General features: G+C 40.6%; 2 protein-coding genes across 8 annotated transcripts in view; both read left to right on the top strand.

Annotated features, from left to right (window-relative positions):
• The window catches only part of LOC119017860 (zinc finger protein 609-like), a 91,758-nt gene extending 67,651 nt beyond the window's left edge, over window positions 1-24,107 (top strand). For 2 of the 3 annotated variants that reach the window (XM_037094974.1, XM_037094975.1), the window contains 6 exons: window positions 10,952-11,039; window positions 13,240-15,541; window positions 15,648-16,017; window positions 17,316-17,693; window positions 17,919-17,997; window positions 20,306-24,107. In XM_037094974.1, coding sequence (XP_036950869.1) covers window positions 10,952-11,039; window positions 13,240-15,541; window positions 15,648-16,017; window positions 17,316-17,693; window positions 17,919-17,992 — 3,212 coding nt within the window. In that variant the 3' untranslated portion in view covers window positions 17,993-17,997; window positions 20,306-24,107. The remainder of the gene's footprint in view (window positions 1-10,951; window positions 11,040-13,239; window positions 15,542-15,647; window positions 16,018-17,315; window positions 17,694-17,918; window positions 17,998-20,305) is intronic. The other variant, XM_037094976.1, reaches the window with a different exon arrangement.
• A 2,548-nt stretch (window positions 24,108-26,655) lies between these two features.
• gramd2aa (GRAM domain containing 2Aa) lies at window positions 26,656-60,747 on the top strand. 5 transcript variants are annotated; one of them, XM_037096443.1, is made up of 13 exons: window positions 29,507-29,952; window positions 30,093-30,193; window positions 38,034-38,138; window positions 46,066-46,123; window positions 47,961-48,033; window positions 49,476-49,579; window positions 50,134-50,232; window positions 52,813-52,884; window positions 53,001-53,057; window positions 54,496-54,673; window positions 56,698-56,791; window positions 58,641-58,745; window positions 59,728-60,747. In XM_037096443.1, exons 3-13 carry the CDS (start codon window positions 38,044-38,046, stop codon window positions 59,729-59,731), a joined length of 939 nt encoding a protein of 312 aa, XP_036952338.1. In that variant the 5' UTR covers window positions 29,507-29,952; window positions 30,093-30,193; window positions 38,034-38,043; the 3' UTR covers window positions 59,732-60,747. The 5 variants fall into 5 exon arrangements, with proteins under 5 accessions (XP_036952336.1, XP_036952335.1, XP_036952339.1 ...); XM_037096440.1 differs by lacking the exons at window positions 29,507-29,952; window positions 30,093-30,193 and adding an exon at window positions 26,666-26,987; XM_037096444.1 differs by lacking the exon at window positions 30,093-30,193 and having other exon boundaries at window positions 29,505-29,952.
• The last annotated feature ends 6,027 nt before the right edge of the window (window positions 60,748-66,774 follow it).

The following is a 66,774-nucleotide window of genomic DNA, read 5'->3' on the forward strand; positions in this document are numbered from 1 at the left end:
TGGCTCTGGAGCTCACTTGCCAGCTACGCTTCCTTGCTCTTTTGAAGACCACCTGTCAGTGGCCTCATTGAAATGTTTTCACAAAGGCGAGCCGTGGCTGCTGTAGGTGAGCTTGCTATAGAAACTGTCCTTGAAATAAGAGTGAGTATTCTCAGGAGGCTTGTAGCCTTCTGCTAGGCCGATGAGCAAAAAGATGGAGTGAGAAATCAATCATGAAGGCCGTCTTCTTTAACAGGATACACATCAGGGCTGGGCAATATGTCAATAGACTATGCATTGACATAGATTTGGATCGGGTTATATTGTGTTGTCTTTTCCTGGTTTTAAAGGCTGCATTACAGTGAAGTGGGTTAATTTTCTGAATTTACCACACTGTTCTACTTGTTCTAATACTTGTCTATACCCACTTGCGCCTCACCCACATCACTGTGTTCTTCACACTACGACACCACAACTTTCTGTCTTGTAATCCGGAGTAATGCAGTTGTTATTCTTCGCACACTACATGACTGATCAGCGACAGGAAGGTCACACACTACAAGATCACACATACGACATGACACGGTCCAAGCGTCCAGGTTGTTTGTGTGCAAAAAACGGGGGAGAAAAAAGATGTGTGAGAGGATGGATTAGGATGAAGGTGAAGGGCAGCAGGGATTGTTTTTTTTCACTAAAAATGTGAAACTGACTGCTCGTATTGTTACAAATACTGAACAGCTTGTGTGTATGTGTTCTGATAAAAAACACTATTATTGTGCGAGCTCTAGACACATAGTTGCATTATAAGTCAGGAGTCAGAGAGCTGCACAGGAGAGACAACTTTAAAACAGATGCTGGAAATCCTTGAAAACGCATGAATCTTAGTGTGGTTGTTCCCTCACCGTCTTCAACTCAACCAGATATGTAGCCTACTAGATATCCAGTCAGCATATGCAAACTGTCAGCGAGCTGTTCTGAGCTCACATACCAGTCGTCTAGTGAGGTTACGATTGCGATTTTTAAAATTGGAAATAGTTTAGACTTTAATTCCGATAATCAAATGCAGTACGCTTGACGATGCCACACTGAAGTCATTCATACAACTCTCCTGAGCGTCTCTCCCATGTTTTGGTGTCGTTTACCCAGTAGATTTATCTCTGGTTCTCTCCTCTGCTGTCTGTCTGAGCCGGAGTTTGACACAGGTCTTCACTGTGCATTCAGACGCGCATCCTAAATTCTGAAATCTGATTTGCTTTGTATGGCAAAGGATATGTGTGCTGACAAAGACATCACGGTGCGTTCAAGTGCACCCGTAAAAATGTCAATTACAGTTGTCGGAGCATAAAGTCTAAGTCTTACAACAGCATAACTATCAGTCCTGAAAACGATTTTGAGTCTTTGCCTCAAAATTTAAAGCCTGCGATCATCATTCATGGGAGTATTCACCAATTTGCCTCTGATCTGATCTGGGGAGTTTTGTTGCCAGTGGCACTGATGAGCAGAAGATCAGGGCTTCAATCCTTTAGTGTGAACTTGACTTTCACATTGTGTTAATTTATTATCTAATAAAATATTTGTGGGTAGTCAGTCCCTATGATATTGCTGCAATACAAGAACAGGTATGTACAAATATTGTGGTATTGGTTTTTGTCGTTCAGTCATAGCATTTATAAAGTGCTTTTGAGGACATTTCAAAATGTTGGATTAGGATGTTATTTGAAGGCCATATCACCCAGTCCCAGTACACATCCTTCGTTCTCCACCCTGCTCTCTGTAGCTCTCCATTTTCCAGTTCCTTCGCTATGTTTACTTTCCAATCTACCCAGCCAATCTTTACCCTCATTCCTGCTCACTGCGCAAGAGTGGAAGTGACCAATTTCCAAAAAATGAATCCTCCCATGCAAAGAATTCACCCCTCTTCCTAAATATGTGGAGGAAAGGAGACCCTGAAAGGAAATTAAGATAAAGATGACTCACCGTGCTTTGAGGGAGGAGGCTTGTCTTGTTAGTCACTAATTTAGTCCCCGGGTGGTGTTACCAAGATGGCGCCTTAGTGAACCCAAATCTCTTAAGAGGGACTTGGTTCCTATTCATATTGGCCGACGAACTGCATTTTTTCAAGCACTTAAATGGTCTTGCAACGTAAATCATACGCCTAGAGGAATTGGAGGCTTTGCCAGTGGTTGTCATAAGATATCACGTTTGCTATATACCCGTCAGCGAGAGCTTGAGTAATGCGCCTTTGGCAGACCTGTCTCTTAATCTGAGCACCATCTCCTTTAAGGAAAAACACCAGAGGGCTTGTTTTAACAGAGGGATTTCAAATTTACTCACGTGACATTTAAGGAAACAGCTCCTCGCCTTGCTACAAATTGTTTGCAATGATAATTACATGCAAAGTTGGTAGAGATGGCAAATATTTATTTTTGGCTGTTACATTTGTTTCGCATGTTTTGTGATCTACTCTCGCTGTAGGAGTAAACATATAATGATTTTTTTTGGGGGGGAGAAGCTGCTGCATGCAGCTGATAATGCTGCGGCGGTGTGGATGGCATACTAATGCTCCCTTCCTTTGCCTCTCAGTGGTTTGAGAGAATTGACCTTCTCACAGGCTGTTATTCTTGTCAGTGAGAGTGACTTTGCACTTTTACCTCTTATGAACCGGAACGTAGCCTGAACTTTTCAGACGCAGCTCATTTGAAAGCTGTAAAAGTTCAAAATAAAATCATCAACTACACCTTTGTATCATTTGCTGCTCATAGGAAAACCTTTACTTTATGATTTAGATGTGGGCTTTGTAATGGTATGTTTGTCAGTTTTATTTCCCGGCCTTTTTTTTTTTTTTTTTTTGGTAAACATTCAGTACAGCGTAGTAGGGCTGCCGCTAGTGTTTTTTTTTTTACTACCAAAAAAGGCCATTTTGTTTTAGGTTTATTGATCAATAATTTGTATTAAAATGTGAAAAACATCCACTGCAGTTTCCCGTTTCTGCCTTCATTATTGGTTTAGGTGCAGCAAACTGAACACTAATGTGGAAGACAAGGATCTGGTGTTTTACATCTTTAGTGGAAGCAAATGGAAGCAGAAAAAGATACACAAAATACAAAAAGAGTACCGAGCTAGGTTCTTCTTAAAGCCCGCTGCTCTACATGAAACACAGTAATTATTCTAGTAAGTTTACATAAAGAGTTCCCAGCAGTTAGATAAAAATACATAATGGTGATTGACAGCCACCCACTCAGTGCGTTTTCATGACACTCAAGAAAACCGAATTACTGTGTTAGTCCGACTATGATTGGATTTTTGAGATGCATGTATACACCTTAGTCTGACTAAAATCGGACCGGATCGGATTTCTCATAGTCAGATTAATACCCCTAGATTATTAGATAGTCACATTATTCCTGCATATATATGCTGCATCAGATTGGATCAGATTTTTACATTCTGTGCAGGCTCAAGAGTTTTTATCCGGGGCCATGAACCGGAAGTAGGCGGTGGCAGCGGCTTTCCTCCAAAATAACCGCAAGCAAGAGCGCCATTGTGCATCTAGTTTGTGTAATTATCATGTACACTATATGCTAAATGTACAAAAATGTAGCACCTCCTCGCTCTTTGTATGGCATCTTTCTTGAATGCCGAGGCAGCTGGTGAGGTGAAGAGCTCAGCCGGAGGTGTTTCTGGTACCACTAGTTGAAGTGGGTACAGCGCCACCTAGCGTACCAGGGTTTGACATGCTTCGGCCATTAATTCAATTTTCTCACCGCAGTGTATACTCGAACAATTGCAGTTGTCTGATTGAGTAGCATAGTCGATCTATGGCCGTAATCCGACTAAGCTGTGCATGGAAATGTACTGACTGCTGCCTCCCTCAAGCGATCATTTAGTTGCGTATTCCCATCTGTTTGTTGAGTTGCATAGTTGAACTATGGCTGTAATCCAACCAAGCTGTGCATGGAAACGCACTGCTTGCTAGTATACTAGCTAGCTTGGTTGGCAGTAAACTGATCCTCGAAATACTAAACAAAAAAAATGCATATTAGCTATAGTAATAGAGGGCACGTACAGATAACGCTCCAACAAGAGCAGCGGAGGGGGAAACAAAGCAATCCTGTCAGTATTAGCTGCTTACTGGTCTGACAAAATGGTGGACATCAGTTAAACTGAAGCTGAACAGAATGTGCTGATGGCCGGTTGTTTGTTTTTTTAGAGATTCAGAGACAAAACCACAAATTCTCTCGTATAATTTGAGAGTTTGCTTATAAAACGCAGATGTTTGGACTTTTTTTTTATTAAGAATGATTCAAACTGTTGTTAAATCACAATAGATGCTGTCAATCTGGTGTCAGTCAACTAATCTGTGAGTGGACCTGTCATGTCACCTCTGCTATGTCACTTTCACCATTTCTTTCAGATTAATAAAACAATTTAACAGCTACATTTGACTACATTACCAGCTTCTCCAGTGCTGTAACTGACTTACACCATTTGTCCTAAATCCCTGTCTGCCCAGGATTTAAGAAAAGGTCAGTCTTAGGACTTTGTATTCTGACACTGACATAATCGGACAAGCTCGGCTTCATTTTATGCACCGCAAGTGCAGAAACACTCTTAAAATGGACTGTTGGAAACATGCTCAGACACTTGAATGCTCAAACGCCTCATTTATCAACGTTACAGTTATTGCTCATGGCAGCACCCGGCTATCTTTTATCTTCTCCCCGTAATGAATACTGACACTATTTTTCTCATTGTTCTCACTTTCTTGTCTACATGCAGTCTTGATCAGTGGTGCTTTTTAGTGCGGAGAGAACAGAGATGAGAAAAGAGTTGTTCTCTGGCAAAGACGGCTGTAAAATCTGTCAATAATTACTTTAGTACCTGACTGTGTACAGAAGGTGATGATTGCAAGAGCTGATAATCATTCACATAAGTATTTTTTTTCTTTAATCACGACTCTTTTTAATTAGAAAGCTTTTTAAAGACAAATCCAAAACCTTTAATTTGAATCTTGTAAGAACAGTCTCATAATGTCACTACACAGAAGTGATCTTCCAGATAACAAAGGCTTCTTGACAAGGTCAGTCTGTGAAAATGCCATTAACCCCGCTGAATTCCTGTTGAGTTGAAGCAGGGCATAGGTCAGCGGGTGAACCCACGGCCCTCACCAGCAGCACAAGACCTGACTTTTTTTTTTTTTTTGGGCCCCACTGCAACTTAATGAAATGTGTTAAGGAGGGAGGAGAGGGTTTTTAGGGCCAGAGGGGGCAGTCACCCATGCACCAGACAACCTACTCCCCACTTAATTTGTCCCCTCACATTACCCTCGTTTTTATGTAATCCTCTATAAGTGAGTGGTGGAGTTTGGTGCGGCCATTTGTTGTTCAACAGCATTGAGAGGAAATTGCCGGCCAATTCCTCTCAGTAATGTGGGCTTCACTCAGCTGTCATGAGTGACCCTAATAAGGCTGACACGAGGGGAGGAGGTGGGAACTGGGTTTGCTCCAGATCAGTCTGTTTCTTCCCCAGAAACAAATCTAGTCCATAAAGACAGAGATCACGGCTCGCACTAACCCTGACATGTAACTCCCTGTGTGTAAACAAATCATCATGCATGGGAAGTTCTCTCCGTTTCTTGTGTAATTTGTTTTTTGCCACAGGGAAATTTGTTCGGGTTGTTTTGTCAAGGGCTTTCCATGTTTAGACAGGCTTGGCGTTGATGTCCTTGTCCCAACAGCTTGGAAATTATTCCAAGGATGAACAGATAAATTCAAATAGCTTTCAGCTCTCAGCATGGAAGCCTCATCTTAATCTTTTTGCATACTTTAGAGCATATTTTTATGATAATGCCAAGAGATTTTCTGAATTTGTATCTCCCTGTCAAGAGATATTTTCAGACAAAACAATGTGTTGTCGATTGTCAAAAGAGTAGATTCTACATGGAACATCTGAAAATCAGTCTCACTAATAAATATGTTGCCACGTCTTGTTTTTTAAAGCTCCATTCCCATTTGAGTTGAGCTGCATCCAGATTTCTTTGAATGTCCTTGAGATGTCCCACATAACGTTCAGGGAACTACTTTATTAGCATTCACAGAAAGTATTGCAGAGGCAGAGAGATCTGAGGTGACCCACAAGCCGAGGACCAATCAGGATTACAGAGTTCCTTGGCCTCAACAGGGGAGGGAGGCCAGAAGGATGGCTCTCTTTGGAAAAAACACAAAACAGCGAGTAGAGAGTCTGTGAACAGGCGTGCCAAGATTCTGAGCTTGAAGCAAAGAAACTGATACAGTGAAAATGGAGATATTGGCCTGTAGTGTAACATTTTTTTACAGGGTTTTCTGCAACATATTTATTTGTGATGGTGGATGATGTGTGTCCATGAGTAGGAGCATTTGCAGTATCTATAGGATGTTTAAAGATTCAGATGTGCTCACCTACTGCCTCTGGTATCACATCAAGTATTTTTGGCCAATTGATGTATTCAGAGTGTAAACGCTCAATAAGATTCAGGAATTTATGAAGCAAAGTGTGTATATCAATGCTGCTCTGTGGGCAGCTTTTCACCAGCAGACACCTGAGGGTTGTAGCTGAGGGAAATCTAGATCTGTGTGGTGACAGGAGAGTGATCCGTATCACAGAGCCAAATACACCATGAAATGTCTTCAGGACAAGATTGTGGAAGTCCTTGATAACTGAGCCAAAGGTCAAACCTCAGTCGTATTACAAGGAAACCTTTGCAGCAGCCTGAAGATGGTTTTTGAGATACTCCTCGTTCAGCCTGATCGAGGCTGAGTAAAGTCGTGGGTAGAATTACAGGAAATCCCCAAATCTTGATATGCTAAGTCAACAGCTTTATTTTGGAGACGAGCCAAAGCGACACCAGTATGATGTCTGTATTTCCGGCATATTGCAGTGTCACTTTGCCGTTGGTCTTATTGTATAAAACTCTTTGAATACAATGTGATGTACATTAAAATTAATTCAGTATTCTTAAAGGTGCTATATGTAACTTGACTGGCCAAGAGCTGTCCGAAGCAGTGAAAGAGCCAACATTAGGCTGACTGTTGTTTTGCGTCTAAAGCGGTATATAGCGGTACAGACAGGGGATAGCTGGCTAGCATGCTATTTTCAGTAGATATTTCACACAATATGTAAGCGTATAGACATGAGGTCAAAACTGTTGTATCTTCAAACTGTTGGTTATTTTAGTAAAAAGGGCTCTATGTAGTTGTGGAGAATAAATTGTAACTCATAATTTTGTTATGAGTTTATTAACAATATTAATGAAGTAATAATACAAACTGAGATTTATTTATTTATTTATTTTTTAAGCTGGAGAGGTGGCAGGGTCCGCCACATGAACAATGTAAACAGTATAAACTGTGTTGTCCTTTAAGGCCTGTTTGTTTCTTCAGTTATGAAACCAAAGAGAGTTTGTTTAGACATTAAAGATAAAATAAAAATCAGTAAATGACGATCTTTCTCGTATTATTTTGCTAATCTGCACTTTAAGAAATGCATCAACTGCATGTTATTAATGAGTAAGAAAATGAGGATCCTTAAAGGAAGTGTTCCGCATTTTGGAGGATATTTTGATTGATTTCTTGAATGAAAAGATCAAAACCTCTCTTGTGTCTCTGCTGATTATGAAGCCAATCCCAGCATCTGCTTATCTTAGCTTACCATAAAGACCGGAAACAAAACTTTAAAAAAATGTGAGCGTGGTCTAAAATTCTCCTATAGCTCTTGGCAAATAAGAAAATTGTTGATTATCTCTGGCAACAGTAGCAGTAAAACTCCATCCATGCCCATCCGTTGTCACAGCTACTGAAGTGAGGAGACAGCCAAGCATAAAGACCGAGCGCTAATTAAAAATGATTAAAGACTTCTAACAACTCATAGTATAATTTCTAAACCCCTCGCTGGAGAAAGCAGGGACGACTATATCCTGCACATCATGAAAGGCTACTCATTCATTTGCTGTGCCTTGATTTACATCCTGCCACAACCAGCTGCCAGAGCCATTTTGTGTTGGAGTGTTTGGAGAGCTTAGGGGGGCGGGCTGTTGAAGGCGTTTTAGAAAAGGTCTGTGTTCTTTTAATGTGACAGATATCTGAACTCAAGAACCTCTCCACTACCCCCAGCACACACAAACGACATTTGCAGTCGGATCCAGTCTTGACCAAGCACTCGTGTTTTCAGGCCAAAGGGTGAAGGAAGAGACTTGTGGGCAAGTGTCAGCAAGCTCCTGTAAACATATATAAATGCCTTATACACCCGCCGCTTAAGCCAGAGGCAGCCAGAGAAAAATGAGGTCTGAACTGTGACTTGTGTGTGTGTGCGCGTGTGTGTGGTGTGTGTGTGTGTGCGCGTGGGAGGGAGAAAGATTGTCAGGGATGGTTATACCATTGAAAAGAGGAAATGAGGGTGAGGGTGAAGGAGAGAGGGAAAATGGGGTGAGCAAGAGAGGTTTCCTAAGCTAATAAAATGCTCGGAGAGACGGAAGCTGCCAGCCAGCATTCCTGTGCCATTAGATAAGTTAGCTCACTGCAGCCTCCAGTTTCTCTGCAGTGCTGAAGTGGCATGCTGAGGTCACCACCTGAGAACGAGGGGGGATGGTGGGGGAAATAAATTCAGAATGTTTTTTGTGCTCGGTGGTTGCTCTTAATCCTCTGAAGCTGTTTGGTTGATGATTTACTTTTGAATTTAAGGGCAAAAGCTGCAAATTATAGCTCATCTACCTCATTCAAAATGGCCCTCTGCAGCAGCCACTCAGACCTGTTTCTTACATTAACATAAATTGTGTTTACTGCAGTTAAATGTGAAAGCGGTGCAGGGTTAGGGTAAGATGTTTTGTACAAATCTGCAATCTTAATCATAACTGTTTTACCATTATTACATCAGACAAATGCTGGGACAGAAATGGACATATTCAGTTTACTGTCATCTAAAAGTAAAGAAATAGAAAAATATGAACATTTCAGGCTGGAATCGGCTGAGCTAACTAGCTACCGGCAGCTACAGTTAGCAGTTACTCTCGCAATATGCTGCCCCGTTTTGAATTTGGCAAGTGGTCAGTTGCTACATATTGTACCTTCAACTGCTCATCAAAATAGTTAGCAATTAATGTAATAGTTGATTTAATTAAAGTAATAGATTCATCTATTTTAAACACAGGCAAACCTGATAAAAAAGAATAGGCAATGAACATTGACAAATGCAGTGGGCAAGTTTGCCTTTCTGTTTTTCTTTTTTCTTTGTTTTTCCTGCTTTGTTACATTCAGTGTCACAAACACGCAGGACAACAGGGATCAGGAGAAAGCAGTATGGAGGCCAGTGACGATGTTCTAGTGTTTTCTCTTTTATATCTTCTACTTCAGTCTCTCTTTCACACTCTGGTTGAGCAGTATCTAACATAAAACTTCTTTATGCACCAATAATTTCAGCGTCAACGCACATCACAGTATTGTGATGGAAAAAGGTTGAATATTAGCATTTCCACCCAGATGTCATGGAGGAGGAGCAGAAAAGTACCTTTGACTAGAACAGAGACAGACCCGGGAATAAAAGCTGATTGTAGTCTCTCCCACTGAAGACCAAACCCTGATGGTAGTGGGGGTGAGTGTTCTATATGATGACATGCAAGCTGCTGCCAGATGAACAGTATTTGGTTTCCTAAGGTGAACATACACACAGAGTGTTGGATCTCCTGGAACTAATTTTAGATTTCAAATGTGAGGTCAGGTATCGCAGCCAGCACAGGTCAGATTGTGTGGCTTACACCGAGTGCTACCAAATTCACACTAGCCAAATGGCAACACAGAAGCTTCTAAGTGTGACAGATTGCAGCAATACCAGTGAAGTCAAGGAGCTTCTCTTGCATACTCAGTTACAGTCTGTCAAACTGAACTGTTCACATTGAATTGGTTAAATCCACCTTGCTTGTTGCTTGTTTTTTTTTAAAGCTATAGCTGCAGATCCACACTCTCCCCAAGGTAGTGCAATTCTGGGCTGCAAAGTGAGATAGAGGATGCCAAAAAAAAGTGTTTGCCTACAAACAATTCTCCTTCAGGGAAATCGCCTGTACTGTAAGATGGCTTATTTAAACTGAGGGGGCATTCAGTGAGTATTCCCCAGTAACCTCAGTGTGATCATTCTCAGGGAGACCTTCTGCTAGTATCTTTTACAGGTTCTATGATACTGAGAGCAGCTGAGTCTGTTCCAAGTCATTTAGAAGATATCAGTCAGCATTGGCCCTTGGGCTTTACTGAGTGAAGAGGATTAAAAAAAGGATCATTGACATATATAATAGTCTCACATGTGATACCCTTTAGCAAAGATCAATGCATTGATGCAGCAGCAAAGATGCACGTTTTGTTAACTTTGTGCTGGCAGCTATATCTGAAAATCACTGTCAAGCATTCTCTGTTGTGTTTGTCTTAGGGCTGGTCAATATGTATCATATATATATCGCTGTTGTGATATGAGGCCATATACATGTTAGATTTTGGATATCGTCAATACTAGTTTTAAATGCTGTATTAGTGAAATTACGTAATTTTCTTAAAATTACCAGACTGTTCCACTTGTTCTAATACCTGTCTGTACCTACGCAGTCATATCCACATTACTAATTATTATTTATCAAAAATCTCATTGTGTTTATATTTTGTGAAAGTACCCACATTCACCTCTACATTACCTGATTTTTGGGGTGTGTATTTACGCAAAAAATATGATATGTTATAGTTTAATAGTAGAATGTGTTGTCATCATTGCACGGAAACTGACTATTTATTAATTCAATTGATAATTAGAAACCAACTATTTTTTTCTAACGTATGATCTTAAAAAAAAAAAGATTGTATCTGCGCTTCAGGAAACTTAAAACTAATCTAATTTGTTGTAATTTTCATTATATTCATAGTTAAAACAAAATAAATGACCTTTTTGATTTCTTTTCTTCCAGGCATGCTGGTGGTCAATGTTACTTGGAGAAACAAGACATATGTGGGCACCCTGTTGGACTGTACACGGCATGACTGGGCACCCCCCAGGTAAGGTCCACTGTCCTGTTCTCATTTCACCTGGAGAAACCATCATAATGGTATTTAAAACAACATTATGTTGAAATTGGCATGTTGTGTGATTCAACACACAGTGTTGAGTGGCTGTGACAGAAACCCTATTCAGCCCATTATGAGACACTGAACCTTAAACATGATTTTAGAAGCTGTTATTTTTCAGGTAAAAAAAAGTTACATAATGTTTCCTTTATAATGCATAATTTAAGCTACAAGTGCTCTGTTACCAGTATGTCTCCTGTTGGGTGGTGTTGAAAGTATCAGCACTTTACTGTCACACATGGTATTTTAGTTCAAGGTAAAGAAGAAAAAGTAGAAAATCAAGATTGCCATGAATCATTGATGCATTCTCTGTGTCCAAGCTCTACTTTGTTTCTTAACCTTTTCATACTCTGTGTGATATGAATCTGCTGTGATAGAATCAGCTCAAGGATACGTAGACCTGTGCACCAATTTGAGTTTAGCTGGACCTTCCAAGTCCCTGTTAGTGTCTATCTCCAGTCAGGGGAAACAGGATTCATTGGCAAACGGCTGATGTCCCAGGAGGTAGTTGTGGAAATAGAAAGCTCCTCTAACAAGCCAGATTGCAGAATCCAATTATTGTACTAATAGCTTTTCCTCAACACTGTATAACATCACAAAGGCTGCAGTTTCTTAGATCAGTGTTAGGTGGGCGGTAGCTTAAGGTGTTTGTAGTTTCTATATACTTGCTTTTATTATGCAAAATACACAGGTTGTGTAAAATACATCTCCAAGCACTTGCTTTGATTTAGAACACCTACACTGTATCTAAATGTAAATATAAATCTATATTTGAAATGCATGGTTAAGTGCAATAGAGAAAAAAAAATCAAGATTAAAGCAGAGCTAATGGAAAACAAGGAGAGGCTGTATCACACTAATGTATCACAGTCCTGTATAACAATAATGTTCAGTAAGTGAGGTTTGCACACTAAGTGAGGTTTGCTGGGCTGTATTCACAACAAGATAGTCTTACAGTTTGCAGCACGACTACATTAGAGACACACCATGAATAATTCAAAAAGCTTTCAACGGACTGAATATAAACTTGCGCCTGTAATGAGTCTAAATTCCTCCACCGCTGTCAGACTACGGATGTATTCACATCCCCTGCTGGGGCTGAAATTGTTTGGAGAGGCTTGCAGAGGAAGCTGTGAGTCATACCAGCCCAGTGTCTCTCTTTGTCACAGATTGCTAACCTTCACTGCTGTGCTGAAAGATAATTACATTACTGTTATGGAGAGATAAGGCCAAACTGCTATTTTAAGTATTTGAATGACTGTATGTTTTGATTACAAAGCAGCCAGAATGTTCACTGCTGTCTTTTCAAATGATGTTTACATGTGCTTCATTTGGAATGTCATGTGGCTTTGTTTAAAGTGCTTACTGACTTGAAGTGCACAATATCAGGTTGTTATATTACGAGAGGACAGGGACAGAACGATGGTGGACATAATAAGATATCACTGTCTTTGTTTATAAAGGTGTCAGGGCTCAAAATAATTTAAACCATCTAGAGTTGCCATCATTGGTGTTACTGTTTTCTTTGAGATTGGTGTAATTGTGGTATGCTATTTGGAATACAAATAAAGTGAGTAACTTTGTAGTGTATATGAGATTCCCACAGTAAGTATAAAAACATAAACCTTAGAAAATGTATGACCAAACACAGGAGTGGCCCAGAATTTTGTGACTATATCTGGAATATAGGTAAATGATAATGTACATACAGGCATTTAGACTATTTTCTGCCTTGCACTTTAACAATTAAATGTTTTGGTTCTCTGTGGTTACCTATCAGATAATAAGGGTAACTGGAGTTTGAACAGTAGCCTTGAAACAAATCTGAACCTGCCAGGTAAAACTAAATTAAACATAATATTATATATATCTGCAATAGTAATAAGGTTAAATACCTATACATTAAAAGAGGTTTGTTGTATTTTTTTGAGAAAACAGTTGATTATTGTGAAAAAAGCCAATAATAATCATAGTGATTGGATGTTCTGAAATATTAAAAACCAATAAAGTCCTGAAATTGGGAAAATATGTGTTCCATTCTAACATCTAAATTAGAACACTGACTGGTATTGACATCAAACATTCATACCATGACATCACTAATTATTACATTATTTTGCAACTACTGCAGGTTTTGTGAATCCCCTACAAGTGATCTAGAGATGAGGAATGGCCGTGGTCGAGGTAAGCGAATGAGACCGAATAGTAACACCCCGATCAATGAGAACAGCAACTCATCGGACAGCAAGGGCACCGCCAACAACAAGACGCGTGCTGCCTCTAACAGCAAAGGCCGGAGGGGCAGCCAGACTCCATCAGAGCGCCGCACCCCACCCAACAGCAACACAGAAGACATCAAGGCCAGTCCCTCCTCAGCTGGAAAACGCAAGACCAAACCAGCCTCAGACATGGAACCCAATTCCAGCTCAGAGGACACCAAAGGCAACAAACGTATGAGGACAAACTCCAACAGTGGAGGGGTGGGAACGGGTCTCCCCATCCCTTCCATTAAGACAGAGCCACTTCCACCTCCCCTCGATCGTACCTGCCCCTCTCCAGTTCTCATTGACTGCCCACATCCTAACTGCAACAAGAAGTACAAGCACATCAATGGTCTCAAGTACCACCAAGCCCGCGCCCACAATGATGATGATATTAAGTTGGAATTAGATGCAGACAGTGAGTATGGAGAGGACTCAACTCTCCACCCTGAACCGGGGAACTGTAATGGAGCCTCTATCTCTCAGAAAGGATGCTCATCTCCAGCACGTTCAGTTACTCCAAAAGGCAGGAACTTTGATGCTCAGAGTCCTTCTCCATCGCCTGGCAAGTTTGGTACAAAGCAGAGTAAAAAGAAAGCTGCTGAGGCAGAACCAGAAATGGGAGGTACACCAACAGATGGGTGTGAAGATGGGCTTTGCCTCACTGATGAGGCCAGTAATGATGGTATTGATGATAAGAGAGGATCAGACAAGACCAAAAAGGGTAATTCAAAGGCTGATAAAATGGCCCAGAAAAACATGAAGTCACCCCGGCCACTTGGTCCTTCTTCTACAGCAACCCAGCAGATATACTCTTTTCCTCCTGGAAACCCGAATTCTTCCCCAGGGCTTACCCCAATGATACAAGGAATCCCCAAGAGTCCCCAAATGAAAGGTACACAGCCTAAGCCACCTGCAATTGGAGATCCTGCCTCAAGTAGCTCCAAGGACAAGAAGAAGAAAGACAAGAAGAAAAAAGATGGCGGGAAGGACGCTGACAGCCCCAAGCCTCCAGGAAAGGGAGGTAAATTGGAGGAAGGGAAGCTTCCATACCCTGAACCCCCTGATCAGGGAAATAAGGGGGAAGGACTTCTGAATGGTTCCTCTGATCCTCATCAGAGTCGCTTGGCCAGTATGAAGGCTGAGGCTGACAAAATTTACAGCTTTTCTGACAATGCCCCTAGCCCATCCATTGGTGTAGCCAGTCGGATAGATGGCACCGGAATGCCACAACCTCTCACACCACTTCACGCGGTGAACCAGAATGGTGCTGACAACTCTTCAGTTAAAACCAATAGCCCAGCATATTCAGACATTTCAGATGCTGGTGAGGATGGTGAAGCAAAACTAGAAGGTGGCAAAGTCAGGACAGAGGACCAAGCCATCAGGGAAAGTGTCAAAAAAGCACTCTTTCCAAACCAGACACCTAGTAAAGATTCCCCATACTATCATGGCTATGAGAGTTATTACTCACCCAATTACGTCAACCCCAGTCCTAGTGGGCCCACTCCCGGCACGCCAGGGGCTGAAGGTCAGGTAAAGGTCAAAAAGGAGGATGACCAGGACCAAGGTGAGGATAAAATCAAGGTTGAGGTTCATGAAGACCGCAAACCTGACAGTGGTGTTCCTGGCCAGCAGCAACAACAGCAACCCTCTGTCATTCAACAGCGATCCAACATGTACATGCAACCTCTTTATTACAACCAGTATGCTTATGTCCCACCATATGCATACCATCCTGATCAAGCCTACCATAACCACTTGATGAACACCAACCAAGCATACCGGCAACAGTACGAGGAGCGGCAGCGTCAGATGGCTGAACAGCATCGCGCTGCTGAGAAGAAGTCGGACGTAGCCATAAAAGAAAGAGAGGCCTCCATGAAGGAGGAGTGGAAACAAAAGAGCCCAATGCCACCAAGCCTCTCCAAAGCCCCAAGTCAGTCAGACCTTGGAAAGACGCCGCAGCCCCCAGGCAAATCCAGGGACTCGCCCTCTGAGCCCTCCTCAAAATCTTTGGGAAGCATAAAGGTGGAGGACCCAAAGTCCCAGCAAGCTGAGGGGCTGAAGATGAAGCTGACTGAGGGGGGCCACCATGGAAAGGAAGAATCCAAGCAAGCACTGGAGTCCCGAGGTCAGGCAGGGATGGAGCAGGCCATGTGGTACAGACAGGTAACCGTCAATATAGAGTAACAGTGTCAGAATATATGCTTGTGAGTATGTTTTAGAATAATTTCAATACATAGATGCTGACTTGGACCTTATTTCTCACCTACAGCAGTACCCTGAGACTCAGAAGTCCCAAGCAGAAGATGAACACCAGCAACAACAACCTCGATGGAAAGATGAAAGGGACAGGGAGAGGGAACGTGATCGTAAATTAAAGGAAGAGAGGCCCAGGCCCAAGGACAGTCACAGTGGGCCCAAGGAGGATAGCAAGGAGGGTAGTGATCCCAGAATCACTTCTGAGGACCACCGGGCCATGAGCAAAGACTCTCGATCTAATCCTCACATGCAGTTCTCATCACCACTAGCACAGCACCAAGGTTACATGCCCTACATGCATGGTTACCCCTATGGACAAGGCTATGACCCCAACCACCCTGGATACAGGGGCATGCCTTCAGTCATGATGCAGAATTACCCAGGTAAGCATGCATTGCTTTTTGAAAACACAATGGCTCTAAGAATTTTGTTGTGGCACTTAAGAATGTCAAGAAAATACAGCTTGAGTTTACTCTAAATAATCAGCTGGTCTGAAATGCTGTTGTGTCTATCAGAGACTCCAGCAAGGCAGCACAGTATCTGAAATGAGCACAGCAAAACAAGTCAGACAGGTCTGAACATCATGTTTTCCTGTATATCTTTTACATTACATTACAGATACAGCTCGACGTGACAACAGAAGTGAGCAAGTTTGCAAAAATGTATCTCCAAATAAACTGTCAGTTTTCTAAACAGATGCACAGTGGTTCAGTTGATGGAAGTCTCAGCAGGATCTCACTGTTGTTTTTTATTCAGAAATTTTCTGCATAAGAAATTATTATGAAGCAATTTTGCGTTATTTTGCTTGGAGGTCTGAAATTGGTAAAGCAGCATGAAATGATGACATGGTTGAGCTTATTGGGGGCAAAACACAGCATGGGAGTAAGTTAGGAACATATGTCAAACAAAATCAATCCATGATTGACTTGACCTATCTAAGTCGTTCTAAAGAGGTTATTATTAAGAGAACAGCGCAAAAGAGATGAAATTGCAGGCATCCTTCCTTTTTAGATTTTTGCTGAAATATTATATTGTAGAGGATTGTGATGTAAAAATAGTTTTTATCCCACTGACATGGCTGATGATTCACCATCAGATAAGGCAACTGTACGTGCTGTTGATGGCAAACATACAACATTTATGGTGCCACAGTAGAGAAAAATGCTTGTCTTTAACAGCTTTCAATTTTAAATGTAATTAAAATGCCATATTTAGCAGTTGGGCCCGATGTGGTCAGCTCCTTTCCAACATTTACAGTGTTTTCAACTTCCATTTCTAAAGATCAAAATGATCCCAAGTAGACAACAACATATACTGTTACTAGATAGTTAAAGGTGATATTGTATTGAAGATATTGTAAAATGTTGAATGGTGGTTGAACCAACCATACACAACACAAATTGTGATTGTTAGAGTTTCATTCCGAGGCAGTCAACTATCTTTCTCCAGAATTGCTTTTTGAACCTCCAAGGTCTCCATGTCTGAATACAGCCCAATTAAATAGACAATGTGACATTTTGTCCAGAAGTCCAAACAGAGGATTTGGTGACCCAGAATCAATTGTATTGACTATTCAGCTTGATTTATGTGAGCGTGAATGAAAATAATCAATCACCAGTTGTCACATTTATATTCAATGAAAGCCTAAATTTAAACAATCAATTTTCTTTATTACTTCTAGGTTCGTATCTGCCTGCAGGCTACCCTTTTTCTCCATATGGCGGTAAAGTAGCCGGAGGTGAAGAAGGCAGTGACAAATCTCGCGCTAGCCCAACTGTCACCAAAACCGCAACGGACTCCAAAGCCCTGGACATCCTGCATCAGCACGCCAGTCAATACAAGAGCAAATCCCCGACAGTCGGCGACAAACCCCATGACAGGGAGCGCGAGCAGGACAGAGGAGCCGGTGGAGACCGAGATCGGGAAAGGGAGCGCGAGAGGGAAAGAGAACGAGACGTGGACCGACCACGATCCTCGCCCTCCCAACGCATCATGCCCTCTCACCACCACCTGGGATACCCCCTGCTCTCAGGACAGTATGACCTGTCCTACGCCACAGGTTAGTCGCTCCTCCAGTCTCACTTAATGTTATTCATTCTTACATATTTAATAAGGTGCTATATATGCAAAGTAGGTTAATGCCAGTTACTTAAAAACAGCCCACAACCCAGAATATTTTTTGTAAGTAGATGCAGAATGTTAAATTATGGCAGATCAGCGATCTTAGTTCTGAACCTAAATAGGAAAAATCACTGATAGCTGGATATTTTCCAACTCGCCATAGGTCTCTCCTCATCTGCTATTGTTGCCAGCCAACAAGCAGCAACCCCCTCCCTCTACCCACCACCTCGGAGGTGAGAACGGTAAGACGCCCTTAGCTGGAGAGACACGCAAACCACTGACAGTGAAACAAAATCCAAGCCTAATGAGACACCTTGATAGACTGAGAGCAGTGTTTACAAACCTGATGACTGCAGGTGGAAGACTTTGTGTTTCATACCAACAATACACATGACTCCAGTTAAAAATAGACAGCTCGTGAGTACAGGCACAGATGTAGATTGTCTTGTAAAAATAAAACCGAGTGTTTCTTCGTCTCTGGTTTATTTGATTTTAAGTGACAAGAACACCCTGCTCCACTCTTTCCTTACAACACTTATGTTGCAGACTCCGAGGCAGGAACCTGTAAAGAAAACAAATCTTAGCCAAACAAAGCCCTCCCCGCTCTGCTGCAGTCTCGTACAATATGCAGTGCAGCTTTTAGCCCCTCAGCTCATCCATCCTAAGTAGGTCCTCTGAGGACAAGTGGATCACAGTGTTGATAATAGAGATGTGGAATGAGCCCACTAAGACAGGCAGGCAGAGCAGCCTGCACTGACATCTAGTGGCAGCTCTTTAAATTACAGCTGAGTAATTTGTTACAAGCTGTTGCCATTTTATTAAACTCACCATGAAAAACAAATAATTTCCACCCTCATGAGGCTTTTATCAATTTTAGTATAAACTTATCTTAGCGAGGTGTTGGACTTTGGAGGATGTGGTTTGTGGTGCTGTTGAATATCACTACACTGAGAGTTTCATCATTTTCTTCATCCCATGAACATCAGTGAAGGCAGTTTCAGTAATAGAAATACCTCTGTGTTTAATACATTCCAGTTCAACAGTACCACAAACTACATCCTTCAAAATGATGGTTGAGTTGAGGGTCAAGCCATTTCAACACAAACGGAACATCACAACCTTCACGAAGGAGGATTTATTACACCATCAGAAGGGCCTTAACTTCTTTCCTTTGGAGGGCCAAAACCAAAATTTGATGGCAGACCACAGGCCAAAAGTAAACACCTGTTGTATCTTGGTGTAATGTATTTTTATGAGATTATTTTGGAAATAAATCATAATTAGGGTTTCTTAATTTTTAAAGAGCATTTTTACTTTACAAATATTTAAGGGCATAAACCAATTAGTATCATACATTTACTTTTTTTTTCTCACGAGAAACATCTGGCGGGCTAACTTAAAAGTTATGGCTCCACTTTGATGGTCCTTTGTTACACTGTATTAGTTTAGCTAGGTTGAATTGAGTGTAAGCTGCAGGTCCAGCAGACATACAGCACACCTCCTGTGGTGGAAGGAGTATTCAAATTCTTTAATTATAAACCATAAAATACTGCATTGCGAGTGTTTAAGTAAAAGTACAGAAGTATAATAAGCAAAATGTACTCAAATCATCTAAGTAAAAGTACTCATGATGTTGAACAATCCCCTTCCGGAGCTTATTGTTATAAAAAAAGAATAGAATTATTAAGTAACCTAAAATGGTAACTGATTACATTTACATTGGTTTTGTATGTACAAATTTGGGCTCTTGTACTTGAATATTTCCATTTTATTCTACTTTAAATTTTGACTACATCTCACAGGCAAACATTGTACTTGTTACTCTAATACAGTTGTCTGATAGCTTTAGTTACTAGTTACTCCTGTCGGATTAAACTTTTTACAACCCTCCTTATTTTTATTCCTTACGCCTCCAAACTTTAAAATTCTTGACTTTTTTCTCTTTTTTTCTTGTGCATTTTTTAGTATGAAAGTTGCAGTAAAAATCTAGTTGTTATTATTTTTATTATTATTACTATTATTATTCCTGTTCACTTATAACCATGAATCTCCAAATTTGGTGAATTTGTTGTTGTTGTTTATTTGTTCAGATAAACTGAAGGATGAATTAATTATTCCTTCATGTTCAGGTCGTTCTCACAGGACATCCACTCTACAAACGTGATGATTTTATAGAATATGATGCATTGCTGTGGATTAAAGCAGTATAAAAAGTACTTGATCCTAAACATCCACAGCAGTAAAATACAACACTCATGTAGCAGGAAAATTAATCAGATGTAGTTGTAAAACACTGACGGGGAACATTTTACTGCACAATTAGTACTTTTACTTTTTGGTGATTTGGTGATGAAACTTTAGTTTGAGTATTTTTACTTTACTAACTGAAGTAAAGGCTCTGAATACATCATCCACCACTGCATACAAATACCTCAGAGTTGTATTTCTACTCTACACAAGGAAGAGATATGAAAGTGTGTAAAGCATTTGTTACCTATGAACCTTGTTCTGATCCTGTAATAACAGAGCGTTTGTTTGTATCTCTCACAGGGAAACCTGACCGTCACACCTCAACCCTGCAAAGATTCATGTGACTGGCTCACATGAGAAGAGAATCTCCCGGGTGTTACCTTTTAGACATCAGTTGAATGGTGTTTCTATCTCTATTTTTAGTTCTTCTGCCCCGAGACGAGGCAGATTGTCTTTTTGTTTTTGTTTTTCCTTCCTCCTCCCCTCGTAAATGACCCCAAAATTTCCAGACCTTGGACTGTAACAGGACTGATAATAACCCAGGTTCAAAGCCATCACTCTGCCTCGTCACGCAGAGGAAACACCAACCCGCTGATTATCTAGTCTTTGCACTGTCAACAAATACAATGCAAAAAGAGACTATTGGACTGCCAGAACAGCTTTTCTCTCGTTGTCTTTCTTTTTGACTGCATTGTTTTTTTGTCACATGCAGAAAGAAATTGGCAGGGGGATGATGGGTGGCTGATGGGAAAGGGGGAGTCAAACTAAATTAAAGACTGAAAAAAAAGATCATATTGAGATGATTTACGTCTTTGGCTTATGGAATGCCGTGAAACAACAGTATATCCTTAACTTGAGAATGGTTTGGCTATATTTCGTGGGGAGAGGGAATATGGCAACAGCTGCTTTCTTCAGAGACTTAAGAGCCTGAGACTGAAGTTTTTTGTTTTTCATTTTCCATCATCATTGTTGTTTCCCATCCCCCTCCTCGCTCAGTTCTTGTTTCAGGGATGATGTTGTCATGTTTTGCGAAGGGACCGCTCACACCTCAATGGAGAATAAACACTATTCATGTTTTCTTTTCTCAGTAGATTTCAATATCATTGTGTTCATCCTTGAATGTGTCTGACGCTGGTATTAGTCCTGTTTTTCTCACAATGAAACACTCATTTTAAAACGGTGAAGCCACATCAGCAAGCGATGAGTTCACGGGGCATTGTCATCACCACGTGTGAGGGTTTTTGGTGTTTTACTGTAAGATTGTGCTTCATTCAGCTCGTCAAGTTTGATTCTGCAAACAATGTGAAATCTCACTCAACTCGTGTATTTTTCTGCTGTAAAATACTTCTCAGCCAACTCGTATGTGCATAAATGTTTATATTTATCCCAGCACGCAACTGTCCGAAAACTGTTAAATAGCTCTCAGCCTTCACAGCGTTGGAACATCATGTGCTCAGATCTCACTGTGCTTCTTCCCTGCACAGCTTTGGTTTTCTTGCTGCAGGTTGTTTTTATTTCATTCTCTTGACCATGACGTGATGACACATCACAAACATGGTGCACGGTTCCATTCATCCTAACATGCAGGGGAGGCACTACAGGTGAACAGGGTCAGACATTATGGAACTTCCAGAGTTAGACGATTAGTTTTTATATTACAAGTTTCCTAAAATGTTATGTTTAAATATGCAAAGTGTGCATTACCTAATTAAACTTTTGTTTACATTTCCAGAACAGAAATCTAACCTGAAATAAACTGTTAATGGATTTTGGACGTTTGTTTCTGCTTCTCTGAAAGAAGATGTGTGATGGAAGCAAGATGGGCCAAAATCCCAGTTGACCAGTGCATGTTTTCACCTTTTCTGTCTCCTCTGAAAGGATAAAAGTGAAAAGTCATTATCTACTGATCTAATGTTGGGTGGAGTTTTCGTCGTCCCAAAAAATGTCTGGAGCTTCACAGCAGCTGGTCCAGTGTAAACCAGGTCTCTGAAAGAACCGACATCCCAAATTGATTTGAACGATGTTTTTCCATTGTTTATAAAGCTGCAGTGTCCTCTGTAGCTGCTAAGCTAAAGCTTTAGAATGAACCCCGTCTGAAATGAGAGTAGGAGCTCCAACGTGCATCAGGAGTGTAAACAACATCTTCTGAAATCACTTCGGGATCTCCAGGCTTTTGGAGACTTGGATTATGTTGGATGAGCTGTTTGGAGCCATTTCATGTTAACTGAGCGGTTTATGTAACATTTAAAAAGAAGTCTCCATCTACTGCAGTTGTGTAGGGGAGCATTGCAAAGCTGTTTTACTGTGAAGCTCTAAAACTGTATTTTGTGGACTATGAAACTTGCATACTTACTTTTCCATCGGCATGAGGGTGAGTAGATAATGACTGAATCTTCTTTTTGGATGAACTTTCAGACTGGTTCCAGACCTCTGGATCTCTGTCCACATCTCAGATCTTTCAGTGGCAACTCAAAACGGGAAACTCAACCGTGAATTAGTGTGATTTTTAGGTGAAACATCTCTTGGTGCTGCGCTTGCTCCTGTGGCTTCACCATAAAACATTTTCACCTGCACAGTTGTTGGCACGGTCGTCTGACCAGCTGCAAGCTTTGGATCAAACTGGACTAGTAAGACCTCAGACACCAGTTTGCTTTGTTCAGTTGCTGCCGGTGCTGTGAGCTCAACTACTGAAACAACCCGAAACATCTTTCAGCTGTTACAGTTATCGATGAGCCAATCAGATGCAGACAATGAGCTAACATGGAGTGAAACTGGACCCTGGTCATGCACACATGAGTCACGTTGGCTTAAAAAGAAGCACTTTGCTGGAGGCTTTCCTCCAGACGTCAAACTGCAAATTCAGACAAGTCTGGTTAACTTAAAATTGACACAGCGTTGTAGCAGAGGGACCCTCTTGGCTTTAAATTACAGCCCTCCCATACCTCAGGGGTTGTAAGTGAAATTCTATCCAGATGCTGTTTGCATTGATTTCAGAGGGCTTCTGTTTCTGGGTGTGAAAAAGCACACTGCTGCTCAGAGCTGCAGTGGTTCATTCAGAATGGCAGATTGGCTCAGGAGAGGGAGTTATTAAAGGTTTTATGCCACACCGTCTTTATGTTCATAGAATATTGACCATGATGTCATTAACTGTATTGATTTTGGTTTTACAATCACTTTTAATGTTCCCATTGTTGTAGTTTTTTTCTCACTGAATTCTGTATATGTCCAAGTCCATGAGCCATCAGTTAATTTCATGTCTGGTGCCCTCTGACGTCGGACGTCTTGTCGAGACTCACGTTTGCGAAACTGCAGCTCTTCATTTTGAGGTTCTCGGACATTCCCAGTAAATAAGTTGCCAGTTTCTCGTCCCACTGAAGTTCACAGAACGGTTTATCTTTTGACTTTTTGCGCATTTTAAAGAAGAATGGCTGAAATGAATAAGCTGAATGTGGTGGTGTTTGACTTGTACTTAATCTGTAAGGGTAATCTAGGCAGCTGTGATGTTGTCATTAAAGTCAGTGGGTTTTAGTACCAGCAGACTGCATACAGTACATATAGTTTTATCAGACAATGGTTGTGACAAGTGCATTTGTTCTTCTCTCTCTTGAGAGTAGTAATGTTATCTCAGTAGTAAGCAAAGCCCAGTGAAAATCATATATACTAAAGTGTATAAAAAGCCAGAAAAGTAATGTTTGCTATCAACATATTGGAAAGTGCTTGGCTCATGTATTTTGCAGGACTGTATTTGTTTCATGGTGAAGAGTATATTTATTGGCCAGCAGTTGTCTCAATTGGTGCCTAGTTGAAAACATGGAGACACTTGCTCGTTTGTCTTTTCCTGACCCACCTACTGTCACACAAACCTCCCTTCCCCTCACCTCCCCTAAAAGGAGTACCGGTTCTGGTGCTTGCAAGGATGTTTACAATGTCTTCATTTTCTTTCTGTGTGAGAAAATTCAGAACTCTTCGCCCTCTCCTTTCTCCCGCCCTTCAGGAGTTTGTGTAAAGTGTACATTACCATGGTTCTTTTTTATACAATACTCTGTAACTTGCCTTTGTAAATTTGGGCTGGAAAAAATAAATCTTTTTATGAGACAATCTGTCCTGAGAACTGCTCAATGGCTTCTGCTCTGTCCAGACAATGAAAGTCTTAGGATCCTTTGTTCAGGTACCACTGAACGTCCTTTGTTTGGAGTGTCTACAAGAAAATGTTTATTCACTTAATAATATCATTTAAACACATTTTTCTCATACCATCTCTTGCTGCAACAGGAACACTCCATTTTTGCACCTGTCTCTTTAAGGACTCCTGAAGAGCCCGGTTTGCTCTGATTGGTCAGATGTCACAGGCCTGAACAAGCAATACCCAGAGTGTTTCCACATCAGCTCTGTGTTGGGCTGCGACTGATGTTCTGACTTCTCTTTTAAAGGCACACTTTTTAAATACAGGCTGTGGATTTTATAACATTTGCACTATATTAATTTATAGCACATAGAGATGATTTTGTTATAAAACAAAAATGCAAATCAAACTTTACAAACGGGAACTTTAAATATTCCAGTATGTTTGTGCAGTTGTCATCTACAAAGTGAAATATGTCAAACCCGACAGTCAAGAAAATTAAGTCTTAAGTTTTTCTCACACCAGGGATTTGATGAATAAATGTAAGAAATATGCAGAATACTCAGCAGAGCACCGACCGGGTCTCTGATGGGCAGAAAGAAGTTGTATTCACAGGTTTCATCTCAGCTGCCTGCTGCAGGGCTTCAGTCTGGTCCGCTCCGAAGTACTGAAACATTAAAACACCACAGATGCAAACATGAACTGATCATGGCAGCTGTTGATTAGAAACTGCCATGTTTTGCAAAGTAAAATTCTAGTCTGGTGGATCTGAAGACGGCACAGATTACATAACAGCTCCAGTTCTCCATCATAAATCCCACAAATACAGCAGTCTGTGTGTGCACGGAGCATTTTAAGTTACTCATCTCAAATCACCGTTGTCACAGTCTTTATAATTCTGTGTCATATAAAACCGGATGATAAACAATCAAACGATCCGCCATTCTCATGAGTTCTGACGTTGATGACTCGCTTGATGACTTTATGAGATCCAATTCCAAAACACAATATGTTGCATAATATTCACTTTCTGTGAAACAATAGCTGTCATTGTATAACATCATCATGGAACATTTCTGAGTTTGAACAGTTGAGGTCTGAGTGGGTCGTGAACATTTAACTGATTTATTGTTTCTGGTCTGTGTGCTTTTTTTAAGTAGTATTCCTTTCCTTGAGAAGCTGAACAGATGATGCTCTGAATACATATTAGAATACAGACACTGTACATGCTCAACTGAAGCTTTGCTCATGTTACAATCGACCCTGTGGAGTTTTCTTCTCTTCAGAATAAAGGTTGTAATTACATTCTAATATCTTTGAAGTCAAACAAACATGTTGGGTGCAGTTCTTCCCTCATCATCTTAAATCCAGCACTCTTTACATCCCTGCTTACCTGCTTGCAGTCTTCTATCCCACTTTTGCTGCTGCATTGCAGCATGTTGCCACCATCTGTCAATCAGCTGGAATATAAAACCATTATCTTTCACAAACTGCACTACTCAAGGTCAAAACGCCACAGGGTGCCTTTACATCTGAGACTGACGTGCGTACCAGTCCTGATGTTAAAGTACATCTAATTTTGAGGTAGCTTATGATTTATGATTGCCTGCATGTATGCAGAAACTCTACCAGTCTTATTATTATTCAACACAGAGTATTTTAGTCATGTCTGAGTTTGTTTGTTTTTTTGTTTTTTTTTTAGGTCAATATTTTTGCTGAAGTGTCAAACATTTGCAGGCAGGAGCTTCTTAAATGTGAAGCTTTGCTGCTTTTTTCAGCTCTGTTTAACTGAACACTAACTATCTTTGAGTTTTTTGGACTGTTGATCAAACATATTAAGCAATTTCAAAATCACCCCAGGCTCAGAAAGTTGTGGTTTACCTTCTTTTAATACTGATCGACTAAAGAGTTACTGTAATGATGATTGAGTGAAATTTCTTAAATTGATAGTCTGCAGTCTTAACAATTAATTATCAGTTCATCTTATATATGAAATTTGTTGAAGGTTTTTCCACTGACATGATCAAAAGTGAAAACAAAGTTAACACCAAATTACACAAACATAAATGAATAACTTCATAACTTCAGAACACTGTTTAATGTTAAAAGGTGTCCTGCTAACATTAATAAAACAAAACAGTATAAACTGTGTTTGCAACATCAGTTTTTGCGTCATGAAAATCAGTGACTGAATCATTTTCTCTTCTCCCTAAAACTACATAATGCACCTTTAACATCCCAGTTGCAGCCTGAGCAGCTGTCAGCAGCTCTCACACACACTTTATCTGCCTCTGCTGTGACATTCACTTCTATCAGTCAGTGGGGATATTTTTAACTGCCCCTAATGCTCCTGAACTGAGTCTACGCTCTGTGCATTAGCATAATGCAACATCAGTGACAGCGACTGATTACGCCAGGGATGATTTTGTTGAGTGTAAATGTGAAATCTGATTATCCTCTGTGCTCTGCAGAGGGAGGAGGGCCAGAGAGAGAGGGAGAGGGAGAGGGAGAGGGAGAGGAAGAGGGAGAGCGAGGTTGGCTGGAGGAGAGATTCAGATGGGAAGGAGGGGTTAAGATAGCAATGTGCTGAGCCAATGGCTTTTCCACAGAGCAGCTGGCTGGCATCAGGACAGGACAGGCCGCTCAGAGGACGCATACCTTGAGGACGGCTCTCCTCCGCTCGCTGTAGGACACTAAGGGTGACTTCCAGGAGGTGTTCATGGGATGCACTATCTACGCAGCCAGCCCTAAGGCCCTGCCTGCCGACGAGGCCCCCGGCCAGGACAGATACTACCAGCTCCCCCACTACCGCCACCCTCATGGTAACTGCAGCCAGAGGATAGCAGCCAGCAGAGCCAGGTCAGTCAGCTGCAGCACACAGGAAGTGCACTGCAGGTAGAGAGTATGTGGCACGCTGCTCACAAAGTGCGTCCAGGTAAAAGCAATTCATTACTGCAACTGAGCCAATCACAGGAGGAGATTTAGAGAGATGAGAGATGTGTCAGAGAGGGAAGTTTGAGCTGGGGACGACAGGAGGCAACTCTGAGATCAGGACGACGTCCCTCCATGTTTTAAGAATCAGTGTATGCGGATAAATATTAAAGATTTAAATAAAAGATAATTATTTACTAAGTTTGTTGATCATCGATTAATTTTTTTAAGCAAAAAAGTCAAATATTTCCTGGTTTCAGTTTCTTAAAAGTGAGCATTTATTTGCGCCATAAAACGCAGGTATTAATTCATTTATTAAATGTAAAATAATAAGATTTTTATTTCTTTAATTCATTTATTTATGTAGTTATGTCTTTATTATAGTTGGTTTTTGCAGGTCTGGTAGGTCTGAAGAGATTTTGGCTTTTGGACTGTTCGTTGGACAACAGAAGCATTTAAAGACGTCACTTTTGGCTGTGGGAAATTTTAAATGTTTAAACAGTGAATCAAGTAATGGTAACTTACTCTAAAGTGATATACACTGATTTTTTTAAACATTAGCTGCTATTTAAATGTTTCCAGATATCAAATGCACAGGAAGGAGACATGAAGCACTAAAATGGATGAGAAAGTGAAGGGATTACACCGTCTCTTTGTTACATCTTTATTGTCATCACTTTGACGTTTTATTGTGGTATTTTCAGATTTCTTCTCTCATATAACACTGAACATTTATGCACCTTGTAACACCTGCGGTTTGGAAACAGGTGAGTCAGCCGTGGTTAGGATTTTAAAAACCACAGAGTTTATGATTCAAGTGTTGCTAAAGCCATGATTCACTGATGTAGCAGCGATTGTGTTGAGATGAAGTCACACTAAAGTTTCTTGTCATATTTTCCCAGCACCATGTACAAACTAAACCTCGTCCTCCTTCAGGTGCTTCTGTCTTTTCTCCTGAGAACTTCTACTCTTGTGTTTGAGAAATTCCCAACACCTTTTATTTATCTTTACTTTTTAGACTAATTCTTTTAAATAATTTTATCATCATCATTGTGTTTACCTGGAAGTTAAATCAACTAGAGGAGGTAGAGAGGATCTAACGCCACTGACAGAGAAATACATGAAACTCAACATTATCATCAGTAAAATGATAGATTTCTCTGAATTTGAACATTGTCGATTTAAGACATTTTAAAGGGAGGAGTGTCACATGCTATGCTTTTAAAGTAACCAAAGTAAAAGTAATCAACATGCAGAATGATCCATTTAAAAATCATAATATAAACCACATCTCTGGATTATAATAATTGAGGCATATGACAGCATTAATGTTGTATCTGAGAATGGTTGGGTTAGTTTGAACTAGCCATTATATATATGTACTGCTGGACAGTCTTATCCATTATAATACATCATAATGTATTAATTTACTTCTATATTGTAAAAAAAAATCTGAATCTGCAAAGTACCGTTACTTTCAAACTGTAGCAGAGAAGAAGTAGAAATGCTCAAGTGAAGAACCACCGCTTAAATACTGTGTGAGTACAATTAAAGTTAGATTACGCAGATCTTCTGCACTGTGGGCCCCACAGTGAGCCTCAGTCACGCCGCTCCCTGTTTGACCCATGGGACCTTTTTTCAGAAAAACTTTGTATGGTAGTGAATGGAAAGAGAAACAAATACTTTTTTTAAATTTGACAGGAATCAGACATATGTCAGTTAGTTAATTTTCCAAGAACAAATGAAATACACGACTGTGAAAATATGTAACTATAAAACACATAACCAAGGGATGCATCAGTGATGTCATCTCGATGAACACTCACCAAAACATGTAATTTAAACATTGCAGCTCACAGAACTAACAAATTACCTTTTATCATATTTGCAGCAGGCTTGTTGTTTGTTTGTTTGGGGGTTTTTTTTGCCTTTTTTTTCGTTACTGAATATATCACAAACATTAAAAGGCTCGTAGAGGAAAGAATAGGTCAATATAATACAATACCGGAATCTTTCAGAGGAGAAAATAAAAACTGAAAGCAGAAGGCTTGTTGCTCTCATGTTGGTGTTGTGTGTTGAGGGTGAGGATGTAGTTCACTGAGTGGTTTATCACAAAACTAGAACGTATTTTAGTTTATTTGTGACAAACTGAGAGTGAGACTTTTTTTTGGAGAATGATCTTTGGAATTGACAAACATCATATGTGTAGTTCATGGCACAATTCAGAGGGGATCAAAACATTTTTTTTTAAATAAGGTCCCATGGGGTCCACCAGAAGGGGCATGCGCACTACAGACTTCCGCCGACCAGCTGGACCAATTTAGGATGTTCGCGCCCGGCTAACTTTAACAGAGATGGAATTATTTAGACTTTAGACTAATGGTTTAGGTAATAACAGTAACGCGTCATTTCACAAAGGCTGTGTGTCCACCGCTTGACAGCCGCTTCGTTCACCATGTTAGCTTGTGGGAAAAAGTATTTTTGGGCCTCAGCGCGTCACGTGACGACGTAATTACACGATCGTTAGGAGAGATGTCTCTCTCCTGACACCCATCCTCGGGGGTTGATCAATAACATGATACTGATACATTGTCCTGATAATTTTAGATGCAGTATTCGGTATTTTCAGACACTTGGGACATAAGTATTTTATATAAACCTTCGTCGTTATACGCAGTTTATATGACCTGATGGGCTTGTGTAAACAAAACCAGTGTAAAGCCAGTGCTTGGTGGTTTACTACTGTACGTGAATATGACTCCACTGTTAAATCAAACTACGGAAGCCCTTCAGGCCTGCAGGTGTAATAAAAGAACGACCGTCTCGTCTGTAAGGAGAAAATAGCCGCGGTTTAATCCCCTGTCGGACAGTAAACAGCCACACTGGGCTGTAGGTAAGCTCAACCCACCTCACACGCACATACACATTTCTGAGGAGGTCACAGCTCCGTCAACACCACCCTCGGCTTCAGCCTCCACCTCTACGAGCGCTACATTAAGCTTTCTGTCAACTTTTCTCGGACAAAAAACACAGAATGAATTCACCGAGAAATGCCGAACACACCTGAGGAGTTTCGCGGAGCTACGACGCGACAAAACGGAGGAGAAAAAGTAGCGGCTGCCAGTGAGCTACAGGTAGGAGCTGTTAGCATCAAGCTGGCGATAGGAAGGGCCGCATTTCCGGTGAAGATTTCAGAAATAAAAGCACCGGCAACCCATTCTGGCCGTTACTGCGCAAAAATAACAGCATGTAATATTGTGTTGTATGGGGTTGTGATATGTTTTTAAATGTTCAGAGTGAATATTACTGTGATTTGGGCTCATACTGTAAATCTTAAACACAGAGTGTTCTAAAATATGCATGGCCAAGAATTTAAATAGACCATGACTGTGCTGATATTAGTCATTTGCAATTTTTATGTCGATATTTGGATTATGATTCAACATCACTCGATTTGATATCGCCCATGTGCTCTGTTGCACTGTCCATCCTATATATAGTGATATAGTCAACATTAATCATTTTCTGCTTTTATTTTGAGGGATCGCTCCTCTTCCGCATCTGAACCTGGCGTACTTTGACAAATGATTTCTACTTTTGAAAAGGGGGCCTTTATTCAAAAAGACAAGTGCTATAAAGTCACATTAATCCCAAGATAATAAATAGATTTAGTCATATTTGTAGTAGTAATTCAAAATGAACATACAGCACTATATTTTACATCAGCCTGCAACTTTACTTCAACTAAAAGTGCTATCTGGCCACTTTCCAAAACACGTTTTTATGTATCATTTACAAATAGGAGAAATACTTGATCCTTTGGGTCTTAATGAGACAACACAGATATTTTACAAAACTAATTATTTTCCTTTTCCACTGAATTCCAAGAATCCCCTTTGGATTTCACACCAAACATGGATTATTGTGCTCTCCAGAAGAACACGCAGCCTTGTGCTGTCTTAAAGACGCTCTTCTGTCATCAAAGGCTGTTTTGAGGTGCTTTCTTGCACAATGGGGAGGTTGGGCAGAGTCCAAAGGCTGCTTGTGCTTCTGTAGGAGTTTCATAGACAGTCTGTAAAAAACCAGAGGAGCAAATAAAGATAATGTTCAACAATCCAAGGACGGTTGCACCATGGGAATGAATTAAATCCAGCTAATGCCAAGGGATGGGGCTCATGGCATATAAGGTGCAAAAGTGTTTTAGGTGTCATCATCCTTTTCTTGATTCTTTTCTTGTAAGCTTTTGTTTTTGTGAGTTTTAGCCGACACACACACACACAAGCAACTGTGGACTGATTCTGACATCACATAAAACTCTCTGATAAAAATAAACGTCTTCAGCTTTCAGACAAATTAAATCCTTTGCTAAGGTGTACACAATCCTGTATACAAAAAGCTCTACATAAATGATCATTTCTGCCACAGCTAATAAATCTTTGGAAAGCAGTTGGCTGTTAGTGACCTTGTCTGAATCAATGAAGACTCAGTCGTTTCAGCGTGAGTGACAACAGAGCACCTGTGACCAGAGAGACAGAGCTATTTTAAGTTATAACATCAGGAGCCTGTTCTGTATGTGTACAGGAAGTGGGAGGTGTTATCACACATATAGAACAGCACAGCCTCAAAATGGATTTGGAGTTGAGATTGTGAAAGGGATATTATTATGAAATAATTTCAATTATATAATTCAAACAACAATTTAGTGGCCTAGAGCTACAGGGAGATGAGGTACTGAGGCAGAGGGAGTGCATTGACTCCTCAGTAGCATCCTGGTGACTCTCAGCTTTAATGAGATTATATGTAATTGGATTGGAGGATATCTTGTGACAGCACAAAATGTTTGTCTGCTGAGACGAAGAAGGACGTAAAGGAGGAGGAGGAGGGGCATGTACAAAGTTAGAGCAGAGCAGGAGGGAGGTTTCATCTGTAGTCTAACATATACAGACCCTTATGTTCTCATGTAAAGTCATTGTTCACTTGTTAGTTTTGGAAAACAATCGCAGCACCACCATGCTGGGTCATACATGTGTGCATTGTGTTGGGGAGAAATGCAGTTTCCACATAAAGGCTTATAGAAACCCCTGATCCAGTGTTTGGATGGTTCAGATGAGCTGCTGCTGAGAATCAACCTGATCAAATATGTATTAACTGATAATCAGAAATGGGCACGAATACATCGAAAGGTATCTTGTTACAAATTACAAATACTTGTTTATCAAAACAATCAAATTAAATACAAAATACTGTCATGACAAACTGTATTTAATTAAGACACAAAAAATCTCTAGAAACTGATATTATTACATTTTAGCCTCAGTATGAGTCGGATCAATATTTTGTTTGATTTAGGTGATTATTTAATCAACTTCAATAGTTGTATTAACTCTTTAATTTAGTTAACTCTAATTTTGCATCAAACAGATCAAGTCAGTGGTTAAAAAAGTTGTCTGGAGGAAAAACATCCAACACGTTTCATACATTAGAAATGATTAGAGGGGCAGTTTGTAAGATATCTATACATATTGTATCTTCTCGTTCCCTGGAGATATAGTACTGGTTGGAGGCACTGTAAATCACCTCTGTTTTCACCATACCAGCTCAATTACTATCAACTGACCTGCTTTATTTGTATGCTACACTATTTGTAGAACATATTTTTTATTCTTAGTTCATTTTTTTCTAAATTACCACACAGCAGACACTACAAACTATTCCAGAAACAAGGTCCTTCAGCTCATTTGTCCTAGTCACTGATTTTGGTCGCGACTCATTTCATGCCACAGGATGAAATCCAGGATTGACCGCCCCAATACTTAGGGAACCATGTTCACTATTGTAACTTCGAGATCAGATTCCATGTCAGCGGCAGTGTTTTGTGCTGAACAATTTGCTTACCAAATGTCTCGGTATCAAATAACATCAACCTGAAAAGGAGGTTTTCTTGTCCATATATGCTTGAGAGGATGATCTTTGGATGTGTTTTTGGCAGAAGCATCTCACTGCTAATAAACACGTCAGACCGACACTAAGAATAAATGGTAAATGAAAGTTTCAGACAGAGAGCAAGTCAGAGTCTGTGGTTTAGATCATTTTTTTAACTCCTGCGAACATGCGCAGATTGAATCTTCCTTTTTCCTCTTGGAATGTTCATACCGGGCTGTTTGTGTCAGTGACTGTGTGATTAGGCTCAGTGAGTAAGCGTTTCATAAGGATTTCAGACGGCAGGCAAACATTTAGAAAACACGGTAACAGAGGGACATCCAAAGTCTGTTCCCTGTGCTGACAAGGACTCAGTGTTGTCTCCAGCTGTTCCCAGCTGTCAGGTAAAAGGTCACGAGGATTTTCATCTCCTGTCGAACTAAACTAAAACTCAGGTGACAAACTGTCTAACCCCACCTCATGGAAGGGTCACATACAGTATCTCTGCAAGCTGCTGACATGAAAGTGAACCAGTAGGAAATTAAATCAATCTCTAAACTTACACTGTTTGTATGGTCTAAAACATGCAATGCTACCTGATGTGGTCCGTGGAAAGCTTAGCTGCTCCATGTGATACAAGTGTTGATGATTTTCTTAATTTATAAGTTGCTCAAATCAGGGCATTCGTTGTTAGAATATGTAACAATGGATCTTAATAATAATAATATTATGCAAGTTGATTTCCTCTCACTGGGAAATCTTGTCAAAATAATTTAACCCAACCACTTCCACCCTTTCAACTTTGTTTTTACATGGCTCCAACCTGCCCTCAGGCCACACATCTGGGATCAGATACCCCTCCTGAGTCCCTTTAACCTCAGGCGAAAGGTGAAAAGACCCCACAAACCCTCCTCTTATCTCTCACAATAGGCCCTTCACCTCCCATTCAACCCTCTGTGATCACAGATAAACAGTCAGATGTAAAACCTCCAGGATCAGGAAGCCTCCTTTGTTTGAACAGTTCAGTGGCTGACGAGAAGCTTCTGGCCAATTAGAGATAATACATTGGAAACTGCAGCAGGGAGCTTATTTCCATCAGCACCTGTAATTATAGCGGGGCAGGTGGTAACGACTTCCTCTCTCCCAGAGGAAAACCAGGCACAGGGCAGGTGGGTGTTTGTGTGGCAGGTTGAAAGGGAGAGATTTAATGTGCAGATAAGAGGAACAAACATAATTGAAAGATAGAAGCTTTCCAGTACAAGGGTTGTTTTATGACAATGCTAAAAAGCATTTGGATTTTATAGTACCAGCTTATTTCTTCTTAAATGATCTAAGATCGAGGCTCCCCAACCAGCTCTAGTTTAAATGTATGATTGTAGAATAATCAGATAATTAAAGATTTGATTAAAAATAGATAATAAACAGCTAGATGGGGTTATTGACAATAACCAGTAAGATACCAGCTGTACAGTTTCATGCTGTATAATCAGCTACATACTCCAACATGAGATTGGAGGCTATCCATTAAGAGTGTGTGAAAGATAATTATCAAGCCAGCAGTTGAAACAGTTCCCTGAAAGTGATTAATCAATCAGCGTACTGAAATTATTAACAGTTCAGCAGTTAATGGTTGAAATAGTTTGTTCACCAACTGTGAATGGTTTAAAAGTATTGGCCTCAATAGGAAATTAAAAGTAAAAGGTAAACAGTTGACATCCTAAAAGTAATTGACTTAGTTGGAAGTGGGCTAATGGATTAACATTGGCTGTTAGCCTAAAGCTTGACATATTTAGCTAAAAGTGAAACTATTACCTAAAAGTAAAAAAAGAAAAAAGAAAGAAAAAAAAAAGCAACCCCCCCCCCCACAAAAAAAACAACAACAAAAAAAACAGTTGCAGTCTTTTTAAACACAATGGATGTACTCTTGACAAACCTCAAAGTAATGGACAAACAGTTGACAGGGCTAAAAGTTATTGGCTTATTGTCAGTTAAAAGTAAGCTAATGGATAGGTCTAACATTGACATAGTTAGCTAAATGCAGGCTAATGGATAGTGGGACAGATAAACGGTTGCAGTGTTGTTTTTTGTTTGTTTTTTTTACAAGCAATAGATAAACTGTTGACGTAGCTTACACTAATGGATTACCAGTTGAGGAGTAAGTGTGGCGAACTAAAGTGAAACATGTAGACGAGCTAAAGTTTGGATTTACAGTGGATAAACAGTTGAGATAGTAAGCTAAAAGAAGCCTGTTGAACAAAGAATTAGCTATGATAAATCGATAAACACTTAAAATAGATAAATGTATTCTAACAGTTAAAGAAGTGAAATCATGGTTATTAAAGGATAAACATAGCATAGTTAGCTAAAAGAAAACAGTCAAGATACAAAGCTAAAATTAACAGATGACAGTTTAGCCAGCTAGTAGCAGCTTATTTATCAACAGCTGACATAAGTAATGAACAGATAACATCAGTAACAACATAACATCAGTTAGTGACCTTACATTAGAAGAGATATTAACATAGGCTAGTTGGCTAAAAGTAGCCTAAATAGTCTAGTTAAAATTAACAGATAACAGTTTAGATAGCTAGCAGTATAAAGTAGGCTTAACCACCAGCAGAGCTAAAGTGGGATAATGAACTGATTTAAAACATGTTAGTTAAAAGTAATGGATAAACAGTTGAGTTGATAGATGTAATGGATCAATAAAAATGGGATGCTAACATTGGAGATAGGTAAATGTAACATAGGCTGCTTGGCTAAATGTAAAGAGTTAAGATAGGCTACATGGCTAAACTTGTTGAAATGGCTCTACAAGTAATTAAGGAAGTGTAAGTTAAAAGTAATGAATAAACAGTTTAAATAAATAAATATAATGATTAGGGAGCCCTGCGATGGACTGGCGACCTGTCCAGGGTGTCCCCTGCCTTCGCCCTAAGTCAGCTGGGATAGGCTCCAGCCCCCCCGCGACCCTGCAGAGGATTAAGCGGCGTACATAGAATATGTACAGATGATGGATGGATGGATGATTAGGGATGCACTGATCCACATTTTTTCACCTACAATCCGATCCCGATACCTGAAATTGGATATCTGCCGACACCGATACTATTCCGATACCAGAGCTTTATTTGCTTTAATATTATTCTTACCATTATTGTTGATTTTATATGAGGTTGAAATAAACTCGTCTCTACAGGCAAGTATGACATTGGGCGGACATCTGAAGTCCAAATATCTGTAGCAAAGCTCAGGGCTGGAACTCCTTTTAACTTCTCAGCTAACTTGGTTGACACTCGGTTGTATAGTTCAGGTAGCGTAGTCTCTAATAAGTATCTCCTGGATTGTAAACTATACCGTGGCTGCGAGTGTTCAATCAGGCTGAGAAATCCTGCTTTTTCCACCACTGATAACAGTTGGTCATCGAGGTTGATGAAGTTGAGCAACTTCCTGTCCCTTTTAATCCCTTTATCTTTCATGCTGTCTGCTAGGAGTTTACCTTGCTTTTGGAATGACTACAGATGTGATTCCTGACGGCTCCTTTGTCTTTCTGCCCCCTGGCTAAAAATTCCTTGTGCTCTTTCACGTGGTGCTTTTTTAAATAATTAATTGTAGCAGTGGTGTTTATGTTGCATTTTGCTGTCTTGCTTTGCATTGTTTCCACTGTAAAAGATTTCCATACATCAGACATGCTGACTCGCTACAGTGCTGCTCACTGCTAGTCTGCTAGCTGGCTGCAAACTGTGGAATGGATTTCCTGAACAGGGGCATCTCTCATAACTCTGTCTCATTGAGCCACGCCTCCATTCAGGAAATCCAATCCACAGTTTGCAGCCAGCTAACAGACTAGCCGGCAGGAATCACTAGTGGAGTCATTTCAGCAGACAACGTTAAAAAACAGACATGGCTCATGGATCGGAAATCCCTGCAGGTTGGATCGAAAATTTCCGATCCATAAATTAAGTTGGTATCGGACCCGATACATATACTGGATTGGATCGGCTCCATCCCTAATAATTATTAATAATTGAGTGAGCTAGCATTGAATTATACTTTAAAAATAACAGTTAGATGAAAAGAGCCAAAGAATGATACCAACAGTTGAAATAGCAGAGTAATGTATAGAAGAAGACAAACTTTATCAAACCCAGGAAACAATTGAATTAAATGAAAGAAATATTGTAACATTATCCACTTTCATATAATAAACTGTGTACATCCAGTTGAACGCTGTTCAATAGACCACATTTGAAACACAATATGAAGACATATGACAAGACAGATTATATTGTCAAGTCAAGTGAAGATCACCCTTCAGTTGTTCCATTGCTTCTGTGGTCTGATTGTAGACAGAGGCTGATGGCTCGTTTTCCCTCCAACAGGAAGCTGCTTGTTGCCATATATTTCAAACTGTATGCAAAACAACTTAACGAGACCTTGAAATGACCCGAACCTCATAACCAGTGACAGTGCACACTGAGATATGATTTGGTTACCTCAGAGTCTCAGTTGAATTGTCTCATAGTGACGTGAGAATCCTGCCTCGCTTTACCTGTTGACAGCAATCACCTCCAGTACAAAATGTGAAAACAACACTAAATATTAGAGAGTTTATGGTTATATCCTTGGTTTCTTTGTCTTTTGGCATCCAGAGATACTCTGTGCTGAAAGTTTCAAAGTTTATTTTAGAAAATGTTTGAGTCAGCTCACACCAGCTCATCAGGTCAGCCATCTGCACAGCCTCTGAGGTGCTCTGTTTCTCTGTACACATCTGGGCGAGAGCAGACACTGACCCCATTTACACAAACACACATTTAGAATGCTGAGTCGTGATTTTCACTATAGTTTAAACCAGCAGAATCAGACTTTGAGTGTTGCATCATCATTGTGTTGATTTAAAAGACAGAGTCCACTTGTTTGGCCCATAAAGGTTTGGGGAAGAGCACACTCCGAAGGCAAACCTGGACAAAAAAACAAACATGAGTGTTTAGCAGAGTACTCGAGCGTCCAGCGGAGCGCCACCTGCTGCTAACAGAGCTGTGTTTTTGTGTTCAGAGCCCGGAGCATGACGGAGCCGCAGGAGCACAATGAGGAGACGGGCCTGATCGCAACACAGGACCTGGAACCCTCCAAGGACGACGACACACACGGCCACTTTAGGCAAATCTCACACACACACATACACACACTGTTCTCCAGCACTTGTTGTATTTCCATGCTCTTTCTTTCTCCACACACACCATCTGTATCCTGTGCACAGTCATGGGTTACAGCCCGAGGAGATTTGTTTTCACAGCACTTATTTTGTGCTTTTATTTCAGCTCTATTTGATGTCAAACAATGGTCAAAAGTGCACACACGCACAGTGTACAGAGTTGTTACTTTTCCCCAGGAGAAAATATGAGTGGAACTTTTCAATTGCTGAAGTTATAATTCTTCTTAAGTTTTTTAATCCATTTTAACACATTTTTCGTGCAAGTATTCAAATACATAGCGTGTGTGTGTGTGTGTGCGCGTGTGTGTGTGCGTGTGTGTGTGTGTGTGTGTGTGTGTGTGTTATATAAGCAGGATTGCAGGCAGGAGCAGTGTAATCCAGGGGAATTTGTGCGGGGATGGGATTGAACACTGAAGCCTGGTGCGTGTCAGTTGCCTCACTGAATGTGAAAGACTTGAACGCTTGATGAACATGTCGGTCTTGAACATTAAGCAGTGTGTGTGTATCAACTCTCCTCAGTACTCCTTTGTTGCTGCGTATGATTCATCTAATTTTCAACAGAAACACAGAGCTGGAGCAGCAAGTGTCCGCTCACATATTAATGCACTGACTACTACAGTATCGGCTGCGTTCTGCCTGCTGAACGATCAAGTATGTGATCTCCAACAGACGGAAGCAGACGTCCTCTCTGCTGCACAGCAGCAGCAGCAGGAGGAGGAGGAGGAGGAGGAGGATTAGTCTGGGTATTTACCTTGTCTTACAAAGTTTACCCAAAGCAGTGCTCAACTTTAATAATGGAAAATAAACTGAATAAAGGTGATACAGTTAACAGTAATGTAGCTGAAGTCATCTGCTCTGTGTGACCGACCGCAATGGTGCGTACAGTTGCACTTGGCACTCGGGAAAAAAAACAACCTTCGACACAGAAAATTGGAATTCTCAAAGTCTGTTCTTTTTCATGTGACTCTCAATTGTTAAATCAGCTGCTGTGACTTGCCATTGAAACAGCTGCATGTGGAGCTGCTCAACTCCAAAAACATTGGATCATATGTTCCGCTTGCCATTAATTTTTGCAAAACAGCCCAGATTTGAAATCTACACATCTGAGTTCTTGTGTAAAATATTCTCCTAAGTGAAGTTAGAGATGAATCAGCTCACAACAAAACTAAAATAAATAATAAAACTTATAAATAACACAATAAAACTTGTTTTCAGTCTGACAGTCTGAGGACACTCAGTACATGTTCTGGGCTCCTGGGTAAGCGCAGTAAGTTTACTGAGTATACCCAGAAATTCTTCATGCATATGGAAAATTCACGTACTGTGCAGTATAAACACATTACATGTGGAATTTGACATCATCGTTCATACGAATGGTTCGTTAGCTTGCTGGCTGATGAGACTTATTGATAAATTATCACACACACATCAGTTACTCTAACAATTCTTAAATAATAAATGAATTATGATTTTATTTCTCTGCAGTTCCAAAAGAGGCAGATGAAGCTGCAGGCGGTCACTTGGTTCGTGTGTCAGTTCGCTGTACAAACAAAATATCAGCTGACATCTGGGTGATACTTGTGTGAACGGTTCTTAAAGAAGAAGTCGTGTTTCAAACTCTGATCTCTGAATCTTCTCTCGTGGACACGTTGAAGTCTCTCTGTGAGTCTCTCCACTTCTGTCAGCGCTCTCAGTCCCACTTTCTTCTCCTCCAGCTGAATTATTGACTGAGTCCACTTCGGCACCGGCCACCGATGGGAGGTGTTCGCTTTCTAATTTAGGATTCAATTTGGGATTCTTTGAGCTTGTAATTAGTTTCACTATTCAGCCTCACCGCCAAGGGCACTGAGATACACTGACAAAGGCGCATGCGTATACACACACACACACACGCACACACACACACACACACACACACACACACACAGGGGTATAAGCTGATAGTTGAGCTTCCAGATCAATCAGTTGTTCTTGCTCTGTGAGGATTTGGGTTATTCCACCTTGTTCCACTTGATGTGCAGGCTCACCATGTTGTCCACAGTCCACTCGGCTCTTGCTGCAGAGAATCAAATCTTTCTGCTGCTGCTTCTGCTGTATAAAATCCCTAAAAACCTGCTTTAGTGATTTTCATGTTTGGCTGGAACATTCAATGGTTCCTCCTGGGCCTGTGATTTCATTTCAAACCCTCAAAATGATGCCTAAAATACTTCAGGTGGCATTTAATTGGAGCATTGTATCTTTGACACCTGTCCATCATTTCCCCACATGTCATCCCAGCATAACCCTGTTTACACCCTTTGTAAAAAAACGCTGCACCTTGACACACTCACAGCTCCCCAAACACCGTGATGGGAATTGCCTGTAGCATTTTTATATCTAGATGTAGCAGCAGTATTGATTAAGACCTGGATCTGGTGTAAAAGAGAGGCAGACAGATGGAGAGCGAGGACTGGAGAGCCGGTTAGTCCCAACAGAGCTTCCTGTGTTTTTAATAATCACTCTGTTCTCTCCACCTGGGAGTGCAGAGCCACAGTGGATCCTATTTATAGGCAGCAACCAGCAGGCAGAGCAGCACACATGCACTATTGTTCATAACATGGTCACAAGATAATGGCTCGTCTTTTCAGGAAGGCTGAGTTTAATGAGAAGAATCAAGAATTTGCACATCTAGGACAGGCTACGCGAAATGATTAAATGTGGAGAAGGTTGCCCTCTGACTCCTCCAATGACCTGATTTATGCTTTGTGTTAGTTTGGATCTATCGTTAGTATCTTGTTCTCTAAATTTATTTTCACTGAGTTGAACGACGTCTGAAAGTCAACAGCTTGCATGATGTTCTAGTGGCAAAGCAAGAACTATTTTGCCCTTGTCTGCAGGTTTTGGATCAGAACATGGTGGATTTTGTTTCTGCAAGTGTGAAGATGAAATGTGCTGTAAAATGAGGGATGTGTCACTTTAAACGTCTGTGAGGTGTCCAGCAGGAGAGCTGACATCGCTGTCACAGCTGCAGCGCTCAGCTGTAAACAAGCGCCGCAGCCTGCTCTTAAACAAACACACACGCACGCACGCACACACATGCACACACAGGAGGGAGCCATAGCATCTGTCACCCCCTGACACTTTAACCCTGCTTTGGTTCTTTTCCAGTATGAGTTGTGGATCCTCTCTCACATCCATCCTCTTCTTCATTTAGAGAATCAGAGAGTAACATCTGAACCACAGTGGTGCTTCAGTACACTTTTGTACTTGTGTGTTTGTATTTTATGCTGCCTTAACCTTTACCATTTTACTATTGATAAAGACTCTAAGTGAAAAAAGATTTCCAATAGAAAGTCCAGTAAACATGAATGCATATTGGTTATCATTTCTTTCTTAGTTCAGGAGCAACCAAACTTTTTTCCTTGGAGGGTAAGAACAGATTTTTACTGTTGGGCCTCAAGATGTAAAATGTTCCTAATTTAAAAAACAGTTTTAACATCATACAATTTAAACAGCATAAAGAGATTCTTATATCATTATTATTTTATTCATTTAAATGTAATTTGCTAGAAACATCTATCAAATAGAATCTGATGGTGGACCAGCTTTGACCCGTGGGCCTCTCTTTGGGTGGTCCTGAATTAGCTGATAATGTTAATTATTGTATCAGTTCAATGTTAAGAATGAAATCTTAACCTTAGAAAGCGTAGTTTGACAAACAATCCAAAATTAAGTCTTCTTCATGGCAGGGTGCTTGACAAAAGTGTAAACAGAATGAAGTTCTGCTCAACATTTGTCGTTCGTCACTTGTCGAATGTCGTTCACCTGGATCATTGCTTGTCCTGGTTGCCATAATAATTTGTTGTGAGTAGGAAGTCGCTTTAGCAGCCGGGGGGCAGCGTCTTGTTACCATGGAGACGACGGTAACCTTTCGCTGAAGAATTAATTGAAAACGCTGATTAATTAGACAAACAACCTTTTTCAGGAGCTTTCCTGGAGCTTTTCTTGAAACATTACAGTCTTCATCAGTGGTCATCATAAAGATTGATTTGTTTCTTGTATATATATATATTAGTATAAATGTATATATATATATATATATGTAAAAAATTCTGATGTTAATTAAGGTAAACTTTCACTCATGATAAATGTTTGTCTGCTGTAAAGGTTTTAACATTCACAGATTTAACTCAACTATGTTGCTCTTTCTTTGCGGTGAGACTCAGACATCAGCGTTTCCCTGACATAATTATCTCAGGCTCATCGTGAGAGACGCCCTGAAGTCACAGGTTTACCTCCACTGTGTTCATAGGGTGACATGGAAAGAAGCAGCAGAGCAGGGAGAGTTGTTCAGGGACAGAGGTCACACTATCTTCTTACCCAGAGGAGAGTCTCACATCAGAGCAGGACACCGACAGTCTGCCTGCTGCAGTCAGGATTATTTTAACGTCATGGCACCTTGCGATAAACCAGGAGAGGAGAACGTTCAAGGAGAATACAGATGCAGTGCTGTCACAGTATAGTGTCCCTGCTGAATCACATCATAGTGCAACCATGTTGAAAAATTATTCATGAAATATTACTCTGGGAAGACCAATGAGGATAAAATGGCATCAATGATATATATTTGTCTTTTTACTTACACTGTATTTCCATTAGTTTTAAGCATCTAACTGACCTATGCTAACAGCTAATAAGGCTAGGGAAGCTAGTGAGCTTTTTCAAGTTTAGCCTAATTTTAGCTAAGCCCCACCCCCCTTAGTGATTAGCCCTTTTTACACAGTGACGCCGCGTTATCTCCGGAGTGGTGTTTCACCAATTCTCTGCCAATGGTGATTCACACAGAATGAAGCATCTCCATCTTAAAGACGAACCGCTGTGTAATTGACACAGAAAGCCAGCATCGTGGCTCCTAAATAGGGGTGACAATACTCATCATGATGATGATGTGGGTGTATTTTCAAGGTGTTTCCCAGGAGTCTCCCCGTCAATCTGAACCTGCGGACAGTTTGTAATCATATGGATGATGTTATAATGTGTAGTGGTTGAAATCCTGAACCAAACATCCTGGAAAGTGACAAAGTTACATTTTTCACTATAAATTACCATCAGTAAACAGGACCTGTCTAACTCACTCGCGTAGACGAAGGCTGTTTTCCGGGGGAAAGTTCACTGAAGTCTCGATCCGGAGGGCTGACCGTGTTGCGGCAATTTATTTCCATCACAAACGCTTGGTCAATTAAAGTTTTTTGCCGGTGACAGGAGCTGTTTTTCTGGCAGAAATGTGACGAAGAGTTGGTAGGATGGGCAGGAGGACAGACAGAGCGGATACTGGGGACAATTGTTGGAGACAACTCAGAGGTGGAAGATTTGTCTGACATCGATGATCCTGTGTGGGATGCTGATTATCAACCCCCACCTCAGGAGCCGAGCAGCAGTGAGGATGAGGACCCCATTCCACAGCCCACTGAGCCAAGCAGGGGACGTAAACGTTGCTGTGGTGAAAATAAGGGTTATTGTTCAGACCGTGACATTACCAGATCACGCACTCCCAGACGTCACCGTCAGACTCAGCAGGTTGAGGCTGATGACTCAAACGATGGCCCTGAAGAACCAACACCAGGACCAACCCATCAAGTCCAAGAAAGGACATGGAATGCACCGGAGGGTTACTCCGTTGATGCCAAACCTATCCCAGTTTGAGCATGAGGAGGAAACCGAGCAGGACAGCGAAGAATGGACCAAATTTCAATATGTAGAACAGTATATTGATAAAATGATTGTAGATTGTTCTGAAGCTACGTTACTGGCTAGAAGTGGGGACCCACTTAACACATCTGTTGATGAAATTTAGCATTTTTTTGGTGCCCGTATTTTAATGTCCTGCATCCCGTACCCACAAATCAGGATGTATTGGTCCAAAACCTTATGATTCCCTGCCATCACTGAAAGATTCACCCGCGACAGATTCTTCAGACTTGAGGCAGTCACTAAAAGTGCTCATTGATGATGATGCTTCAGAAGACCTGAGGGTATGTGACAAATTCTGGTGACTTTGGTGACTTTATTGTCAGGCATCCCCGTATGTGGACACAATTTCTCTCAAAAACTACATCATGTCAAAAGATAATGCTTAGTTCTAATACTTATCAGGTCCCAATAAGCCCATATAGCAAAGAGAAATTAAAAATTTGTTTCAAAAAAGAGCTCAGGTCTTAGGAGGAGTTAGTCGAGTCAGTTATCAGACTGTATGACCGACATGCCCTCGCTCCGTACCGCCGGCTTATTCGTCCACACTGGTCGGTTCAGCAATAATACTGCCCTGATACAATCTCCAGAGGCGGATCAGCACCAGAGCGAAATTTCACCCCTCACTGCATCTGAAAGTTTTACACAGAGGAGGAGGCGGAGTATTGGCGCAGGATCCCTGCATGCAAATGGCAGTGTGAATGGGGCTACTGTTGCTACCTCTGTCCAGTCAAGCTCATCCTTATTGTGCGTCAGGTATCAGGCAGAAAAAAGTGGCAGGTTGATGGTTGAAATTCTCAGTAATTTGGAAACAGCTGGGTTTTATTAAAAAAAATATGATGAGGGTATGTCCATGTTAGGGGCAAATGTAACAGGCAGAATTTGCCATCTGTAACATCAGCTTACTTAGCTTGCTAGCTAACATTTGCTTCATTCATGAGTTAGTTGATGATACTCAGTGCACCTGCTGATGTACTTGTTTGTATCTCCAAACCTACATTTAATTCTTCTTAATGTTGAAAGGGAAACGACATCAAGGATGTTTTAGGCAGGGGTAAGAGTCGTCCTGTCTCCTTCATGGTATCCTTGTTGGACTCTGCAGTGTTGGAGATATCAAGGCTCACCTTCCTCCCGTCATTTGATGCCATTCTGTGCTGCAGAGTATGAAAAATGGCTTCCACTGAGTGAGATAATCCATCACAGTAAACATGAAGAGACGATTTAGTTTTGCCAGAGCTTCTGTTTTATCAGTATCTCCTTGAGCCCGAGTGTTTTCTTATCAGTGCTGCGTTACGTCGCTCCGTTTGCTGTCAATCACCTGCAGCAGCACGAGTGGACAGATAGAGGAAGAAGTGTCTGTAAGGAAATAATCCCTCAAAAAACACAGAGCCTTTCAGACTTCATGGTTGCATACTTGCCTTCTTCTACACAGCATCTTAACTGGGACAGCAGCTCCTGTCAGTGACATTTTCCTTAAAGGGCTGATTATTCTGTATTTCATCTGCTGGGTGCTTCTGTCAGCATTAGCAGTAGATATGAGTATCATGCTGTGACATCTGCTGCACTGCTCTGACTGTTCATCCTGAGGCCAGCTTGATGCCAGTGATGTATATAAGCGTGTGTGTGTGTGTGTGTGTGTGCGCGCGCGTGTGTGTGTGTGTTCATGTGTTGTTGCTATAAAAAGAACAACATGATAATCTCCTGGCTTGGTCACTGTTTGTGTTTAAACAACTCAGCTCAATATTTATCTTTGATTGTGTTGCTTCTTGACAGCCTCCATCTCCCTGCAGTTCTGCACCCACTCATCATGTGGAAGCTTTAACCCAGCTGAGATTATCATGCATTGTACATTTTCACTATATATATATATATATATATATATATATATATATATATATATATATATATATATATATATCTATATACACACACACACACACACACACACACACACACACACATTTGTAATGCCATCCAGATGAAGATGTTGATCTGCCTTCAGTCGTGCTTTTAAGGAATATTTAGAGCACGATTTTTAATAAACAGCATAAAGAACATGGTTTGGTATGTTTTGCATTTAGACATTAACATGCTTATAAAGAAGAGCATGTTTGAATTCTAAGTGTGTTTTTCCTTTCATCGCAGGTTTCAGTTGATTGAAGATCTGTCCTATGAGGATGTAAAGAAATGTTACCGAGGCTCGGTGAGTATGTTTTCATCTTAACTGTTTAACCAGTCGTCTACATCTCACCTGTTAAATGCTACTTTCCCTCTGAGGAGGTGTTTATTTTGTGATTGCTCAACTTGAAGACATTTCAGCCTCACTTTCATCCTGCAGTTTTAAATCAAACTGATCTCTCTCATCATAGTTGGACCGAAAAGCTGTCAAAAGCTTACACCGCCTTTTTATTTGTCAGTTGGAATAATTTAGTCTAAGTCAATAAAATGTCTTCAGTACTGAGAGATACAGTAAAACCAAACAGAAGAAATGAGTGTGATTTAATTATTTAAGAGTATCACATTTTATTTTCTTAGAGAAGAAATCCTGTATTATTTGCCCTGATTTCTGTGGGCTCCCTTCCTTTTTGCAAACTGCTGAAGGCTGAAGAAAAGCTTAAACTTAGTGAAAACTCATTAAAAAAAACCCTCATATTCTGTGCTTTGGTTTATTGCAGTCGGTTTTTTTTTTGTCATTGGTTGAACACAATGTTCAAGTTCTTCTGTCCCTATTTCTGACAAATGATTCTTGCATCTGTTGTCATTTGTGACTTTATAATCACAAAGCAAACACCTAATCCTCGGAAGTCCTCAGAGTTAAATGTCATGAAATGTTCCATCATGTGATTCACAGGGAAACATTTAAAAACATTACAAATTCCATAATTTTGCACTCAGGGAGCAAGTTACTGCAATCCTTGTCACTTGTCAAAGTGTGATATAAGCTACATACATTAACAGTGATACAAAGATATTATCTTATGACATTTCATCTATGATTTTAGTCAGAAATTGGTTAAATCAACCATTAACACTGTGCTTTGCATTTCTGTTAGCGGCATATTCTTGAGGATAGGCGCTGCTCCAGCAGGAGCTATTAATAGAAAGACAAAAACAGGAGCGGCAGACAACACCAAAGTGAGCAGATACAAGCTGAAGGAGAGAGACGAGATGCAGGACAGGACAGCAGCGTAGGGAGAGTGTGGTGGCAGGAGATATTTAGAGCTGGAGGTGCGTCTGAGCTGCGAGGGAGGAGAACGGGGAATGAATGAACGCTGTTGTTTGTTCAGGGAGAAAGATGTATGATTCGCTCTGCAAAGTCAGGACAGTGTGACATTACAGACGGGAAGAGAAGTGAAAGATAGAAGGACAGAAAGGCAGAAAAGACTTCAAGTGAGAGTCGTGAGGAGTACCTGTGTGTGTGTGTGTGTGTGTGTGTGTGTGTGTGTGTGTGTGTGTGTGTGTGTGTGTGTGTGTGTGTGCGTGCGCGCGCACGTGCGTGTGTGTATGGAGCGGGAGGGAGGGTGTCAGCTGGGTGCTGCAGAGTGTAGAGTCACTGGAGGTGTATTTGAGACAGAGAAAGAGAGCCTTGTAGGTTCTTAGCAGAGCTCAGTGGCTGTAAACTGAGGCGTTGCTGCTGTAACTTTGTAGTAGTGTGTGTCTGTGTGTGTGTGTGTGTGTGTAGGTGTAGGTGTGCACATTAGAGCCAGGTGTGTGTTTGTATTTAGACTAGAGGTAGCTGCTCGGAGGCAGTCCTCCGTCTCGGCCCAGCTTACTGACGGGCGACAGGGGAACAGTGTGTGTCTTGCAGCGGCTTGCTCCAGGCCTTGGATGTGCGCGAGTGTGTGTGTGTGTACGGTGCCAACGTGCTGAGCCTGGTGCAGAGCTCGCGTCCACTGAGGGAGAGGGTGGTGTCTGCGGCGAGCGGAGCCAGAGTGGCCGGTGGTGGTGGCGGAGTGGCCGGTGGTGCTGGTGCTGGTGCTGTGCAGGCAGGCCGGTCCACCAAGGAGCTGCTCATGACTCTGCCCTGTCCCTCTGCACAGACTGTCAGCAAGTACAACTCGCAGTACCACAAACTGTTCCAGTGCGTGCCCAAGGATGAGATCCTCATGAAAGGTATGGTCCTTCTTATCACAGGAGAGCTTTAAGTCTGTCAGCTGTTAAATGTCTTTTATTAATCAGCTGGTTATTTAACTGTTCTATTTAACTGCTAATGTACTGTGAGACTGACTAGAGATGCATAACATGGATTTATCTCAATATCAGTATATCTGTCCCTCAGACTGATATCAGGCTTTTCTTGAATATAAGATATTGGCCATGGATGTGATCTGAAATGATTAGTTGATGGTTGAATTAATGAATTGACAAAAAATATTTACCACCAATCTTTGCAGTTGATTAATCATGACGTCAGATTAAAAAATTCTCAAAAGTTCTCATTTTCAAGATTTACTGCTTTATTGTTTCAAGTCATTACATATCCAATATATCTTTGGATTTTGGAATGTTAGTCAAGAAAACGAGCAATTAAAAGAAGAAAAAAAATGGCTGTTTTAAAGGTACACACATTAACTGTTTACATAGTGGATAGCTGTTTGCTTCCATATATTTTAAAGCCCGACTGAAACTGGACTTTTGGGGCTGACACGGTCTAATAATATAATGGAGGTAGGATATTTTACAGTTTAACTATAAACTCACTGTCCTAAATGACATCAGAGCAGTGAGACAGTAAACCTCTCTGGGAATTTTATAATTATAAACAACCCCAAGTGTCAACATCTGCCAATAATATCAGCTGATATTGGCCATCATATCAGCCTGGCATATATTTATCTGTATATCTTCTGATACTTGAGGCTCAATGATTCACTTATTTGTCAGAACACTAAACAATTACAAGTTACGGGTTGCAGCACACGTGGTCCAATGTTGATGCCCTGTGTCATGTGAATGTCTCTGTCCCTTCACATTCGTCCATATTCATATTGTCCAGCAGGGTTTTAGCAAAATCTTTTTGATATGCCAGAGTTTTTGTTTAACATCCAGGGAGATGTCATGTTACGGTATCTTTAAATACCTGTGATGGTCTGAAGTCTGTTAAATAGGCTTTACACTCTTATTATAGTGAAGTTGTGGTGGAAATACTGCAAACATTTAAGATAGAAAGTCTTAAATATCCCTGATATCTTTTGCACGATATTGCATGAATATATATAAAATATGACTGTGTAGTTTCTTCTTCTTCTCTGCTTTTTGTTCATTTGTTAAATGGCTGCCTTGGCACCGTGTCCAGCTTTGATTCTGCCTGCTTCAGTTCCGCCATCTGGTTAAACTCAGAAACACACGAGCAGTCAGATTTCAGGCTGTTTGCACAGTTCAACCTGGTTTACCATAAACTTTGAGGCCACAGTACGAGTGACTGATCAAAATCAAACCAATGATGTGAAAACTACTTTAAACGTAGGGTTTGGAGATCATTCTAATAATCATGTGTTGTTTTTCATCCTTTTGACAGTTGTTAAAGAGGATGTTTTTGTCTCTTCTGTTCTCAGTGTACTCCTGTGCTCTTCTCAGAGATATCCTTCTACAAGGCCGGCTCTACATTTCCAGAAACTGGCTGTGTTTCTATGCCAACCTCTTTGGCAAGGACATCAAGGTACGACTGACTGACTGACTGACAGACAGTTCAATAAACTCCAGCTGACTGATAGACTTGAACCAAGTGACTCCCAGTCACAGTCTGACAGGCTGATTAGACAACTTGACAAATTACTAGTCTGAGAGTCGGTCAGGATAATGAGCTGGAGTTCTGTCTTAATTCTCCCACATAGAAAATGCTGCTGTCTTTATGTCTGCACTGTTACATTACGTACCAAGAACAGGTAGACGTAGTGACCCTTTAACCTTAACCAGTTATGTGATTTTCTCTCTGATGTTGTGCATTGTACCATTTCCTTCATTTCCTTGAAACCGAGCCTCTCCTGACATCTCAGTGACAATAAGCTTCTTATTCAGACTGCATTCCTCACATTCTGACTGAAACAAGACACGTTTCATGTCCACTGCTGGTTTACTGAGGGCCTTTTCCTACCTAATTCACTCAAATTACACTGTTTGTTTTATCTTATCTGCCATTTTATCATCATGTTGCTCCTCACATCTAAGGGTCTGATTTATAAAAGTGTTTTTGTGGTTGTCCATCCTCCTCAGGTGGCTATCCCTGTCGTCTCTGTTAGGCTGGTGAAGAAGCACAAAACAGCAGGACTTGTGCCCAATGGCTTGGCTATCACCACAGACACTGGCCAGAAGGTAAACACTTCCATCACAGTCACTGCAAATTAAAATACTTGCGCTGATTAGCACGGCGTGGCTGTGTGTGTGTTCCAGGGGAGGTGTGATGGAAAAAACAACAGCGTGCTATAGATAGACGCAGAGCGGAGTCCCAGCCTGGTAGCAACACAGAGTGAAGGGTTTTTCCACCGTTACAGCAACGTTCAGAAGGGCCTCTTAGCTTTCTGTCACATCACACTCAGCCCCTTATCAGGAGTGTTGGCCCTAACAGCAAAAAGATAGTCTACAAATACAAACATTAGATTTCGTAACTTGTAGTGTTTTTTTTGGATAATTAAGTTGTTTAGGAAAGGAATGAAAGGAGGAAATTAAATAATTTGGATGCAGGATTGGTCATCTGTGGGCACAAATTACTAAACTGAGTGACTTGAATGAGTATATTAAAGGAGTACATGTTTAAAGTCTTGTCTTGGGGGGCTCCACGATGTAACTTAGCCTCAGACTGACATCAATGGAGGCAGTTAATCAGATTATACAATACTTCCACTGGAGCCTCGAAAGGCTTTACACTACATTTTTCACATATGCAGTAGACCTCTGCAAGACATGCAAACACACTTTAACGTGTAACATTTGCGAGTTGCTCTTTGAGTGCACAAAATTAGTAATTAACGATGGCAATTTACCAAAAAGGCTCTGTCAGGATGCTAACATGCTACTGTTTAGCAGGATATTTTAATCAGGTTGACCACCTCATTAGCAGCTGATGATGATGGGAATGTCATAAGTATTGGGCAAACTAAAGTTCTGACTTGATGATGGTGATAGATAAATACTCACCAAAGTTAATATAGTGACTCACTGACCCTGAATATCTTGAGCAAAGTCACGTCTATGTAGTTTTCACGATGTCTCACTTAAAACAAGAGATGTCAACCTGCTGATGATACTAGAGGAAACGTCAAGGGATCACTGAAGTCATTAGGACTCATCCTCTTGGGACCTCGAGTATCTGTACAGAATTTCATGGCAATCCATTCTTTTAAGTCTGGACTACGGAGGTGAACCAACAGACCAACACTCAGCTAATCTACAGTTCAGGAGTGTTGATTAACTCAAACACTGGACTGGTATCCAGCTATCTCAGGTAGCATGTTAGCATTTTATTCCAAATCTTTAATGACTTCTTAGTCGTTGCTTAACACAAGGATAGAGATTACAGAGTATTCTGCGTGTTTAAGTAGCAGCGCTCATACATCAGCTTTGCACAGACAGTTACAGCGCGCATACACACACATATACACACACACACATACACACACACACACACACACACAGGAGAGCTGGCTGTTCAGCGCTATGGCAGCTGTCACAAGGTTTAGAAATATCACATGTTTTTCAGTGATCCTCTGACGTTCATACACTCCACTCTCCACTCATATACGTACACACACACACACACACACACACACACACACACACACACACACACACACACACCACAGTATATTTGTATTGCAGGGGAGAAGTAATTTATTAATAAAGCAAAGAGTGACTGGGCTGATGTTTTATCAGACTGATGAGATAGAAAAAGTTCTGCACACTGGCACCACTGACTGTTTCCATGGTGTGAGGAGTCTGTCTTCACCCTCACACACTTCCCCTCTCTTTCTCGATTTGAGGTTACATGTTAACTCAGCTGCTCGGAGCTCAACCCAGCACTATAAAATAGTCGTTTACATTCTATTTGTGCAAAATACTTTCCCAGAGGCAGACACCCCTCAACTTATACATCCGCATCATTGTGTAGCACACTTTACATAACCACGTAAACACACATGATTGAGGTTGGATCTTCTGTTTATGAGGTAAAGTGTTCACAGCTCGCGTCTGTAACAACACAGTTCAGGTTCTGTTTGTAATTTTTCAGCTCATTTACCAACCAGACTGTCAGCAGAGACTCAGCAGGACTGTTTATGAAGCGACAGGGACAGAGAGCACAGGAACAGTGTTTCACATGCAAGTCGATTCAGAAAGTACTTTAAATCAGTGATCTTTATCCAGGTCACAGAGATATTTGGATAAGCCGTCACTGACCTGTTATTACAGGTTTTCATGAATAAAATGTGATTAGAAAAATATCCTCTTGTGCCCCAGATTAAAGCTCTGAATCCCTCAAGTGTTCACCCAGATGATTTCTAGCAAATGTGTACTCCTCCCTAGTAATGTTAATATATTAGTATCTACTTTGTAGGCTGTTAATGCAAATTTCCATTTGCCTGAATGCACTGATTGTAGAGCAGAGCAGGGAACTGACCAAGGTTTAGATACGTGTTGAGGAAATGTGCATTTACGGTGTAAAAAAGATTCTTGCTCTTCTTGCTTTACGTCTTTCTTCAGTCTCCTCCACAGGGCTCGTCAAAGTTTCATAACTCTTGTCTGATATAATTTTGGTGATAAATGAAAATCTGAGTACAGAGTGAAACTTCTTTAATGACTATATGAATCACTCAATGATATCCTCAGTGCACAAAACAACACCGCAACACAGAATCAACAGGTTGTTTACATCAGTGTTTCTCTGATTTATTTCCTCAGTATGTATTTGTGTCTCTGCTATCAAGAGACAGCGTGTACGACGTCCTCCGCAGGATCTGCACACACCTACAGGTTAGAGCACTCACTCACACACACACACACACACACACACACACACACACACACACACACAGTATACACTGTTCATGTACTGTGGGGTATACATGTCATGTCCTCTCACTCTGCAGGTCAATGGGAAGAGTCTGAGCCTGAAGCAGTTCATGGAGGAGCCGACCTTGTCGTTGGTCAGTGTCTCTTTCATTAACAGTCATAATGTCATAAAATTGTAAAAATGGGTAGAGCTTTAAAATGACATCAGGGTTTCCAAGTGTTTCATGTCGGCCTGAGGGCCTCTGACGAGTCTCGCTTCGATCTACAGCTGACCTGCAGGCTGACTTACCTTCTCACACGGACAGGATCAATAGATCATTCTGTTGCAGCTGCAGCCCCGCACTGAATTATCCACCCAGTCAGAGAGATGCTATCAAAGAGCTCTGTGAAGTCACCTTGTGTGTACGTGCACTACAGGTGACTCTGAGACAACACAGCTTTTGTATTGAGGAATGATTAAGTTCTATTAACGTGCACGACCTTGATCGACTCTAATCTTGACTGAAGTATTCAAAGAGAGAAGAAGTGTGTGTTCATGTTGCCAGCAGAGTTCATAGAAGGTTTCATGGGGATCTGCTAATCTCTTAGCGAGGAAGTGATGAAACAGCTCTTTATATTTACACTTTGTTATCATATCAGGACACAAAAGGAGAAATATTCCAAGTATCCAGAATATTTTATTACCTTCAGAAATTCGGTAGATATGCATGCAGAGGTTAAAATGAAGGCACAAGCACCATTTTCTAGTAATTCACCCAAAAATAAAAATGGCAATCGAAAGTCAGTTCAAGTTTCACATTTCAGATAACATTTCTGGAGCTTTACAGCAAAACAGAGTTGCAGCATTCTGCTAAATAACTGAAATAACATATAATAATAACAATATGTTATTTACAAAGTGCTGAAGCAGGTGCCCGAGCTCAACTACACGTTGTGGGCTGTGAACATTATATTTTCAAATCAGTTTTGGAACTTGGGGCTTGGATTATACTGGGTGAACTGTATGGAGCCATTTTAGGCTTATTTTCAGTTATTTTTATGTCTCCATCAACTTCATTTGTTTAGAAGAATGATGCAACTTTTTATTCGCTGTGAAGATCCAGAAATGTTTTGTGGAATAGGAAGCATTGCCTGACTTTCCATTGACTGAACTTATCCTTTAACAGACAGTTTATTAATAACTTGATTAACAAGAACAACTTTTGGGTTGCTAGGTTGTTAAAAATCCCAATGATGTTTTGGATTATTTGACCACTATTTGGCACCCAAAATAGCTGCATTTATACCTATTATGATCATTTATGAATAGAGAGGAATTCTTGATGTTTTACCATTATTCTTTTCCCCTCCTGTAAATGCAGTATATTCTCATATTTTCTATAGACAAATGAATCAATCTGAGAAGATGGAGTCACTTCTTGGTTGACCTGCTAAAATGTATGTAATGTAAAGTCTAACTAAAGGTTTATAATCAGGGATTTCAAGATGATTTTATGACCAACAACCTCAATAAAAAAAACAAGTTTTTCAGACTCTTCAGTTTTTGATCACCATCTTTCTTCTGTGTCACAGGACGAGTTCCCAGTGACAGACGAGTTCCCGGTGGTGGATGAATTCCCATCAGTGTTAAAGTGGAGGAGGAAACCCTCTGTGGTGTCGGTGTCCTCCTCCCTCCCCGACCTCCTGGGGAACTCTACCGGCAGCCTGAGCCCTGCGGACGCGCCCTTCAAATCAGAGCAGCTGCTGGAAGGTGATAAAACTCTCGATGCAGTGTCATCACATGGATACGAAGTCCAAGGCTTTACTCAAGGCCACGCACTTCCTGTTTCTTGTTAGAACTCTAGGCTCGGAGGTTGCCCGTAGTTTTCTGTAAGTTGTGCCACATTTAAGAATTTGTTATGAGAATTATCACCCTCACTGTTTTCTGCCGATAATGAGGTAAATCAATCTGCACCTCACACATAGCTTTTGCTTATTGTGACAGTTTACTGAAATCTGTGGCATTGTGATAGTTGAAAACAAATCTGCTCCCTCCTCATTTGTAAGAAAGTCCCTGTGGGCATTTTTTATTTTGCACATTTCAGCATAAAGTAGCATCTCAATACAAATGAAGACAATTACCAAAAAATAATGATGAATAATACAACTAGATGCTTGTTTACAGGAAAAGCTATCCTTGAAGTTAGAATCTTCCTGGTTCTGTTTTGTCTTTACAAAGTAATTCCACTTTTTTTAAGCATAAATGCATCTCCAGAAGTACAAAGATAAGGCTCCAAACATACCATCTGAAAACAAGACACATTTTGAGATGACAAAACCAGACATGCAAAATGCTAACAAATACAGAAATGATTGAGTAATGTATTGGTTAAGCACTCTATATGCAACAACCAGAAGAAGTTCCTTTTAACACAATTCAACTCTAAAATAAAATATTGTTTTCCCTGTCTGACTGGTCGAGGTGAACTGAGGACAGGATCGGTGTGAATGTGTGTCGTCAGATCTTATTTAAACAGTGGGACATGGAGACGAAGTTCAGTTGTCGGGATGTTTTCAATTTCATTTCGAGCATCTCTGAGGGAAAGAGGAAATGAAAGACAGAGATTAATTGCTTTTGAGCGGCAGCATCTCTCTTACGCAACGACAAATAAAGCTCCAAATGGAGATTAAATCGTGTGGGGGCTTGTATTAAAAAGCTTTAGTGGATGCAGATTAAGTCCAGATTATCACAAACAATGTCTGCTGTCAGAGTTGTCTGAGGACAGTTAACAGCTTTACATCATTTCTCTCTCTGGATGCTCGCCCACATTAATGTCCTCCTCCATTACATTCTGGTTATTTAATCAGTTTTTGTGTCCATTCGTCATCGAAGCTCACGTGTTAAGTGGAATGCAGGGAGGTAATGTAAATAAAAGATGTACACCTATAAAATATATATATATATATACACACGTATATGGGCCGATTTGTTGTCAGTTGTCATATTCAGCATTTTTATAGTTGGTATACATAAAATATGGTCAGAACAAAAGTTTGTGTTATCAGATAGCTGATAGAATGAGTTCATTTAAAAATGTGCTAGTACTTAGTAGCAGAAAATTGAAATACTCAAGTACAAACACCTGAAAGTTTGACTAAACTAAATGTACTTATAGTCACATTCTACAGCTGCTGATAACAATATAATATCCAAATACTGCAGAGCCCCAAAGTTTATGAAAATATACTGAAGTTAGATACAAAAAGGAAAAATTTAATTATTTTCAATGAAGATAAACAGTTACATATACTGTACATACATACGTGTGTATCATATATTGTATATGTGTGTATACAATTCTTCAAGAATTCCTCCTTTAAAACAAAACTCTTAACTTCTGATTTTGCAGTTACAGAAGACTCAGCTGCGTATCAAATAATTCAGTATGCAAAAATAAACAATGTCCTCTTCATCTCTGATAGTTCAGTGTTCATGTGTAAAATTTAATGCAGACTTTGGCAAATTAATGATATATGAAAGTATAAATGAATGAATGAATGACTGAAGAGATGACTGAAGTGAATGCTGAGATACATTTACAAGCTTCCAGGTGCATTGTTGCGTGAGAGCGCTGAGTGCTGCTGAGCCAAACATGCATTCAGACACAAACAGGTGGGTCAGCAGCTATTAACAGTGAGACATGCAGCACAGTCAGGCCAAGCACTGTTAATGGTTTTATGTTATTCTGTGTGTGTGTGTGTGTGTGTGTGTGTGTGTGTGTGTGTGTGTCACAGAACGGCCTCTGCAAACAGACAGAGGTCTTTTATCAGAGCCAGTGGCGGAGCTGGGCCAGATGGAGTACCAGCTGCTCAAGTTCTTCACCCTGCTGTGAGTATACAGACACCAACAACACCACCTTCACCTCCTCCAACAGCTGACTCACAGCCACACACACACACACACACACACACACACACACACACACACACACACACACACACACACACACACACACACACACACACACACACACACACACACACACACTCCGAGCTTTAACATGGAGATATAAATAGTGGGTGACTCAAGCAGTGAAGCTGAACATGGGGGATCAGAGCTGTTAAAACACTTCTACTTTGTATTCATCCACAGAGAAGCTGCGTCTCATGAGACTTAATTATTAAGACTCATCGCAATGCGTCAAATAATGTGTCTTAGCGAGCATCAACCTTGCTCCACCTGCCCTCTGGTGTAGCAGGGCCACACGGTGACCATGGAGACCGCCCTTTAACCAAGAGGGCAAGAAGCCACTCTGCTGAAATGTCCTTGAGAGAGCAATGAAACTTATCTGCTCCTGAAGGTTCGTCATGATGCTGACGGTGCACTCGGCCTCCTCCAGCCAACGACAAGGAGAAGAGGAAAGACTAAAACCTACACATATCAGTTCAAATTAAAACTTTATATAGATAATTAATATCAAGGTGAAACAGCCAAACACGTTCACATAATAAGAACTCTTTACGATATAAAATGTAACATTTCTACCTTCAAAACTCTATAAAACTTCAAGCCTTTTGTTTATATTCTGTTGAGTTGTCTACTCAGATGGTCCCAGGCTAACTCTGAAGTTCACTAAAGGCAGTGGCGTGTTTCAGTCAGTTGCCGGTCTCTATAACTTCTGGGGGAGGGTCAGAGAACGTGACTAAACATGACCTCATCTGCCATCACGATCATTTTATTGAGAGAGACTTTAGAGTCGGCTGTGAAACAGTAGCTGGGTTTACGTGGAGCCTGATACTACAATACTTATCGATGCTCAATTTGAAGAGCTCAGTCAGAATAAACAGGCCCAAACTCAACAACATTTCTATCGGTTGCAGAATTTAAACCTTTTCATAAACCTATGAAAATAACAATAGTTCCATGTAAGCGACACAGCGTGATTATTTTCTGGCTACATTCTTTCTCAACATGCCGACCATCTTAATATAAATATGTAGAGCTGTGTTTCTCTACTTCTAAGGTGAACCAGTCGACTGTGGAGAGTTTGTTTCTAATACAAATAGATATCTATCTCCAGGACCGGGAGCTGATCCAACATGAGCAAAAGAGTTAAAATATTTGACAAGGATGAGGAATGCATGATGTCACACAGCTGTTCCAGTTTAACTTGTTGTTGCATGTGAAGGTCAGACTCAATTAATCTCATCCCATGTTAAGAATGAAGATGATGAAGAAATATTGTCCGCTTAAACAACAAGAAAACAGAGAGTAGACAACAACTCCCATGATCCCACGCTACTTACGGCTTTTGTTTTGTTTTGTTTTGAGTCAGAGTCAACATATAAACTAAGATATAGATATATGCATTATTTCTTCTTAAGTTATATATATTATCATTGTGTGGTGATAAGTGCAGGTTTGTTTCAAATAATATGCACTTAAACTGTGTTACCAAATGATTAATAATAATAGTCTACACACAAGTTTATTACAAGCTACAGGACAAAAGGCGCAAAGTTTTGAAACAAGACATCATTACTTTAAAAAAACTGAAACATGATTGTTTATTGATATCAACTGTTGCTCGTGTTGTGCCATTGAAGTCAAACGTTGCCTCCTAGTGTTCGTGGAGAGGCATTACAACGGTCCCGCTCCACATCAACAGCTGATTCTAGTATCTCATAATGGTCCTGTTGATAATAACTCATCTGTGCGTCTCCTCCTCTGTCTTCAGTATCATCCTCCTCATCCTGTCGTCATGCTACCTGGCCTTCCGTGTGTGCAGTCTGGAGCAGCAGCTGTCCTTCCTCAGTAACCCAAATCTGCCCCTGAGGGAGAGGTAACACCCACGTCAGCTCCATCAGCTCCATCATCAGAGCAGACACATTCAAATACCAAAGATATCAAACATCTAACTCAAGTTGTGTCTTACAACCTTGATTTAAACAGAAACAATATACAACCACTTGCAAACAAATTGTGTTTGCAGACCAAGTTTTAAGAAGTTGGGAACCATAAATATGTCATACGTTGTTCTACAAATCGTCCACATCGCAGCTAAACAACAAAGACAGCGGGGAACGATACTGTCGGAATTACTTTCAGAGAGACTTGATGAAACATAGAAACATGGACAGCCAATTAGAACTCACAGGGCCAACGACAAGCTTTATTTTGGGAATAATTTCCTACAAAATAATGTTGTAACCCAGTCCTGGATATTTACATGACTTATTGTACACTTCTATAACACAAAAATACACATTGATTGGTGCTGATGTGGTCTCTGAACTTTGTTTTGATGTTCTTGACATTCGTCAGGATAGCTGATGCTACAAAACTGTTGATGAAATGTTTCTTCTTCAGATTTCTTCTTCAGACCTTCTTGTGGTTTCTTGTTTGGATTCTTGTTTCTCTGCACATCGTACAGATTATCAATAGGCATTTTCTCAGCTGCTGAGACAGCAGGAGCACGTTCATTAGTGCAGACGCTCACATCATCACCCTTTTTGTTGTAATGGTTGTTCTCTGCAACTTAGAAGCAAACTTAAGCTACTGATTTATTTAACCGTCATCCATTATATCCTGAGAGATGTCTTATTGACAATCAGCTCCAGACTCCATAAAAGATTTCTGAGTTGTTTAGTTTCCGGAAACTTTATAAGAATGTGAAACTCTGTCTACATTCAACTCAGTTATTTGAACCTTTTTGTAAATTCAGCAGATTTAATGTATTTAGTTATTCCTTTGTATTAAGATGTTGTCTGCGTCTGTCTTGGTATAAACAGGGTCTAATGTTCTCCTGCTGTCTTCTTGTCCAGGTAACCACTGCTCTCCGCTGTGACCCATCAGATCAGCTGCTGTTTACTCTCCTCATGCTTTGAGTTGACAACGCCCTTCTGCACAGATCCAGGACCAGCTTTAAAGCCCGATAAAGATCAACCCCGCACCAGCTACAAAACGTGAAGGAGCAACATCCTATGGACCTTCTCTCCTTGGAATGAGTTCCTGTGTAGTGATCACTTCCAGACTATGCAAACAGACTATTTATATCTGAATTTAAAGTAGGTTTAGCTGTAGATTATGATTGTCTACCCTGGTCTGTCCCTGTCATAGACATTTCACCTCTAACCACAACAGTCTGCAGTGTGAAGCTCTTTACCCGAACATGTTAGTGAGCAGTGGTGAATGAAACTACAGGGGTTGAAGGTTGGAAATGTAAGAGATCATTTCAATACATAATTACTTGAAAAGACTGATGACAAAAATATTTCAGGTGAGTTTTGACTCATTCATTAAAATCTGACATATTTTGAGTTTCTCTGCCAGGCTCTTGCCACAGCCGTCAGTGGGAAGGCTAAAAGCAGCCGCGACAATGCACTTTCTAAAATGTGTCCGCGTTATTTCAAATGTGTGTAACTGAAGAGTTTGGATCTACTTTGCGCTTGATGATTGGTACTCAGTTGTCATATTTGAAGGTATTTATGGAAGGAAGTAATGTTATGATGGCAGACACGTGAGTGAATGAAGTTACCTGTCATTTAAATGTAATGTTTTGAAGCAACAGCACCTCATGTGGGTGTTTATATATAATGTGAATGAGATCTTTAGAAGACATTTAGTTTTCAGTTGTACTAATCTGTTGTGTGAAGGAATACCCAGGGTATTTTCTTTTCAACATTTCAAATGAGGTCACCAAAGACTTAAGAATGACATGTTGATGCTCAGAGTACTTGTGTGATCATATCTATCTGAAGATATTCTACTGATTTGCCGAGGACGAGTGAAATGTGAAATCCCCATGAATTAAATTGGCAATGAGATGCAGAACAAAAAAAAAAGGTTTGTGGCTTTTAATTTATTTTTCAGCCGCTCCTGGTGCCAAAACTTTTACGATCCAATGTTCCATCGGATCATTTTGGCATCTCAAACAGGACCACCGTGAAGAGCCTCAACTCCTACAGCACGGCAAACACTAGTAACCTCGAACAACTCGGCCTGAATTATAACACTGGAGTATGATGTTGGCAGAGGCACTTAATGCTTAATACATTACATGTGGAGCGTTGGCTGCACACCAGCTGTGTTGATATTCTTCCACCTGGTTCAGTTTAAGTGTAATAACTTGTCATAGTTTTCATGGGTTAAAAAGGGGAATTTCTCAAATGTCAAATGTTCAGAAGCTACAGAACCTGACCTTGACTTCAGTCGATGAATACATGAATATAAATAAACACTTCACATTTTCTGACTGGGTTTGAAAAAGCTCCATAAACTTAAAAAGCGGAAGAGTTTTCTCAACCTACAGAGAATCCATGTGATCCCCAAACCAAAAGAAACAAGTTACAACAGTGACAGTCATCAGAGTGAGGTCATTTCTGAAATGTGACCTCAAGGTTTGACACTGTCCCATTTTAAAAGACTCCTGACTGCAACTACACAGAACTTTGCATTGTAATCAGAACTCAGATGGAAAGTGGGTCCATCAGAAGTTAATCCCAAAACATAGGAAGTTCATCTGTATAACCCTGGTATACCTCTGAAACAGAAGCAACTGGAGACTTGAAATATGTTGTGAGGAATCTTTAGACACACTCACACCAGATTTAATGCCTCGTCTACCTTCTTAGCAGAAGTTAACAAAACCCCCCTTCCTGTGTAACGTTTCGTCCAGTTCCCCACATCGTAGGTTCTTGGGTGGTACCATTCAACGCAGAGTCAACAAAAACCATCAGACAGAAAGTAGTTCCAGGTCGCTACAACATTCCTATCAGAAGTAACTCCCACAAGAATGTGAAGATGTCAGTAGTTATCATCCAAATAACCTAACCCAGACACTAACCCTACAGACAGACGGCTCTGACAGTTTATGAAACAAAGACTATGGATCAAATGTTCAGGACCGGTGCCTTTAAAGCTGAAGAAGACAATTCTAGAGAAAAGTAGTTATTGAGTCTCATTCTCAGGTCATCTGTTGCTCAGGGTGAAAGAAACGTTCTTGGATACTGAGCTGATCTTTAGAAAACACATCTAGAGAACATTCAGCGCAGACAAACACCCACAGATCCATCCAGTATATTACAAACATGGATTATACATCAAGACTAAAATAACTATATCTGCCCCAGACTGTGCACTGAACTTGGTTTCCTACATTTCCCAGCGACACTCAGGATACATGATTGAACACAGTCCATATATATTCTTAAGTATCCTCTGTTTTACAGTGAATATTCATCTTAGCACTTGCTCAATGTTTTGTTTCTCAGAAAACCTGTTTACCACTTCAAAGGCTGTGCCACCTGGATACCATGGCAACCTAAATGACTGACAGCTGGCTCAGTTCCTGCAGTGAAAAGGGGGCAGGGCAGAGAGGGAGACACCTGGTTTACAGGGTCAGAGACTGTCCTGACTTTGTCCAAGGAATGTGCCAGGAATCCAGATCCTGAACAAACCTGCCGAGAATCAAACCCTGAACTTACGAGAAGACTCTGATCCGGATATCTGATCCGAAAACAGCCTGATGCAGACGATGCTGATCTCTCTCTCTCTCTGTTTTACATCCTGTCTAAAACATTTTTTGTTCTGCTGCAAGGGCCTAAAAACCTTTATGGAGATAATCCTCAGTCAGTAATTCCATCAGTTATGTTCTAATTATTATTAAACTGTCTGAAATGTACAGTAATGTTGCTCTTCCACCAAAACTAGTGGGTCTACACTGTTGGTCACCCATTGACCCCATTCCCACTTCCTGCAGCCCATCTGTGATTTCATCTGAAGCGTTAGGTTTGTACGTCACACACAAAAATACACTTTAAGATCAAAATGAACGAAGAAGCAACTTAACATGAGGAATGAGAAGAGGGAAGTGGTTATGAAACCGTCTGGGATTTGGTTTGTCACAGATTTCCACCATGAAAGACTGATTATTTGCTCACTTTAACTTCGAGGAAACAACATTTTAAATATAAAGTGCACCATGTTTCCAATCCCACCCTCCATTATTCTGATGGAATAAGATTTTATCTCCGGAGGATCAGGTTTAACAGGTTTGCTATGAGAAAGACGGGTTTAAACCATTTAGAAGAGAAAACACTGTTCACATCTGTTCAGCTCTGAGATCTGATCACAGATCTGTTTCATCTCCTGAACTCAACATTACATAAAACAGACGCCGCAGGATTCAAGGACGCTTACATTGTTTAGTTTGATCAACCTTTGTTTAAAAAAGGACAAATACATTTACTTTTTACTTTCAACTGTTAGATAACATGTCCCTTCAACATTTGGAAGAATGCCTAAAACTTAATTTGCCAGAACACATCACATGGTGACGCAAGGTTTGAACAGTCAGCTGAAAAATGTATTTAATATCATCTTAAGAAGAGGAACTGACAAAGACTGTATTTAGTTACAATATTTAACTGGAGGTTCTTCTAGTTCACATAAGTATCTTAATGTCACGCTGCTTCATGCCAACTACTGTGGTCTTTGTTGCTTGCTGTTTCTTCTTCACTCTGATGAAGGCCAATTTTAAAAGTATGTAGCACCACAGAAGTAGTAACTCATAATGTCACAGATGTGCTGCAGAAACAGGTTTATTATAATGATATGCTCGTGCAACACAAAGGTCAACTACTGTAACGCTGTCAGAGAGACTGTGGACTCGGAGAAACAGGGCAGTCCAGAGCAGATGGCCAGACGAGCTGCAGCCGCATCCAAACCTCCAGGGAGCCGTATTGTCTGTTCCGGTATGCTCTTCAGGCGACCTTTGACCTCGGCAGTGTGAAGGATAATGCTGGCTGTGACTTCACAGTTAGGGTCTGTGTTACACACAGTTCAATCATCACATCCAGGCTGCATCACTGGAGGGTTTCCAGGAGTGCATTAACTCAGCGGTGCACTAAATGTGTCTGCACAAGAGAACAATCCAGACGCATTACAGCGAATCAATTTATGATGTGAGAGGTGTTGTGTTTCACTGCGCACATATTTCTCCCTATCCAACCAAATGTCCACAGAGAATATAATTATAAATGCCATACATCTCATGGAAAGATTCCTCACTGGGCAATAAAATGAAAGTTTTTTTTTACACATTTCTTTCCTCAAACGTTATGTAAGAGCGAGTTTATGAAAGTAAGATGGAGGTACAGGCATTATACTGCCTTGCAAGGCCTCAGAAACTGTACCAGAGATCAGTTAATCTTTAATATTCCATAATATTAACAAATGAGAAAATCTACTTACTGTTGTAGATCTTTCTACAGTTCTGCATTATTTTATTATTTCATTCACAAACATTCAAAAAGGCAGGTGATCTGTACTACAGATATTCCAAGAATAGTGAAAGCTACATTGAATAGAAATACAACAAAAGTAATAATAATTGGAATCCAGCCAACCTGACGGCCTGACATCACTGCAGCTTGACAGAAACACAGTCAGTCACCTCAGCGTTTCAACACTAACACATCTCATTAATCTTCCTCCAGAATGTAACGCAGACACACCCGACGCTCACGAACAAGTTGGATAGCGTCACTATATTTATACGTCCCTTTGCCCACCATTGATGGAGACCAACACGTTCCCGCCCGTTCTCTGGAGGGCTGTTTTCTGGGAGTGAGAAGGGAAACCAGTCAGAGAGTGCCAGAACAATATATCACAACATTTCAGCACAGAATAACTCCTGGAATGGGCTCAATCACAAAAATGTATCCAGTTGGGAGAGAAGATGTGGCCTTCATGCATCCCACTGAAATAAATGATATATATACAGTATGTATATAAATATGTACTTTCTAATCATCAAGTTGTCTAGTGAACAAGCAAGAGAAGTGGTTCAGCACAGTGACTCAAGTGATCCAAATGTGACTAAGGATTCGAGGGAGGACTGGTAGGAAGTGGAGGGCAGAGGAAGCTGATCAGGAAGCAGAGGCACAGCTGCATCACAAGAGGCTGGTGACCATGATCACATGGGCCGAGCTGGGTCACCCTGGCTGGTTGACCTTATTATGATGGTATAGGATGTGGAAATGTGGAAATATTTCTCAAAATTATTGGGTCGCAATGGACTGCCATTTTTAAAAACACTGGGAAACACTGCTGTAAAGCCCAGTGAATGACTTATGAAATGTGCTGTACATAACATAAGCTCCTGTATCAATCTGGGCGTCTTAAAAGTGAGGCCACAGCCAGCTCAAGCCGTCAGAAATTAACGACCTGTGGATGAGATGCAGTGGCCCTCCAGAGTCATTTCCTGATCTTGGTGTGTTTTTTAACAGCAGCTGACAAATCGTGCGTACCCTGCCTTTAATTGTGGCACCCCAGTAGCAGGCACTGACCTCTGTTTGGTCTCCGTGAGACCAGGTATCCCTCTTCTTGGGGTCAGATCACCATACAACTCAGAGTTCGCTCCATTTGAAGCTTCTTCTTCTTCTCTGGCTTTCTGTTCCGTTGTGAACCCAGAGCTTGAATCAAGGCTCTCAGGAACACAGCAGAGTCCCAGCGCTCAAGGAGGAAGAGCAAGAGGAAACACAGATGCGTATACGTTTTTTTTAAAGTTTGGATTGAATTAGCTTAAACCAAACAGCTGAAAGTGAGAGTGAACTTCAGAACATTAGTGGAGCGAGCCGAGAAGAGTCTGTAAATTATCTTCACTAAAATGACCTCTGGATTTGTTCCAGTTCCAGTTTTCTATTTTCCACTGTTACATTTTTAAAACAAGGGTTTCCTTGAGATCAGAATACCTTCAATCAAATAAAACATCACCTAAGACAAGTTTATTAATATAGCTGACGATATAATTCTCAGACACAGGAGAATTCAAATCTCTTTACAGAGAAATTAAAATACATCTAAAATAAAACATTAGGACTTTAGGAAAACGTTAAAATTGCACTTAAAGACAGGCGATGCAAAAAGCAAAAGCATAGATTAAAAAAACTCATTCAAAAGAATAAAAAACAATAAATAATAATAATGAAATAAGTTATGAACGTACGTATTTAAAGCCACAGTGAACAGTCGTGTTTTACAGCCTGGTTTAAACGAGCTGACAGTTTCAGCAGGCCTCCGGTGTTCAGGGAGCTTCAACCACATGTGGAGAGCACAGAAACTAAAAGCTGCTTCACCTCGCCTGGGTTTTGATCCTGGAACACATAGCATACCTGTCCTGGATCACCTGAGAGGTCTGGATCCTTTGTAATGTACAGTACAGGGCAGGCTTGGGGAGTAACAGATTACATGCAACAGGATAAAGTAACCAGGATACAAGAAATTAATACTTGTAAGATGTTGAAATGTTTTAGCTTGTACAACATAAATGTACTTGTCAGTTTCTGAGAAAATCTGTTTGCTGAGTAACGCCACATACACCACTCTCGTTATTGACATCAGTAATATTGTAGTAATTAGTAAAATAAGTCAATTTGTTGCTCATGCAACTGTTGATGCAGTTTATGTTTTTCTTTTACTTTCATTTTTGGATGATTTTGGCTGTTAATGCACACTGAATCGATTTTGGTGAAGATGTTTGACAGTGAATGCACATTTGTTAGTTATTTCAAAGGGACATTTCTTGTACTTTATATCGGAGTCATTTTTTGATTCTATTTGATTTAATTAGTTGAAGGTTAAAGTGACCACACCAACACTGGGTACAGATCAATCACATGTATTCAGGCCTCAGAACACTTTATTCATGAGCTTGAGTAGTAAGATTTCACAGTCTATCTTTTGACACACAGGAAACACATCAAACCAGATCTTGTTTGGACTCATCTGAGACAAACACACAGTGCAGACTATAACAAAGCTGCATAATGTGTGTATAAACTACCTTTGCTGCTCAAAATGACCTGATG

This window comes from Acanthopagrus latus, chromosome 4 (assembly GCF_904848185.1).
Source record: "Acanthopagrus latus isolate v.2019 chromosome 4, fAcaLat1.1, whole genome shotgun sequence".
In the NCBI taxonomy this organism is placed as follows: domain Eukaryota; kingdom Metazoa; phylum Chordata; class Actinopteri; order Spariformes; family Sparidae; genus Acanthopagrus; species Acanthopagrus latus.

Coding starts and splice junctions, on each gene's coding strand:
- gramd2aa (XM_037096441.1), top strand. CDS start 26,848: ATGGGATGCACTATCTACGCAGCCAGCCCTAAGGCCCTGCCTGCCGAC. Junction 26,988..38,033: donor ATAGCAGCCAGCAGAGCCAG/GTCAGTCAGCTG, acceptor TTTTGTGTTCAG/AGCCCGGAGCATGACGGAGC. Junction 38,139..46,065: donor GACACACACGGCCACTTTAG/GCAAATCTCACA, acceptor CTTTCATCGCAG/GTTTCAGTTGATTGAAGATC.